At 38.4% G+C, this 72,089-nt stretch overlaps 1 protein-coding gene and 1 long non-coding RNA gene across 3 annotated transcripts; one reads left to right on the top strand and one right to left on the bottom strand.

Annotated features, from left to right (window-relative positions):
* Positions 1–6,569: 6,569 nt before the first annotated feature.
* Positions 6,570–21,748, bottom strand: TSPAN8 (tetraspanin 8). 2 transcript variants are annotated; one of them, XM_021528985.2, is made up of 8 exons: positions 21,406–21,748; positions 16,093–16,152; positions 15,505–15,627; positions 14,812–14,886; positions 14,619–14,726; positions 12,770–12,907; positions 9,459–9,542; positions 6,570–6,867 (listed from the first exon to the last, which is right to left on the bottom strand). In XM_021528985.2, the coding sequence occupies exons 1-8, from the start codon at positions 21,463–21,465 to the stop codon at positions 6,814–6,816; spliced, it is 702 nt and encodes a 233-aa protein (XP_021384660.1). In that variant the 5' UTR covers positions 21,466–21,748; the 3' UTR covers positions 6,570–6,813. The 2 variants fall into 2 exon arrangements, with proteins under 2 accessions (XP_021384660.1, XP_085425932.1); XM_085569806.1 differs by lacking the exons at positions 6,570–6,867; positions 9,459–9,542 and adding an exon at positions 9,565–10,496.
* LOC146763475 (uncharacterized) lies at positions 12,882–46,773 on the top strand. Its single transcript, XR_014952218.1, has 3 exons — positions 12,882–22,009; positions 44,811–44,920; positions 46,245–46,773. It is a non-coding gene; the product is annotated as an uncharacterized LOC146763475 (long non-coding RNA).
* Positions 46,774–72,089: the final 25,316 nt, after the last annotated feature.

The raw sequence follows: 72,089 nt of genomic DNA on the forward strand, positions 1-72,089 counted from the left end.
AAACTTAGTTTGAAAGGTCACTTAGTCCATTTTCAAGCACATTAGGAAATTTCTCATTCAGACCTTCAATATTGAAGGTGACTAAAATTCACAGTTAATGTTTCCTAATATCCAATCTAAATGGCCTCAGGCACAACATGAGGCCATTCCTTCTTATCCAAACTAGCTCAGCTTTTTGTCTCACCTGCGCCTTTCAGCTATTGTTGTTATCATTCACTTTTGTTTCTGATCTTTTGAGCCTTGTTTTCACATGATCCTTACTCTTCACCCATCTGTTTGACTGTCTATAAACATGTTCAAAAGTACAATAGTCAAAATACCAAGGCAGTGTGCTCCCAACTCCATTCCTATGGGAATGGAGAAGTGGCAATGGGAGAAGTGATTGTAATTCCCTTCCAACACATCAATGCAGTGCTGGTATATTGCTTTGGTATATCCATTTCTATTCCTGTTCACACCATTACTCTACACCTTCTAGTAACCAGCTTCCTCAGTCACTGGCTTTTCTTGAAAGAGTCTATTTTAATTCTGTTCTAAAGGATCTCAACAGTCTTTGCAGTAGACACTCATCCAAGAAGGAAACAGAAGTAAATAATGGAGGCCCCAATGAACATGACACATTCATTTGCATGGCTCCACTTCCTAATATTTGTTATTCTTAATACTTCTTAATACTATTCTTAATTCTATACTATTTGTTATTCTTAATACTTCTAATGATAGAGATAATAAGCTTTGACTAAGCTATGTTATCAATGGTTTTGAAGGAAAACCATTGATCAAACCAATTTTTTTTAGACAAAATTAAGTACATTCTAAAAGACAGTTTTTTAACAGAGACAATAGAAAGTAATTTAAATTCTTTCTTTTCCCTAACAAATCAAATCTGCAAAAGATCCTCCCTGGTCTGCATTAACTGTAATAGCGAAAAACTTAATGTCAGGTTGAATAATGATAGACTCCATATTTCAGAGAGTTGCTGCTACTTTAACTCATTAGTATAATGAAATAGGGTATAGAAAACATTTTTATTAAAGCAAAGGTATATATTCAGCTGAAACTTTAGGAAGAAAATGCAATACAGCAGTGAAATAGTCAATATTCATATATCAGCTGATCTGACAAATCTTTTAGATAACAAACAACATAAAAGCAGTTTCAAATAGTTTAGAAACACATTATGTTCACTTAATAGCAGATGTGAAACAGTATACTGACACTTTGGACCTTTTACTGCAACCTCTGTAAACCACTAATTCATCTTCTTATGTTAGCAAGGTCACAGACTTTCAGTATAAAGGGCTGGTGTACTGAAATACCTTGAAATTGTTTTATGAAGTTGTCTGAGAGTGCCCTTGTGTTTGTCCACAGTTTTTGTTGGGTTGTTTTAACCAGTTTCTTCCATAGCTTTGAGTGTGTAAGTCCATTAACACAGTTTACTTTAATTTTCATGAAAAAATAGGGCAAACAGTCTTTTCCAGTCTTTCACAGGTTAATGCAGATGAAGAAACTGGAGTCTCTCTAATGACTTATATTAGCTGAATTTGAGCTCGTCACACATTAGGAAAGAAGAGTCTCTTCTGTCTCTTATAGCTCTTAATGCACAAGGACCTCTTTTGCCTTTTATTCCTCCATGCCTTTTCTATGTCTCTATTTCCTGTCTTTTAAAGAGTTCTGGACTGCTCAGCAAATGTTATAAAGTCTAGGAGTGAGTGGAGACTTGTATTTCTCTACAAAGAGGAAAAAAAAATTGTAAGTGGATTTTAGACAGAAAGGAAGAGGAATGATTTTCCCATTCCTCCCCAGTGTCCAAGTTCAAATAGATAAAGGATTCAGCCTTATCAAGTGTTGAATGACATCACCCTTTTATCTCCCCAAGAAACCCAAGCAGGTTGAGCATTTTGCAAAACACATCAAGGGCTCAACTTTCAGCTCAAAAAAGAACAAAAGGGAATTTGAAAACTTGAAAAGAACAAAAGGGAATTTAAGCCAAACCACTGCACAAAAAAAAAAAAAAAAAAAAAAAAAAAAAAAAATTGTCCAGGCAGATTCTTCAGCCTCAATCTTTGCAAGGGTAGGTTTTGATTCTATCCTGGAGTGATATTAGGTGTTTGCTCTCTAACTGACCTCCCCAAACAACCCAAAGTCAAACATCCCCTCAGCTGAGGAGGGCTGAATCCAATCTAAATCAGCTGAATTTCTCCCGCGCCCAAAAACTTTGGGCTAAGCAGTTAGGACAGATTTTGTGGTTCCAATCCTATTTCAAAACTTAAACTGATAACCCTCTGTCTTAATTTTAAAATAAACCCTGCTGCCTCATTTAATCATGTCTCCAAAAATGCTTCGGCCAGATCCATGGTGTCCTTTCCAGAAGGAAAGTTAGCTGTTTCACCTCCTCAGTTTCATTCTCCAGGCATGCCCAGAGGACATACAACTACCACAGCTGTCTCTTGGTGTACCTTTTGGCTACCAGCTATGCTCTGATGAGGCCCAGCTTCTCAGAGGCCTGGATAGTCAGATAGATTTGGGGCAGATTTGGCACTGATTTAAAAACAGGTTGAATTGGCTTTCAACATGGCATCCAGGACACAAAGGTGGACTGGGGCCAAATTCTCCTCATGCTAAGTTGAGTGCAGCAAATTCTTGGATCTTGATTATATTTAATTTTTTTGTTCTTTCAAATTGACCTGTCCTGTTTTGCTTCATTCTTCTTCTATTTTTTAAACATCATATTTCTTTTTCTCAATCTGCCTCTGTCTTTCTCTTCCTTATTTTTGGTTTCCAATAACAAAAAAGGCTTAATAATGTTCCCGTCATTGTCTCTGACATTGCTTTACTGACTCATATTTTGTCATAAATTATAACTTTTTTCTTTTTGGGCTGCATTTCCCCACAAATACAATCCTTTCTGAGAAAAATACGTTCACCCCCTCCCCCAAATCCCTTAAATGATGTAAAAAATTCTTCTTTGAAGAACTCTTGGCCCATGTGTGATGTCTTATCCATTGCCATTAAATAGATGTTTGGTTTTGACATGATAAACCACCAGTGTGTTTTAAATAGACTTGGTTTTAAGGTGGAATTTAGCTCCATTGTCAAAGGCAGGGATACACTGTCTTTGTTCTTACCACTCCTTATTTATACCATTTAAAACTATAATGATAAATGCTTTTTCTCCCTTTGATATTTTAAAGAACTAAGGTCTTGGACATGTGTCTTTCCTCTATATGTTTGATTTTATTGGGTAACACTGAGATGAACATAACCTTCCATTAGATGGTTGTGAAAAACCAAAAATAACCTACCCCAACACCCCACAAAAGAAAACCCTTACAAATTTATTTTTCTGTCAAGGATTTATTGTCAAATTCCATTTCAGCAATTCCAGACATCAGGATTAAAAAGCGTTTGTGGGCTCAGAAAATGTCCCATTGTTATTTTGAGTCAACAGCTAACTATAAATGTTCTTAGATAAGAATACAGAGGGGACTTCATGAAGGAATGGTGCTGGGATCTCTGTTACAACATTGCACACACCAGATGAATCTTATCCTACCAGCCTAGAGAGTAGGCAGGGCTCATTTCCTAGCAGGCTGGATTATGACTGAGCAAAAGTGTCAATGCATCAATGAATAATCAGTGCACATTCATATTAATTCTCTTTCCTGTCTGATCAGTGCTTCTAATGTTTTCAGCAAGTTCCATATTGTGGAGTGGGATTCATTGACTTCAATTTCACCTATTTGCAATGAAAATCACTCTTCTCACCTCTTTGGACATCTATTTTAGAATGAGATGGCTCAAATCCTAGATGTGTTTTTTTTCCTCATTGATTATAGGGAGAGTTCAAACTAATAGCTCAGATATGGCAATGGGGGTGGACTTTAAAGATGGTCTTTAAAGGTACCTTCCAATCCAAACCATTTCATAATTCTATTATATGAGTTTATAATCTGTTGTTTTGTGAATGGCCAGATGAATCTTACCCAGACAGACTTCTTTTTGTTTTATGCTGAGCATTTTGCTGCTTCCATTGAAAAAAGGAAGAAGAAAACTTCAGGAGGCGATAGAACATTAGAAGAAAGTAAGTTTTGCAACATCAAAGGCAATGGGCATGTTTTAGTGGCAAACCCACTCCACCAGCAAGCCGATAGTATTCTGACTTGCTTCATTGGCTCAATCCCATTTAAACAGTCATGGTAGCATATAATCATATGCTTTACTTTTATTCCTTAGAGCTTTACATAATAGAGACAAATTGCATAAATAAACAGAGTAACTGCTCACCTTAGCTCCAGATAAAATTCCGGTGTCAAAGTTCCTCCCTGAAGGCAACATTTTGATGCTGGTTTTAATATCAACAGTTTTAACTGTTTTAACAAAAAGTCTAATGTATCATACATCATTATTATTATGCAAGCAAAGATTATTTTGAGGATTATATCCAAAACCGGGCAATATACAATCAAAATTTACATGTATTACAGCTTGGTTTTACACATCTGAATCCCCAGAGCAGCAAACAGGACCAGACTGGTGTCTGAGCCAGTATACATTGTCAGTCTCATCTCAATGCTCATTGCAAATTCATGCCAGTAATACTCAAGTTTACAGATTCCTGAAGTTGACTCCTCCTGGCAGCAAGGATGAGCTATAATTTTTCCATCATGTCCATCCATTAGGCATCCACAGCTCTAAGACCCCTCTCTATGAGAGTACCTCTGGTCCTTCATTCAAGCAGGAGAGCAGTCCTTCTAATGGGAAAGAGGAGGAAGAAGAAGAAGGTGCAATTATCTTTGCATGTTGCCCTTATATTTTCAATATTTTTCTGTAGTGATAATCCAGGACTCCAGCTGCCATATCATGATCTGGATGATTCAGGCTCAGCTCCCAGGACTTCAGAACATGGATAAGATTTGCACAGAAAAAAAAAAACACTCTTGGGAGAAGGAGGAACTAGAAGCCAGCATTTCTTTTTCCAGTTCATACAGCTGGGTTATGGAGTCATGGTTCTTCTCTGGTCCAACAAAGTTTGAATTCTTCTGGCACAGCTTCTGAGATTCAGCAGAGGGAAGGACAAATGCCAGAACTGTCTGGTAGCTAGATGACTTTCCTGGGAGACACATGTATTACTGAAAGCAGGATCACTGCTTGGCCCAATGGTCTGAGTGCTAGGGAAGGATGGGGGATGGGACAGAAACTTCCTCTGGTTGAGTTTTAAAAAAAAAACCTCGTTGCTGCAGATTAATTTTACCTTAATCCAGTTCTGCTGGAATAAGACATGGACAAGGGTCTCTGCTCAGAGGAAGTTTTTAATGCATTTGTAAGCAAGTTTGCATTGCTTTGTCAAGATGGGAGCAGTCAGGGTGTGCTTCGAGACAGTCAAGGGCACCCAAGGGGTGCCCTCAAAAAAGGAGCATGATATGTGGTTTTCTCTTAAGAGCAGCTGTGAGAGGTGTTTAAAGTTGCTCCTGTAATGGAGATGAGGGTCCAGCAGGGCTGGATAAATCAGCTAATTCCAACATACAGCAGGGAGGCCATCAGCCTGCTGTGAAAAACCTCAGCCAGTCCTTGTGGGCATCATTAGACAACCTCATACCTTAAAAAACTTGTCCCCAATGCCATTTCTGTTAGAAGGCAACCTAGGCCAGCAGATCCACAGGGTTTGGGACCACCTGTGGTTCTGCTGGGGTGGCAAGGCAAAGCCTGACCCAGTCAGGAGTGGGGCAGGGCAGGGCACCAGGGCAGCCCCAGCCCCTAGCATCACACTCTTCCTGGGCATGGACTGAGGCCACAGGAGGACACATGGGGAGGTCCAGCTTGGTGGGACTCCATGACCAGGCAGGGGAGCTGGAGACCAGCCCTACTGTGACATTGGTGGGGCAGGGACCAACTGGCCCAGGAGGCTGATGTGGTGTCCTCGTCATGGGAGTGTGAAGGGAAACCGGGATGGCTGGGCAGGGACCATCAATGCTGTCAGTACCTCAGGGCCCAAACACCTGCATGCACTGGTCAGTCCAAAGGCAGGCAGGCTTTATATGGCTGCTGCTGTGCAGCCAGCCATGCCCTGTGTTTGTCCTTCCACTTGCCTTAGTTACTCTGGGCTAAGCTTACCTGCATGACTTCTGTGTACACCTTGCCTCCACATGGACTTGGATTTCACCATTGATGCTTATTTGCAACATCAAAGCATCATTAAATCCATCTCATTTACACAGCCTAAGCATCATTTGGGCCCAAGAGCAACCATCTCAGCTGCCAAGATAAAATATCCCTGATTTAAACATCCCTGAAAGGAAACATGGCTTTCCTACTTGCTTGCAAGTTAGCTGCCCTTTCCACAGGTAACAAAACCCTGACTCACAATTCTCATAATGAAAACATCCTCCTCCACAAGCAGAGCTAACCAGGGACCCGAGTTCCCTGGAGCAGTCATCCTCTGCATGATGGTTTGCAGCTGTTTATGGTGACTCTGCTGTGGGTGGTTTAACACTCATGAGGGCACACCACATGGTGAACTCACCCTCAACATGACATAATTGCTATCTTCGGACAAAATAAACACCTCAGAAACATAAACAAAGATGTTTATTGCAAATAAAAAATCATATTCACATCATTAAATCTTATGAAATATAAAGAGGTCGTTTTGCAAGTTGTCAAGCATCCATGAACACAAGAGCTGCCATTTTCATCAGAACAGCTGCCTGGGACATGCATATATTTATCTGAATGTGGCCAGCCAAATCTCTATCTCTCTTTCTAGAAAGATCTTTATTTGACTGGTGACATCTTTCTGACATTTTCACAGTTTCATTTTCTCCCAATCTGGCAGTAGAGGGTCATAGAAAACACCAAACCAAGAATCTGGAAAACAAAGATATTTCTGGTATTACTTGGCAATTCTGGAAATCCCAGGATAAAACTGATACGCAATGGGAATATTTTGTTCGCAAATATCTTGGATTTACATGCAGGATAAATCTGCTATGATGAAGACTTTTTCCAATGTGCCTCTTACAGAATACAGACATTTTAATGAAGTCAGTATATACCACAGGTAAGACTGCAGATACCATGGAGAAGTTACATTTGTTTAAAAGATGGATTGCCTTTGTGCATGAGAACCCCTGTAGCTCTATGTGTTTAAAATGCAGTTGTTAGCTGTAGTGAAACAGCAATTACAGAGAAGTTAAAGAAATTTGTACAAAAATTGAGCATTTTATTTTCTGATAAACTTAGAGGAATGTTCACTGTGTATTCTAAGGATTGTCTCCCTTTCGAATCTCTCTTATTTTCCACTATCACTCTCTTCTGTGTAAACATATGTGTGAAGTGTATGTATACAGGTATACATATACATCTGTATACTGTATACAGGTATACATCTATAAACCTACCTCACTGTTTTGAGTTGCAAATGATCATGCAACAAATATTTTATATTTATCAGTAATGCACTTAGGATAGAAACAATAGTGAGTTCACTGAAGAAGCTGTTACAAGAAATAGAAAATTCAGTAGAGTCACCTTCTGTATTGGGAATTACTGTGTACAATTCCATGACTCTTGGCAGACAGCTGGTGAGATAGATCAGAAAGCTTCCTTCAGAATTTAAAGTTAACCAGTCTGTGAAGGTGCTCCACAAAAATGGAAAGCGCCCAACACCTTTGAAACCAGGAACACTGACATACTTTATTTACTTAAGGAAGAGATAGAGAGGAGCATATATAGCACAGAGATACAGCTAAGACAAAGGGATGGACCCACACCTGGAGTAAACTGACAAGGCTTCCCTGACATACCATGTCCACATTTTCACTTGCATCCAAATGAAATTGGGCCCTTCTTATCTGTATAATTTTCACTAGAAGGATGAGCTGTGGACCCTTCTTATCTGTATAATTTTCACTAGAAGGATGAGCTGAAAGCAGTAACAGTTCACAATTGGCATAATGAAGCAGAGGGGGGAAAAGCACCTTTTTTTAACTGGGATTTCCTAGAGCAGAGAGGTGGTTAAGCAAGTGGCCTTTGATTTGCAATTGCTTGAGCTAATGTGGAAACGCTAAATGTTTATCAAGTGTAAATTGCCATCTGACAATTTGTGCTGAGTCTCATATTGTTTATTCATGTTGTTTTCTAATCCTTTTATGACTGAGAGAGGCAGCCAGCACAGAAAATGCCAGCTGGAGAACAGGAAAGAATGATGGCCAATGAACTAAAAGGCTACAACTCACATAGCTGCAGTAACTAGAGCAAAGTGACTTATAATTTGCTTTAGGGATACAGATGCAATTTTACACTTAAATTATATTTTAAGGCCATCTAATATCAGTGTATTTCACGTATTTTTCCTTCAAAGTAAACATATGGGTGAGAGACCTGACCACCCACATATAGCCCTTTAAATACCAGAAAGCCTGTGCTGAGTAAGAAGTTGGTGGCCTGTCCTCTTCCAGTGTTGCAGATACATAATTCTTCCCCACTTACTACTGTTTTCCTAGAAACACAGTTTTGAGTTGGGGCTCTTTCCCACTCTTCTACCATGAGGAGAAATCCTCTGCCAATGATGTTAAGAAGCTTTTGCTTTGAGTAATAGACTGAACTTTTCACAGCAATCTTTTTCAGTTCTGTTTTTCCCTCAAACATCCACTGGTGGAGAGTGACGGTCGAGGAAAACCAAGGAGAAAGAGTGAAAAGAAAAAAAAAAAGACTGAAGAAAGCATCATGATGAAATCCCCTGTTTCTTTATAATTTTCTCTTATTCAAATCAAAATCAAGTGACTGACTGGATAGCCTCAGTTATTTTCCTCCTCTCTTCAGAGAAAATCTTGCATGTTATTCTTCAGTGTATGGTGAGGAAATTGAAAGAAACAGTCCACATACTCTGTGTTTTTCTATACACAGGAATATATGGAGCATCACACGTGCACTCAGACACATTAATGCGTCATCTTGAGGCGTAAAATTTTAATGCATCAGAATTATAATTTTGTACCAAAATTTATTAATGATAAAATTATGTACGCTAGAGGCTAGATTTTCTTAGGAGATTAATTTTTCCTCAAGAAAAGATGAGAAAGAAGAGGAAAATCTGGCTGTTCTGCCTCATGTCTCCCAACACTGTGTATTCGCACACATCTCTGTACACAGGGCTCAGTGTCAAGGCACAGCCTGGCTTCAGAACTGGCAATTTTTTTGAAGGAAATATCCTATGTGATATACTTATATGAGCAGCAGGGTGGTCTGATCTCACCTGAAGTTTGCAGCTCAACAACCATATACTTTAATGAAATATGTTTATATGAATAACAGTAATGTTATAGCTAAGGTGAGAGGTGGTTTTCCCTTGTCTATTAATTGAGCAAGCCATGTGTTTTAATCCCATTCCCAATGTATTTCCAAGTAGAACATACTGCTTGTCAGCTACTAAGTATTTTAACAGTGTACAGTGGTACCTCAACAACAGCCAGTCCAAAGGCGATCCCCATAATTATGACCAGATGGTTTTTAATTTGTTGCATAATCAGTTCTCCACAAGACTGAAAAAGAAAACAAAATTATTAATTATAGGTAAGCAATATTATCTTATGGTTATATAAGAATGCATCTTCTAAAATAACTCTCAAACTCTCTCCTCTTTAGCTCTGTGCTAAAAAAAGGCTATTTAAATTTACTCTGGCTTGTTGCTAATGAACACAAAACACACAACTATGTGTACCTTATTCTCTGCAGAAACCTTTGCCTTTCCAAGTATGAAGATTTAGTAGCTGACCATGAAAGGTTACTATTTTAAAGGAAGACATACAGCTGTAATGCCTAATGTTTGCATTAACACGGAAAGAAGTGTTTGTTCTTACTTTCATTTGGTAATTATTTGCTACTAGGAAAGAGTCAATGCAGCCAGCCATGACCAGGTCTGAAAGGGAGCTTGTTTCCCACCAATCTAATCTTTGGATTTGAGACTTCAAGGTTTATTATTACACTTGGCATTAACTAAAAATATTTGGTTATAAAACCTAGCTTCAAAATTAATTTTGTCATGTGTTTGATGGTGCTTGGATGGGGCTGGAAGGAAGAGAATAATCAGTATGGCTTCATGAGGGGAAAGTCCTGCTTGTTGAAATTGATTCCTTCTATGACAGAGTAGCCCACCTAACTGATCTTGGAAAGCCAGTAGATGTAAACCTTTTGGACTTCAGCAAAGATTTTGGCGATGTCTCTCACAGTATCCTTCTGGACAAAATGTCCAGCATACAGCCATGTTATGCCATAGGTGAGCAACTCGCTCATGGGTCAGCACACTTATAATAAGTGAGGTAACATCAGTCTGGAGTCTGGTTAGTAGTGGGATTCTGCAGGGCTCCATCTGCAGTCCAATTCTCTTCAACATGTTCCTCAACAATTTGAATGCAGGACTCGAAGGAATAGTAAGGACGTTTGCCAACAACACTAAACTAGGAGGAGCTGTTGACTTCCTTGAGGGAAGAGAGGCCCTAGAGAGAGAGATCAACACAACAGTGAGATGGGCAATCACCAATTATATGAACAAGGTCAACCGCCAGATTTTGCAACCATGGTTATGTTGGGGTTTGACTGGGGAACAAGGGGCTGGAGAGTAGCCCAACAGAAAGGGGCTTGGGGTCCTGCTCCATGGCAAGTTGAACATGAGCCAGCAGCGCCCTGGCATCCAGGAGGGCCAACCCTGTCCTAGGGGACATCACCAGCTGGGCAAGGGACTGGATTGTCCCACTGTGCTCTGCACTGGTGTGGCCTCACCTTGAGTGCTGGGGGCAGTTTTGGGCACCTTAATATATGAAAGATATAAAGCTACTAGAGATTGTCCAAAGTAGGGCTGTGTGAAGGGCCTTTAGAGGAAGCCATATGAAGAGTGGCTGAGGACACTTGCTCTATTCAACCTAGAGAAGAAGAAACTGAGGTGAGACCTCATTTGGGTCTTCAACATCCTAATGACAGGGAGCAGAGGGGTAGATACTGATTTCTTCACTCTCATGAACAGTGAAAGCACTGAAGGAAATCTCATTAAGCTGAGTCAGGGGTGATTTAGCTTGGATATCAGGAAAAGGTTCTTCACCCAGAGGGTGTCTGGGCACTAGAATAGGCTCCCCAGGCAGTGGTGACAGCACCAAACCTGACAGAGTTCAAAAAGCATTTGGACAATGCTCTTATGCACATGATGTGATTCTTGGGGCTGTTATGTGCAGGGCAAGGAATTGGATTTGATGATCCTGATGGGTCCTTTCCAGCCCAGCACATTCTATGATTCTACAGCTGAAGTTCTGTGCAGAGCTACTCTCCTTTTAGATATTTGCATACATCTGTTCTTACAGTGATTACATCTTCTCTAGGCACTGACAATCCTCCTTCTGCAAACAGGGGGGAAAGCCAAGTACAGCTTAAATACATCCAAATTATATTACTGTTACAACTCTACAACTGTCTTCCCCCCAAATATAGTTGTATTCTTTCACCATATATCCTCTCTCACAATAAACACATGGGTCTTCTAGTTCTTCTAAAAATCTCTCAGTTAAGCTGACTCATAACTGCACTGAATTTCAAATATTTTTTCCCATATCAGAAGAGTTGGATGTCTCTACTACATCTCACATCACCATGAAATCTGTGTGTTCATATGAGCAAAATCTTGCACCTGCAGTAATTTCACAGATGACTTCTCATGTGTCCCTTGAGGGCTTGCCTGAGGCCAAAAAGACATTAAAATGTGGCCAAAACAGCCTCTTTGCATGCATCTTATTTCCAGATTGGGTTCTGGTATCTTCTACTTAACCAGATTGTTTCCTTGCTTTAAAATAGTATTTGCTTCTGTGGGACTGCACAGGGAGGAAATTACTGCTCAGGCAGGACCTGATTAAGGAGCGGTGTAATTAGAAAATTATACAACCAGAATGGACATTTGCTAAAATCCGCTTGTTGCTAGGTGCATACTGGCAAAATTTGCACCACCAGCCTTCTAAAAGTTCAATTACTTTGTGTTATTCAATTATTTTGTGCATTTCTTTTAACTTTTTTCATATCTATAGATCCAGATTTCCTCATAAGGAGACAAGCAAACCATGAAATTGATTCTTTGAGATCTCTACTGTCTATGAGATGGTACTCTTGTGAGTGTGCTTTGTTTTCACCTATCACCAGAGACTTTGCCTTATTACATTAATTAAGATTTTCAAAAGGCTGTAGTTGTAGGAAATCACTCTTTGAATATTCTGCCATGAATCCCACAATATGTAAGTAAGGTTTCTTTCCAGCAGATCCTGCAAAGTGAGTATGGGTTTTTTATTAAAGGATTATAAAACCCCAAAGGTCTTGCATTTAATTGTTTGATTTTCAATATACTTTAGCATTTTGAATGTCTCTAAGTGAACATATCTACTTCCACAATGAGCCTGGATGGGAGCATAGCCTTCTGAGAGAAGAACAAGAGCCAAAGGGTAGCTGGTGTGCAGCTCTGACCCACGGTTATATCCTGACGCCAAAGTCAATAATTTTCATCAACAGTAACCATGCAGATTGCTAAGGGCCTAAACTGAAGACATCTCAGGAAGAGGAAGGAGCAGAGTTATGAAAAGTCATTTCTTAACAGGTGGTGTGGGGGTAATTCTGGCTAAGAAAGAGAAAGCAAAACTTTGCCTTTTCAGAAAGATACAGAACTCCTGACTAGACCAGTCACCAGAGATAACCTTGGGTTAAAACTTGGCTCTTTGGAAAGAATGAACATTTTTCTCACTTTTCTATAAATGTATCTGTTTTTATAGTTCATGCAGACTTCTGATGGCTTCTCTAGTTCACACTGACAGATGTCTTTTTGTTTGTCAAAATTTTCTCCCCAGTCTTCAGGTCCATTCTGCAATCCACAACATTGGTACTGCAAGAAAGGAGTAAATGCAGAGAAGAGTTTAAAAACATGTGATTTTCAATTAAAAGAGAGTAGGTGAGGGAGCTGACAGGAACAACAAAAACCAAATTTTATTTCACTTTTTTCAATGTGAAAATTGGTATACCAAATTTTCAATACCAAATCAGTATGTCTCAAATACCCTTTGCTTATATAACATTTATAAGAAGGTAAGTGCATGCATTAAAAAAAAAAAAAAAAAAAGAGAGATAGGAGAAAAAAGACCAGAATTTCAGTATAAAATGCTCAAAAAACATTAACATACTATTAAGCTAGTAATTATCAGTGCCAGAATGAAACTAGAACACTAGTATAGTATTTTTTAAAAATCAAGCCTTCTTTTTCTAGCTTGTACTTGCAGAAGGTAAGTTGCCAGCTCCAGTGACATCCACATTTCACATCTTGAAAAGCTGAGCTGGAAATGTAAAATGCAGGCACATACAACTTTGAAATCTAGAAAAATAACCTCTTTGAATGATGGTTATCTCTTTAAATTAGACATGGACTGAGGAGACCAGGGCTCCATTTGGAGTTTGTGAAACCTAGACCAGGTGCAGTTCCACTTCATGTTCCATTATATTCAAGCCACTAAAGCTCAGAGCTGCAAACTTGCGTTTGAGGTCCTCCCTCTATTAAAAAGCAGCTGGAAATGTTCACATAATTTTGTATAAAAGCAAAGGCTGTGGGTCATAATACAGCAATCCTGCTACATTTAAAAATTAATGCAGTAATTATGGGATTTTTCATTTTGCTCATCTCTCCAGAGGGCTTATTATATCAGAAGAAATAAATTGTCTCAGAAGCAGAGGACAAGGCTGGAGATGGAATGGGGAAGGAAAAATGGAAGTAACATAAGACACCTAAATATTGTTCCTTGTTTGGTTTTCTTTCATACGGCAGTCTTTAAAAACATAAAAAATTAAGTCAATCTATAAAAGTAATCACCCATTAGGGACTAAAAAACCAGAACAGCAGGCATTATGTCAATGTACAGACCCAGGTACCTGTGGGAGGGGAAGGGATGAATGCTGTCGATGTCATCAATGAGATTCCAGGGTATTCTCTGTGAGATACCCAGGAGCAAGCTCACACTGACCATCCACCATCTGGGGTCTTGCAGGATGGAGGCACCAGTAAAAGTGCAAACACAATAAAAACAAACTTCTCATCATATTTTCTTCCCTCTTCTAACACATTAAAGCATGGTATTTAATGACTTCATAGCAGTAGGATATTCCAAATTAAATACACTCCTCTCCTGATGTTTTCCTAATCCCTGGGGTAAACTTTCCTTAAAAGTACTGGAGAGTTATTATTTGGGATATGGTGAAGGATCAATGTTCCTTCAGAAAGGAAAGCTGTAAGAAAGGGCAGTGCAGACCTCTCCTGAAAGAGTTTAGCTAACTGTCAGTCTTACTTGCATATGGTGTGTCCTTGCTCTTATATATATTGCTCTTATAGACAGCCCTATTGCACAAAGAAATCATCACAGGAAGACCCTGTCCTATCAAAGGAACAAAAATCCCTTCTGTGGTGTTTCAACTTGCCTTTAAGTCAGACCCTTTCCCACCCCTAGGGAACAAAACTCAAATCTACAGCAGAGTAGTCATAAAATGAAGCGAAGAGAGATGCCAAAGATGAGACAGATAACAAACCCTTCATTTTTTTACTGTTTAATTACCTTTTTCTCCAGCTTCTGGAACTCTTCCTGATATTCTTTATATTCTCCTGTAGTACTTTGCAGTGCATGCACACTTTCATTTAGGGTATAGTTAAAAATTTTTTCAACCTGCAAGGTAAAATATATTACTAATTTTTTGAGAAGAAACAAAACTATTTGAAGACATCAATGAAAACATAGAATAATACTGTACCTGAGGTTTGTACACTGCTCCTAAAACACCTCCTGTGACCTGAAGAATCAGTATCAGAAGCAGTGCAATGAAAAACTGGGAAAAAAATCAAAAGGGGTAGAAAATTATATTACTTTTGATCAAGGTGATAGAATTTAAGTTAACATTTCTCTTTCATGTGCTTGAATAAGCATGTAGGTAGAATGATTTTCCAGTCAGAGCTGCTCCAACTATTTCTTCTTTGATTATAAGAGAAGTGGTGCTCAAGACAGACCATGCTCAGCTGGTGATCAAAACAAGGCACACACCAGAACAGTGTCATGATAAAAGAGAGAGCTGGGCAGAAGGACAGGGAAGACATTCTAGGTGGACCAGCAAAGAGAGCAACTGGGAATTTAGAAAATTAAATAGGATAGGTAATGGGTGAAAGCCAATAGAGGGAACTTTGATGACGCCTGGATGGAAAAAAAGCTGGTGTCATGCCCAAGTTTCTCTGGACCCTGTCTTCTTGCTGATGAGACCAACCACCATTTTTACCACAACAGAATTCAGAAGGGGCCGAAACTCAAGGTGAGCAAAGAAAACACAGGATTATTATCATGTTTTTAGTTCAATTAAAAGGTTCCCATCCTCATTTGATACTACTTGCAAGGGCTCTATCCATCATATGTAGCTGTGGCCTGTTAAAGGCAGACAAACTCTTTTCTTTCCTACCAACATCAGCATGCACCGGCTCTCCTTTACAGCGCCGCAACACCCGAGGAACCCAAGGATCATGATGATGGCACCCACGGCAATTAGTAGATTAACTCCTGCAAGAATGCTGCTGTCTACCCCCTGAAAAGAAAGAGGAAAAACAATCTTTCAGCTACAAGAAGGTCCTCCTAAAAGCATCTGGATTCGCCCAAACTATTCTAATAGGGAAAAACATGGAAAAGTCTATGAGTTGCATGCTTCCACATTTTTCTCTCTAACACTAAAATCATTAACAAAAGCATAATTGTTTTTCATTAGAGGTGAGAGACACATTTTCGAACAGAAATCTGAGTGCATCTGCATGAAACTACAATAATAACACTAGCAGATACTTCTCATAATCACATATCTCTGCTTGTAGCAATCATTTTATCTGACTATCTGCACCATGATGTTTAATCTTAACGTCATAAAATGCATTCCTCTTCACCCACACAAACCACCTCACCAAAACATAGAAAATTTGTGGAAATTAAGATGGGAAATTAATGTGTATGCAGTAGTTTCCACATTTTACATGGTGCTGGAGTGACTGCATGCACTTACCTGCTGAGCACCGCTAACACGTATCCATATAGAGATTCCTAAAATAATGCAACCACACACCTGTGGGAGAAAATAAAGACAAGTTAGAAAGGTCAGCAACTTTTTTACTAACATTCAGTATCCAAATTGCACCATATGCTGTCCAAACTTCTGAAATCATTTGTTTGGCAAAGCAAAAGAAACATGAATTGCTGGAGCAGAGATTATTGATTCATTTCCAGGAAAATTCGTAAGTGTAGTTAAATCTTCAGGTATGCACCAAATCCCTGATGTTTCCACCCCAGAGGACTATGCATTTACATGATGATTTATACATGTGTTTGGGAAGCACACAGAAATTCCGTCAGATGAGAGAGAAATATAAATTGCTATTGCATGTATAAAATGTGCCTGTAAAGAATGTTGTTTCTTGAATAATGGAAACATGAGATTTGATAAGGGATATTTGTGTATCTGCTGTTTCTAGCCTTATTCAGGACACATATCTGGAGACATTCTGTATGGTAAATCTAACAGGAAAAGTTCTAAATAAATTCTTTTTGCTGTTTCAAAAGCAGCAATATCTGGCCATCTCCAATCCTTAGAACAGGTCTCATAGAATGCCTAGAGTAATTGCAGCCATTATAATTTTACAGAAAACAGACAAGTACAACTTGGTCTTGTACATAGGAATGCTTGACCTGCATGACTTTCCTTAAGATGTTGAAGTCAGGGAAGATGAATCACAGGTCCAGATACATTCCTTCATTTCTAGTTGTGCTCCTATTTCATAGATCATTGAGATACCATTCCTACTCTATTCCTAACCTTGTTGTTGATGAATCTTACACAGAATTTTATCTTTATTAACTGTTCACATAGGTAACCAAGAGACTACTCTGGTGTAAGGATTGTGCCTACTGAGATGACTGGAAGGAAAGAGACATCACTGAGGACCAGGGACTAGTCAGATTTATAATTATCTGCCATTAATACTCCAGTCATAAATGGCCCCGAAATGTTGTTATGAATTTCCCTTGAAGACTGGAACTATTGAAATTAAAATGGGGAGTTTTTTACATGGTTTAGATATTTTTTCTTTAAAAAATTTTCACAACAGAAGTTTTCATATAATATCTGGCATCAAAGGCATTAATGACCTTAGCAGATCATTGAATATGGAATAGGGTCATCACTCAGACATGGGTACCACACATTTTCCTGCTCTAAGTAAAGCTCCTATATGTATATTTTAAACATGAAAAAGGAAGTTGTACAATCAATGACAACTATAACATGTTTTCAAATTTAACTACAACTCCCCACTGAAACCTTTTGAATCCTGCTGAATTTGCCTACAAACTGATGGTATCATATGACTGTACATTTCAGTCTTGTTCAGCAGCATTGTGATGTGGCTATTCATTAAGTAACCTGGGCTTGCTAATGTGAAAGTTTCCACTGAAGCATCTATTGTTACAAATCCGAAGAGAGTTTGTCACACAGTCTTTTTAGCTACACAGGACCTCCCATTAAAATACAGCAGAGTAGTAGAAGCAAATTTAGCTAAATGTACAGGAGCTCATCAATCAAATGGGAATGCTACAATATTTCCTTGACATAAAGATAGAAACATCATTTATAAATTGAAATTCTACTAAGATGTGCACATATTTTAATTTTTAAAATAGAGTTGTTTTAGGTTGATAAAAAATGCTCAATTTCAGTAAAATCTTAATGGTTTCTTTCTAGTTATTTCCATAATATACAAAGTGTACAAAAAACACATAAAGAAAAGTTTTGTAATAGCCAATAAAAATGGTCTGTTCCCAAAGAGTCCAAGATGAACATGTCAAGTTTGCTGCAATACTCCATCTTAAATTTTCTTAAAATAAATTTTCAAGTAAATAAACTCATTCCAGTAAATTTCATTTTTAATGAACTGCTAGTGTTTTCTGATGGAATAAAATGAGCTTCTTTGAAAATGTCTTCACCCATTTTCCCAAAATTAGATGGCTATCATATTTTTGCTGTAATCCTTGACGAAGAATCTGTAATCTTATCTCAGTCCCATAACAACAGTACTGCTGTCCCTCAAATTTAGTTAGTCCTTCTCAAGCTTTCAATTATGGTATGAGGAAGAAATACAGCCTCGTTGGTTAAATCAGTATCACCTCAGATGAGCCTGACATAGTGCTGAACCAATAGTATATTAAGATTCTGAAATTCTCATACACACAAATACCAAATTTGTGGGGAATTTCCTCCACTGGCACACCCTTTTCAAACATTCAGTTCAAGGATATCAGGAGGAACCTTTACAAAGTTGCTTCTGTTAAAGAAAATATTTGACTGGAATACTTCCTTGAGACCCCTGAAATTACAGCTCTAGACAGGTCCTGCTGGCTCAGCAAAACTGCTAAGCTTGTGATGATGCTTCAGGGACTCAGATGCTCACATCAAGGTTCAGGGAAGGGGCCACTTTGTAGATGGGCCTGCAAGTCTATTATTAAACACCAGATCAAAGATGCTTTGTCACTAACCATGTTGCTTTAAACAGGCATCAGACATCAGTATTCAGTGAAAAAATTAGATAATTCTACAATTTTGCATGATGTGGAGTAGTAGAAGTTGACACAATGAGGCCAGCAGGTGAGACGGGATATCCTGCAAACTCCAAAGAAGGGAAAGAAGAAAATCTGACGCGTATTAGGCTTAATGCACAAAACTGACAAGGATTTATATAAGGACTCCATATTTTAGAAACTCATAATTTTAGAAACTCCATATAGGCACCCAGTTCCAATGCACAGATCTCCAAAACCATGCATCAGTCTGCTGTTTTTCACCAATAGGGAAGATGAAAAACTCTATTTGTGTGCTGGAGCCCAGCATGGGGCTCATGGGCATATAGATGCCAAGGAGACACATGTCATGAAGTGAAGCCATAGTCAATTTGCAGAGCTATCTTAGACTGTTCCAGGGCTTACACAGTGTGATGCTACATGAGCTGCTTAGAAAAAATCATCAGAAGGCTAGAGAGACCATTCCTGAGTCTTCTAAGAGAGGACACTCCCTCAGAGATTGCAAAGGGTGTAAAATGAAAGAACACCAGGTAAATACACAACCCTCATTCTTATCTATTTAGGTTAAAGTCACCTTAATTTCCCAGTATCAGTAATTTTCCACTTGTCAACTGCCTTGAGTACTAGAGAGAGCAGCTGTGGGATGAGTGGCTGTAAAGTCATCTCTGCTCCCTTGACCTTACTGTTGAAGTTTAGTGATTTCCATGACTTAGAGACAGGAATGAGAATAAAAAAAATCAGTTTCATTCTATTTCTGTCAGCCCATATATCTGATCTTCCTAATCTTGATCATGCTAAAATAAACATCTGCCTAAAAACAATTAACTCTACTGCATTCCTGTCCACATGCACAGTGAATGCTCTCAGCATTTTCTTCCTCAGAACACAGTGTGGGTTTTTCAACTTTGGTATAAAGATAGGAAGTTTTTTTCACACATGCTTGTTCCAAGACTCCCCCAGGATCTCACCCCTTTTTTCTCCCTAGGAAATCCATACTGTCCCTGGAGGCATAGGACACTAGTCCAATGTTTATTCTAGAAGTAGTTTGGAGCTTCTCTAATGCTAGTCCATGTTTTAGCTCACAGTAAACACAGATGAATGTGAACAGGTGTGCTGGTTTTGACTGGGATAATTTTCTTCACAGTGGCTGGTATAGGGCTGCGTTTTGGATTTGTGCGGAATACAGGGTTGATTATATAGAGAAGTTTTTGTTATTGCTGAGCAGGGCCTACATCAAATTTTCTTTCTCCTTTCACATTGCTACTCTGGTGAGGAGACTGAGGCTGCATGGGAGGTTCGGAGGAGACACAGCCAGGACAGGTGACCCCAGCTGACCAAAGGGATGTTCCAGACCATTTGAAATCATGCTCAGTAGATAAAGCTGGCAAACAGAAGGAGGATAGACATTTGGAGTGATGGTATTTGTGTTCACAAATAAATACTTCATGTATTGAGGCCCTGTCCCCATGGAGATGGCTGAACACCTGCCTGTCCATGTGGAGCAGGAAATTAACTATTTGTTTTGCTTTGCTTACATATATGGCTTTTGCTTTCCCTGTTAAACTGTCTATATATCAAGTCAAGAATTTTCCAGCTTTTATGCCTTCAATTCTCTCTCCAATCCTGCTGGTGGGGGAGTGAGTGAGTGTCTGCATGGTACTTGATTGCTGGTTGGGGTCAAACCAGAAAATCAGGAAAAAGCTTCCTGAGGAATAGGAAGTCAAATTCAGAAACTTACGGATTCTTGTAAGTACTGTTGCATAAAAACTTCAACACAAATGTCAAAAATCTTCAATCTGCCTTCATTAAACTGAATGAAGAAACTGGGGGAGGCAGTCCAAACCATCACTGGTCTGTCAGGAATTTCTTTGGGAGGTCCATAAGCAGTCAAAGCATTTGGGCTAGCCACAGGGTTTCCAAGGCTACTGTTTGTGGTCCCTTTTGAATGGTATCACCTTTTCACTTGAAAAAAATCCCTTGAGGCAAAGCCCATAATATGGCTAGTAGTTCCACTTCTGGTTTCAGTGAACCCCTGGTGAACCTGACAAAGCTCGGTCAGGAAATCTGACAGTGAGGTTGAACCATGAGAGAGCTGTTCTTTAACTCAAACCTTTCCAGAGCTTTCAGGACCTGAAATTCTTGCAACCCAGCTGAGATGTGATAAATAGATAAATACAGTTCAAATAACACCCAGAAACCTGCCTGCTGATCTGTGCTGTATTGGCCTTGGTAGTACTGCCAGCACATACATTCTTAGAAACATTTACTGCCCACCATCAGAAACTAATTATGCACTAAATGTAAAGCAAAGAACAACAATGAAGGATATGAAAACCATTTATCAATTAGGAGGCTAAAACTTCAAGTAAATTTTCCATATTTTCTGTTGCAACTCCATTTTCAGGATCTTGCATACAAATAGAAGCAATAAAAGAAGATAATTGTGCACTATTATTGGAGAGTCTGTTATCTTCTGACTGAGATGAGTGATGCCCCCTGACATGAGGGGCACAAGAACAGGGAGACAGATTTGTAGCTTGTCTACTTTTAAATGCAGAGGGAAAGGTGTTTAGATGGGAAAAAGACAAAGGGAAGGGCAAAAGTTAAATATATTCTCCCCTCCCTGATTTAGAATCATCCTCTGGTTCCACTTATGCTCCATTTTCTTTACAATTCCTCTAACTGCAGCTTTCAGATAATGGAGAACACATTTCCTACATCATTAATAACAGTTTAAACACTAACTTACCCAAAATAAAAAGTTGAAGATGAACATGGAGTACTTCATGCATCTGCTTACACCCGCCATTTTCAACAAGCTGAGACAAAAACGAGTGCTGCAAAAGAAGCTTTCCTAAGAGTTTGACCTCGATATAAAAGTTGTTCTTGTGTCTTCAGAAAACCTCTCAAAGCGCATCAAATACACCGTGCTCTGCTCCTGAGAGCAAATGTTACAACCAAGTCATCCGCAGTTGCTTAAATAGTTTCTTTATCACAGGTAAATATTAACCAAGCATTAGGGAAGCACTACCAGTAGTTATCACCAAGTCTCCAGGTTCTTACTGTGTCTTGTGATTTGTACGTCTCTTTAATAATTCTATGACTTCTCCTACGCCTCAAAAGTAAATAAGGAAGTAGAAGTTAGTTTTGAGAGGTGAGCATAAAAATATTTTACAGACCTGCTTTTAAGAGGAAGTTGAAATTATTGCATTTCTTAATGCTTTACGTTGCAGGGTTTACTCTTTCACTGCCTAGAGTTTACTGCCAGCATTCATTCAGTTTTGTTCACACTTCCACTTCAGAAGTTGAACCAGCATGAAGGGATGAGTCTGCCTTATCCCAGGAGAGGAGGGGTAAGGAATCTGCTGACGTTTTCTCCCTCCGAGTGTCTGCTTCAGATCCTTTTCCTCTTCCTAAGCAAGTCAGGACCTCAGAAACTTGAGCATTGTGCTGCACAAAAGTCCTACTGTGCAGGTTTCCAGAAGCAGTTTATACCCCAGCACAGCAACCCTAGTTCTGGCACTAGGTGCAGGATACCTCTCAGCAATAGGAGCTAGACTCATTCCAGAAAGCAAGGCAATAAGCCTATTTCATTTGGTTTGGGCTTTGTCTTGTTTGTTTTCTTCTGTGTCCCTCTAACTAGGAATCCTGAGGCAAAAATAGATATATTTTTGCTGTTTTTTTCTATCAGCCTGTTTTCCGAAGAAGCCCCATACAGCAGTGCTTGTAGGAATAAGGGTCAGACATAGGTTTCTTTGAGTTTGTCATTAAAATAAAGAAGTTTTAATTTTGAGAGTGAACACAGAGTGAGAAATTAAGGAAACACTAATCTGAACTAGTGTATGTAGTCCACTTGGCCCAAATCCAGTTTTTAGTCTTCAATGTCAATTCCTGTTCCTCAGTTCTGATCTCTGTATTTGAAAAAAAAAGGGAAGTGTCAGTATATAGTGCATCTATAGATGGTGACTAGAATATGTAACTTAGAATCTGGCTTTTGTAGGATCCACAAAAAACCCATCAGTACTCTACATTTAAAATAATTCCCTTCAGCTGCTCTCTTAACTAGCTTTCCCATTTTCAGGAGTGGAGCTATACCTGCCTTTGACTTCCTGTGCTCCTTTCTAGGATAATACTCTTTGTTATAATTCTAGGATCAACTGTCTGACTACCTTATTTTAAATATTCACCCTAAATCTGAGAATGTTCCTAAAAGTAATTGCACTCATGAAGTACAGATTTTATAAGGATTGGGAGAAACAACTGTGTAGTATGGTTTCAATCTAACACACTCCACAAAGAAGTAAATTGAGAAATGTGGGTGTCTTTATGGAGGGATGCCATAGCCACAGATGAATCATGAGAAAAGTTTAAATGGTCATATAAAAATGTATGAAAAGGACAATGAAGGGCAGTAAGGGAATTACAGATGATACAGGATTTGAAAAGATAAATCTGCAATCAGACCATACAATTGCAGTAAAGTAAGTTTATTATAAGTGGAGTTTGGAAATTGCATTATGTACCAAAAACTACACTGTTGTAAAGCTTCACACAGAGCAGATACTGATTAAGGAAGTCTTGAGCTGTAGCACTGTTGTCTATGAGATGCTTAGCCCACACATTCAGTCAGACATGTCTGAGGGAAAAAGTGCTAAGGAAATAATAATATAGGAAGTAAGCATGAGCATTCACACTGGCTCTTCAAAACAGGACAGTGTGCAAGGACCTTTGATGTGCAAATGCCTAGAACTTCTGCTGTTTTCTTGGTTTCAGTTTTGGTGGCTTTTGGGGAGGTTTCTTGGCACAGATTAGGGTTTTGGGGATTTTTAGAGGGTTTTGGTTTGGTTTGTTTTTTTTTTAATAAGCCTATTGAACATAACCACAAGCAAGTTCTGGTAAGATCCCAGTTTACAACATGCTAAATTAGAGTTGCTGAACAGAAACTCAGTATCTGACTTTGCTACCATTCCTACACATTTCATATCTATATGTAATAGTATCTAAAGTAAAAATATACAATCTAAGTTTAGAAGAAAACAAGCAATTTCCAATAAGTGACAGATTTTCAGCTTAAATTTTCCATACGTTTGCCTATTTCTTATTTCCTGGCTACACCGTGCTTTTTTATGCCTTGGAGAAGGGAAAGGCTACAATTATGGTACAGATTACATTCTTAGCTGTACCTACAAGTACGAAGGTCATGCAGATAATTGCAGAGGCTTATAAGTCACAGGAAAGGCATGAGAAATTTTGCTGCTATTTGTCTGGATATGAAATTGCTTCCACTAACTGTTTAGAAAATCAGCTATACCCTACCAATAACAAAGCCTAATCCACAAACTACTCGAAAGCTTTTCTCAGCAAAGAATTTGTGAAAATCCATTTAGTTACTGCTCCTCTACATTAGATTAGAAGAGGAGGGTTATCAGAGCCTGGGTGCAGCACAGGGCAGGAGCCTCTGACGCAACACACACAGCTTCCTCCACGACATGGGGAGCTCTGACAACATGCTCACACAAAATACTGGAAAGACAGAGACATATTTTGGCAAAATGAAAAAAAAAAAAAAAAGAAAAGAAAAAAAAAGAAAAAAAAAAAAAAAAAGCCAGTATGTCTGTAGTGAACCTGGAGTAAAGCATCTCCCCTTTGAAATATCCCAAACAGCTATAGTTGATTTTACAATGTTTTTATCTTTCTTCACCTCTGAGCCTTCCTCACTCTGAATCTTGTTTGTCTTGTTTTACAACTTCCCTTTTCACTTGTGAGGTGCCTCTACAAGCTCAGGCTGTGACCAAAGGCCCATATCAGATGATTCACTGCACAACTAGTCATACATTCAGGTTCAGACTTGGAAAATTGATTTGTCCTGATAGCAGTGAAGTCTTTGAACAGTGGAGTCTGAATAGTGGAGAATAAAAGAGATTTTGCCCATTTCAGTGATAAATGCACAACAGAGAAGATGGGTAAGAACCATAATCAGAGTGGAGATTGAAGCTACAAAGGGATCGTAGATCTCAGGATCTGCTGAATCAGTAGATTCAGCTTATATAAGGTGTGCAGAGATGGATCTCAGGCTGTCACTGCATTTGTCTTTCAGCCAAAGGGATATTCTACCTCTTGCAAACTCTCTTGTTGCTCTGAGGTCTCTACTCAATATATGTTTCTGCATTTCCTAATTAAGCTCTTGTCTAAACAGACGTGTAAATTATAAGCACGTTTTTATGCCTTCACAGTAAGTTGTTTACCCATAATGCCAGGTGAAGCAAATTTTGAGTGCCATTAGCCCTGTCAGCATTTCAGTAGTCATCTAAATGGAGTGTGTTGCCTAACAAAGGCGTGTTTGCAGTGCAAACAGTAGAACAAACACCCTCAAAACAGTGCAAAATTCTAGTATCTGTTCTTGCCCTTGACGTACTTGCAACACAAGGTCTGACTCAGCTTGTATTTAGTTTACTAAAGCTTAGCAATTACATCTTATTGCAATATTGTAAAAGCCAGTAATAATTCAATTGTAAAACTGAAGAATACTCTTATGTCTGATTCTTAGCAAAATACTACAGTTTCCTAACTGATCTTATTTTTGATATGTGGTACTACCATGACAATTGAGTTTACACTCTAATCCCACAGTCAAACAATTACAAGACTCCCTGCCCTCATTTTAAACTATCCTTTGATTTAAGCCTTGAGTTGAGTGGAAAACATGACAACAATATACCTCAAAACTCCAAAGGCTGAATAAAAAGTAGAAGAAAGAAGACAGCACTATTGCATTTTAATCATGCATCTTAATCCATTTTCATGATTTTGTGTAGCTGATTTGTGATTTATAATACTATAAGCACATAAACTTTTTTGAAACTCCCATGCCTCACAGGGTTTAGACAGTTATGGCTGAGTCCAAGGCTGATACTGCAACTGCACATGAAAAACAGTAGAAGTATTTTCAATCAGTGTTAGGAATGCATATGGGTGGCTGTATCAGCTGTCTAGCATACCTTCACAGCTTCTTTCAAGAAGTGGACACTATTAAGGAGTGATTTAGCTTATCCTGAAGTAGGCATAAAAACAGGAGAGGTGAACAGTGCCCTTGAACTGCCTGTTTCTTGCCACTGACCAAAAAGTGAATCCATGAACCTGAAGATATACGAGATGGATTCTACACTGGAGATTCCTCAATGGGACAGCATCTCTATTTCACAGCAGGCACTTTTTGCTCTTAAAGTGCTCTAAAGGAAGAGCATGTATCTTTTGGTTATAGAACTTCTTTGTTCTGTAAAAATTATGCAAAAAGTGGGAGGAAAAGATGACAGGAAATGAGGATCTGGTCTCACTTATGTTGCACTGTGGGCATCTGTGCAGTTTTGCCATGAGATGGATATGCCCTGACCCAAAGCTGTGTAGCTGCCATAGCAAGGTGTGTAGCCCAAAGATACAAGTCTGTTCTTTCAGAGGCACAGACTGATTAAAGTAGAGCAGTTCTCTGACCCCAGCCCCACCCCAGGTGCAGCTCAGAACAAGCTATAATCCACCCAGAAAACTATGTGGTGTGACCTCTCTCTGCCAAATACTGCTGCTGACTACCTTCCTTTCTTTTCCTCTGTTCTGCCTCACCCTGAACTGTACAATGATGAGCAGAGTTGTGCCTCAGAACAGGATCTGAAGCCTCTCCATTTCCTATGGGCTACGAGAATTAAAGGGCTCCTGTTAGTGTGCCACTGGGAACAGACTTCATGCCTGTTAGGGCTTTTACTTCCATTTTTAATTAAAAGGTGCTTGTAACCATTAGCAATATAAACAGTTATTTCACGATGACTATGAACATCTGCACTCTAGCCAAGAGATATACAAACTCTTTATATAAAAGATATAGCCCAAATTGAGTTGCTGAACAACCAGCTCACAAGAGGCATGGGGCTGATCATCAAAACAAACCTGGATTTCCAGGACATGTCCATGCACAAAGGAGCAGGCAGATCCTATTGTCTGCCTTGTCAGCCTCAGCTCTGGGCTGGGAAATGTATAGCTGGGTTACCCTGATGCTGTCCTCTCCTCAGAGGCTGAGAGAAAGGCAGTGTGGATGTATAATATCGCTCATATAATATATTATGTAATTATGTAATATAATACAATCATATATTATTTATTATCATATCATATAACATATCCCTCATACCAAAAGAGGCCCTCAGAGATCACAGCCATTTCTGTGGACCAGGTGAGTTTGTTGGCCATAAAGATGTTGGTCAGAGGTGTGTCATACCTTCCCTCTGACCAAACTTTTCACATTAACCATGTACAACCTGTCCCCAGTGAGAGAGTTTAAATGGAGATATGTCTTCACAAAAAGTTCCTATTCTGATAAAAGCTTCACCAGAAAATCCCATCCAGCTCTGTGCTAAACTACCCAGGCACTCCATGGCCTGGCGCCAACAACACTCATATGTTCCTGTTTTAGCAAGGCCCAGTGTCTCCAACACTCTCACTTCCCCTAAAGTAACAACTCTTCCAGAAAACAAACCTCAAGCAGCTTGTGATCCACTCTGCCTTCCAAAGGGCACAGCCTTCTCTTCCCATACACCACTGGTTTTCTTCTGAGTCTTTAATCTGAAAACTCTCTGAAATACATATCTTTAAGCTTTGAGTGATACTTGGCTATTATTAAAGTAAGTCCTTAAGTATGAATAAACTTGCATACCTAATCCACATATTTCTCTTCACACCCTCCCTGCCTCTACAGATATTCTGGTTTACTGCTGCTTTACATAATTTAGCTTATTTTTGTACTTGACCAACTAATCTCTTCTTTCATGACAGAGCTTTTGTCAGGGATATCCTACTTCCCAGCACCTGTTCAGGATTCATTTAAATTGTATGTCTCCAAATTTAAAATCTTTTGGTGGTTTCAAATTTAATTAATCACAGATTAAATGATAATCAGTGTCAGTAAAGGCCTCACTATCTAGCCTGTAGACATAGTACATTATTAGTAATTATATTATTACAACTAACTTTGTAAAAAAAAAAAAAAAGCTTGCTGAAGAACCCATATTGAAAAGTTTTCTTGTAGATTTGTACTATATAAGCAGGATTCCGTGTATGGGAGCTGTGACTTACATAAGGGGTGGTATTTTTGACCCTTGTCATTTTCAGCATATCTTGAAAATGTCTGTGACTTTAAGTACAGATTGCTGTGAAGAAAGATGCCTTAAAAATGCAGAGAACAGCCTGTGTCAATGAAAAATCAAAAGGTTTCACATGCATTTTTAGAATATTGTCTTCTTTTTCAAGCGGGGGGAGTTGATCTAGGAGGGTTTTTCCTGAAGGAGACATGCATATTTCATATTCAGATCTAAACACCAGGAAATCGTTCTAATTTTGTTTATGCCTATGTAAATCAAAATAAATTTGTAAGGCAAGTCACTGTGAGTGCAAATTTGAAATAATATATCTAACCATTCTCCTGCCATATTTTTTTCTGAGGAAAAAGAATAAACCTGTTAGAGAAATGTGATACTTTCTGAATTTTCCCTGCTGCCCTCCACCCATGGGTGGGAAGTATCCCAAATGATATGAGGCCCAGAGAGGTATACAGTCATTTTGTGATCCAAAACCAGATACTTACCAGTTAGAAAATGAGAACCAGGTCATTCTGTTGTTGTTTTATAGACATGAGTTATGTAACTATAGTTATATTGTTCCCTATAAGGATGCATTCTTAATGCTTTATATGAAAATTCTACATAATACAAGCAGGCAGGTCAATGTGGTCACTAGTTATGTTTAGAATTAGTATACAGCAAGTCCATAATGCCTGCCATGAAATTTTGCTTGAAAAATGCAGATTTGATATTTATTTTGACAAGTGTATTTCTCCTATTTCAGGATAATATGACACTCAATCCCTTCTTTCAATGAGGCATACCTCTGTTTGGCAAAATAAGTAAAAACTAAACACATTAAAAAATGAAAAACTAATATAAGTAAATAAGCTTTAGCTTTCAACATTATTAATTCCTTAAGTTTCATTTGAGATAAAACATCCATGCTCTGAAAGTTGAATGGAAGCTTCTTTATTTTTCTATAGTTGCTGTAGACAAAGTGATGCTATTAAAATAACACAGCACAGCAAGTGAGCTAAAGGCTTCACAACCCCCTGGAACTCAGAGATCCTCTGGGAGTATTCTACCAGATGTGTATGGTCTATTCACAGTCCAGAGAGGAGTTTCCATCAACCCTCATCTGCTCACTGACCTTCACAATCCCACTGACATTAAACTCAGCTTCTCTGCAGCACTTTGTGGGCACAGGGGTCTTTTCTGCTTCAAATAGTTGTATTGCTTTTTCGGTTTAATCCCCTCACACACAAAACTCTCATTTCTACCCCTGAGTGCTGTTTTTTACAAAACTTGAATATGAAAATTCTGTCATTTGCAGACTATAAGCATTTGCTGAAAAAACTCTTATTTCAATTTCCATTCATCTTTGTCCCGCAAGTGCTATTCATTTATCCCCTCTATACATAAAAAGACTCTTTTCTTTCCAAATGTTTTTTCTGTAGCTGAAAGGACAGGAAGAGAGCTGAAGAGTATTACTGAAAACTTTATAGTAACTACCAAACAGCAGAGTTAGAAACTTTACCTACTGGCAATGATCCAGAATTATAACTTGCACATGTGCAATTTACATTTGCACTAAAAACTAATTTCCTTCTGAAGCCATTGAAGAAAGATGCTGTAAAGAGCCTGTTCCTCCTCAGAAAAGCTAAGGAGCCCATGCTGAGGGACCGTTGGCCTCCCAAGCCTGTAATCAGAGCTGAAAGTGGTGAACTTTCCTTTCAGAGGAATCTCAGAACCATCCAGCGCTAAGCTTCAAATGTTAACCACTACTGTAAAAATAGTTCCTCTTTTTTTCATCTTTCACATATTATCTGGGATTACCTCCCTCTGATCAGACAAACATGTGGAACTGGGATAGTCTTGGCTGTTGCATAAAGATGAGTCTCCTCAGTGCTACCAGAGATGTCCAAGACCTTACTTTTCTGAGATAGAAAGAAAAAAATATACATGCTGGAATAATCCTGGGGCTTTTGTAGCTGTAGAAATTCTTAGAGACCAGCTCAGGGTTTTGTAGGTGATGATGTGCTTCCTCACTTGCTCTCTGGCCCCCTTGACTCATTCTCTGACAACCACTACGATACCACAAGGGAGGAACATCTGAAGACATGCCTTTTATTGATGCCATCCATGAAGGATTCCAAAGCTCTGAATAGAGTCAGTCTTAGAGCTGACTCTGAAAATTTAAGATCTCCTCTGCAAGGACAGGCAAGAAAATCTTTAGGGAACTACTCGGCTTCAGAGTATAATTCCTGGGTGAATAGCTGGAATGGCAGAGACCTCTATCAGTTATAAATCTGATGGAAAAACTCAAGACAAAATTCAGGTAATATGCTCCTTATTTTATGTTATCTGAGTTACTATGAGAACTACTTGTCCCTTCAAAGGTATTTGGCCAAAGCCAAATCTTGAGCAACCATGTTTATATTCATGGCATGAGCCAGAGGAACACACAGGAAGTGTGAACTAAAATAAAAGCAAATGATGAAATTCTTGTTTTAATTTAAAATAGAATCTTTTTTATAGGTAACATTTAAAACAGAGGTGACAATACCAAAAGGAAAGGGACAAAACTTCACAACGAAAAGTAAAACAGGATAATTTTCATGTCATGCCTCCTTGGAACACAGTTGCTGCAGTTAAGATAATAAAAGACACTTTTCCATCAAGCTTAAGTCTAGGCTTTGTATCTTCTCTTTGCTAAACCATTTACTCTCTCAAAGTGAAGAATTTCTTCCTTTGTCATGTCCTAGATGAGGTTAACAAGCACACACACTTTATACACTTCGTTAATCCTTCTGATGATTCATGCACATGGGGGTCAGACTCTAATCCAAGTCAGACCGCTAAAAATACTTGACCTCCAGATGTCTGTGCTGACTGCTGTAGCTAGAACAGAGGTTGGGCACATTTTCTTTCTTTTCATAGCACTGCAGTAGAAATCAATCAGATTCAAACTATTCTTACAAAAGACATACTTAACAGTGTCTGATGATACCTAAAAAAATTACTTTTACGCAAGGATTTTGATTATGCAGGGATTTTGATTTTAGTTTTAGTTCAAAATCTGGTATCAAAGATATTTTACTTTTGAAAGAGTCATTGGTTACTAAAAATAGGGCATAACCACAGTGTTACACACAATAAGCTTGTTGATAAAGATGTCAGCCATAGTGCAAGCATCCTTCAGGGCACACACTGCTGGGTGCACAGGACTGTGCTCCATGGTGCCCAAGATCTCTAGAATGGGAGTCAGGGAAATACTACCACCAGACAAAAATGTTACAAGAGATAACCATGATTTGAATCACTATTTAACTATGCTTGGATTTAGATCCATTCTTATGTTTTGAGTTGCACAATTCTTCATGACTCAAATTTAATAACAGATCTGAAAAGCTTTTTCTCCTGTCCTTTCACCCAGTCACACAGAAATCATGTCTGTTTGCATCCGAGTTGCTGTGTTAGTTGATTTAGTCTTACCCATGGACTACTCCAAATTTTTTCTGTGACAGCCACCCAGAACACCCTGTCATGAGGATATTTCTTTTCCATACTTTTTAAATATGATCCCTTTCATTTACTCTTAAAAGTTAGTTTTCTAACCTGAAGATGATCCATTCTTAGTATATAAAACAGGTGAGATAGTTTTTTGTTGGCAAGAATATATTTATTTTTAGATAAATTCTTTAGACTGAATTTAAAGGGCTATCTCAGATTATATGTCAAATTTAAGAAGCTAGTATTAAAGAAAATAGGTATGACCCTAAAAGATTTCTATCTGTGCAAGAATTTAAATGTTGTGCATTACACAAATCATACCATAAACCAAAATCGACTGGCTTTACTCAGAGATAAGACGTATAGCTATTCAGCTATAGGTATATATAAGATATAGCTATAAAATACATAGTTTAAAGATAAGATATATTCCACTCTGTTGGGTTACTTAGAAAATACTTACTCATCCCAGGAAGTCTGTTAATCATATATAAAAAGATCATATTTTTATCTGGTATAAACGGGAATAACTTCACTGATTTTAAAATTCATCTTAGTAGCAGAAGAAACATACCACAGGCCATTAACTTCTAAAAATATTGAAAAGGAGTTCATCATATATGAATAGATGTAGGAAGTTTAATATATTTCACAACAATCTGTCTGATGTATTTCCTCATAAAGCCTGTCAACAATGGCAAAAAAAGAAAAAAATCATGATGGTCAGAAGTTCTTCTCTCAAGCCATCTGCATTGCAGTTTCAATAGAAGTTGTTGTTAAATGTGGTGGATTATACTTCACTTGAAGCACTTAAATTAAATCAGAATACCTTTCTGAAAATATGTGCTTTAGATCAAAGAGAGGCATTGAGCCTGGAGCAAAAATGAATAAGTAGGTTTCTATGGGCTGTATTACATTAAATTTCAGGATAGATGATCTTAATGCTCTTTCCTCACTTGAACATAAGAATCCAGTCTCATTTAGCTAGAGTGTACTTCACTGCCATAACAACAATGATTTCATGAACTATAAAAATATAATTTTTAATTTAAGAAATTGGCGTTTGAGCTCAGGGAGTACTCTCTAGTACAAAGTGTTCTCTTGTTAGTGCAGATATTTTATATTCTTTTTTATTATCTTCCATTTTAGCAGTTTGTTTTCTTCACTTCCTCTGCTCCCACTCTTATTCTCATTAGGAACATTCTTCTAACTTCCATTCTAAAACTTGCATGTGGCCAGTTTACCTTTATATACCTGATTTCTGTCTTTTCTTACAACTACGTCTTTTAGCCTAAATAGTTATTTTCTTTCTGTAACACCTTTATGAACTGAAAAACTGTTTTGTCCAAAAGATGCAACATTCTCCTAGTTTCTCCTCACAAGATGCCAAGCCTTACGCCGTCTCTGCATCACTTTCATTTGAATTCATCTTTTCTGAATAAGGGAAGCCCCATGAAGGATATGGAATTCCAGATGCGGTCTGAAAAACTGCAATAGCCATCCCTCTTTCTACATGTCATTGCTCTCCTGACCACAGCAATAGTGCTGGTAAATAATATGCCCAAGGTCCCACCCTCAGATTTTACCAGATTAGTTTCTGATTAATGTCACAAGGTTTTTTATTGTGTCCAAGATAAATACTTGACTTTATATTTTGCAGAAATTCATCCCATTCTAATTGTCAAGGCCTCAGGCCATTCAGCTTTTTCTCTCTATCTTGATTGTTCATGTCTTGATCATCTCTCAACCCTTCATGTCATTATAATTTCCCATTGGGTTCTCCCATTCTCCACACTACAGGAAAAATATTAAAAAATAAAGATTCCAAGTTTGCTTCTTTGCTGCTTCTGCTCTGTTCCTCTATAAACTAATTTCCTTCAATGACAGCATCTTCCCTTTCAGCACTATATGATTGCATCTCTATTTTAGGCATCACCTTACCCACCACAAAATTCTTCTGTTGATCTTGATTTTCACTGGTTTAATAGACATTCCCCTGGCATCCCATCACATGCTTTATAGAGACGGGATAGAAAAGATCTCTTGCATTTTTCATTTATTCTGCAACTTATCTGGAAGAATGGCTTTGAGATTGCCTTGTTCAGTAGGTACCTTCAAATTCTGAAACATTTCATCTACCATATATTCAAATATACATCTTCACTCCTGCACCAGTTGATTGTACAGTCTACTGGTCATTTCTTGGAGCTCTGTTATGCTTAATGCATGTAATCAGATATACATTCTGTAATCAGATACATCCTAAATTAATAATATGAAGTGTCTCCCCTAACTAGCTCGACTTATTCTATAGGTCTTTGGATTTCTTCTCCTAGTAGTCTCCTAGTCACTATTGTCTCCTCTGAGTAGTCCCTCCATTTAAAGACAAAAATAAATCTCTTTTTTTTTAAGAAAAAGAAAAAAAAAAGAGCTATATAAAATTAGCATTTCACTACTTTTTACTTGTTCCTGCAATAACTCATTTTTGATTACTGGAATGTAACATCTGGCTGTGATCTCTCAGCATCAAACTAGACTTTCATAACCAACTATTGTGTTTCCAGGCAATGTGACTCCCAGATTATGACAACATACCAATACAGACAAAATGTGTTTATGAGCCTTCAACTGCAGTGGAGGATGTGAAATCATTGGACTGAGTTCTTAACCACATTAGGCTTGTTTGGGCGTCACTGCAGATTTCATGAGAAAACTTAAAGGCAGTTAAAGAGCAATCCCAGTGTACTTGGTGCACAGGACATTTGCCAAATTGGTATAACTACTTTGGCTCCAGCTCTGGTTACAGAAAGTCTTTTGGGGCATGGCCGAGCAATACCGACCCTGACTGCTGCACTCAAAGCAAGCTTTTGCAATCCTGACACTTCTCCAGACCAAGCACTCGGCTCCAGCATCAGGAGTAGGGGAGAGAGCAGGGCAGAGTCGATGACAGGGGAATACTGGGGAAATCAGGGGAAGGAAGAATATTGTGGGCTACTTAGGGCAAGGGAAATCAAGAGAGATGGGGGCTGTACAAGGGCTGTGTTACACAGTAAACTATGAGCAGAGAATGGGGACAGACAAATTAAACACAGCTTTAGATACACATTCACACCCCTCTCCTTGTGAATCATGCAACAAGAAGTGAAAGAAACCCTAATTTGAAACTACACCCAGCCTTTCACCTCCTTTATTCTGTTAAGAGATAATTTTTGTAGATAACAATATCTAGTATGTGAAACTCATGTAGTGTTGGCACCTTCACTCACATATACCTTGCACATTATGTACTAACACACCTTAAGGGATGATAAGAACCTGTGTGTAATGATGTTGGTGCCTGGCATATTACTAATTACTAATATTACTAATATTGATAACTACTAAATTACTAATATTGCTAATTAAAATACTGTGTGTACTGTAATGCATACAGTTGCTGAAGAAACAGGAAGGAAAAGGTACAAGGCAGTAAAAAAAAACGCTCTTTTACTAAACTCTCTTTTTCCAGGGTATGCTCAGTTTCTTTACTAGGGGGAAATTGATACTGCATTTTTTAGCAAATTTTAGTAAGATAGAATTGTTCCATAAATTGTAAACTAAACATAACTTTTTCATAATGCATTGCACATTTTCATTGGTTTCTTGGAGGGTTTTGTCTGTTGAATATATCTTATTCTTCATTGTGTAAATAGCATCATTTTACTTGTGTTTTTTCGTTACTTCAGACTTTGGCCCTGAAAATGTCCTGGACTCGTGCTGTGTCAGAGCCCTGCTTAACTGCTTAACTCCCATTGACCAGCTCTGTATGCAGAGCTTCGCTTGGAAAGGTTCATTGACACCTGGGCAGTTTGGGCAGCCAGGTACAATAAGCCCTGCATATTTCTCAGAACTGCACAAAGACTGACCCTAACCACAAAAAGAAAATAAAAGAAAAGGGGAAAAAAAAGCAGCAAATAATTTATATAGTAAGTATTTGCATTCATAAGCAAGGAAACAAACGTTATAGGTTAAGAATGCCCCAAAAGATTTGGTCAAGTAAATAGTTTTCTGTTAAAATAAACTACAGTAAGACAACAACAACAACAAACCAACAACAACAAAAAAAAAAAACCAAGACCTCTCTGTATTTTGAGATCTTAATCAATGTTTACTTAGCTTTTATTGTCTCCACTCTTATGACAAAATTAATGTGCCAATGTTAATTAGATGTGCTTAACAACACATGAAAGTAACCCCAGGCAGAATTGGGAAAAAAGGTCCACTTTTTACTTAGCGAAACATCTGTGGTGAGAAGAATTTTATTGAAAACCTTAGCACTGCAAAATCACACACACAAATAAGCTGTAGTCTGTAAAAATCACAACCATTCATAAAATGTAGTACACAAGGTTGTTAGAAAGAGCTAAGAGAAAGACCTTTCTATTCCAAAACAAATTTGCAAAGTCAAAAATTAAACAAAGAGTGGTGGAAGGTAAGAGAAATCAGAACAGAAAGCATTAATTATTTTGTGAAGGACAAAAAATGTCATAAAAGAAGGGAAATGAGAAGCAGCATTTTGCCAGGAAAGCCGTCATTTGAGTTTTTAGAAGCAGTTGTTCATAGAAATTGGCAGGGAAGGGATTTCCACGTCCATAACTTCAAGTCAGAGGTGAATGGAGTTTTAGCCTTATACTTCTGAGAAAATATTTGTAAAGAAACTAGAAAGATACACATCCAGGGCCAAAATGTGATGAGGAAAAACATATGAGAAAATATAAATCAACTTCTTAGGAAAAAACAGAAAATAACTGAACTCCTCCTTCTCAGGTAGTGCTGTATCTTAGACCCAAATAGCAGGAACATAAATTGGTAGTTGTCACTGTTATATTTGTTTAAATGCCAGCCACAAATGCCTCACAGAATATATGTGCAAATATAGCTTGTAGCTGAGGTTTTCTCAAAAGGTGAAAACATTATTTACTAATTGATAAGAAAAGAAATGCAGCAGAATACCAATGCAAAACCTGGATGCTGTGAGATAGCTGGCAGTATGATGGATGGATACAGCAGAAACTAAATAATGCCCTGTTTATTTATGCAAAATATTCTCAAATATTCATAACCCATCCATCTACAACAGGGACTAATGTGCACTAAGGTGGGAGCAGTCTTGGAAGGTATCTGTTTAATAGCCTTACCCCTCACTGAATTCTATCCTTCAGTCTGAAAGTTTAAAAGAAAGTGAAGCAAAGGAAGCTCATTTTTTTAATGAAGAAGCAACACATCTAAGCATCTACAGAAGTGGGCAGCCATCTACTAACACTGTGGAAGTAGGTGGTTTCTTGTTTTCTTCTTTGAATGCCCTTTTGGTTGTCTTGCAAAAATGCTGGGCATCTAACCTCATTGGGATGGATGAAGTTCCTTCCTCTACAGGAGTGGGGGCAGCTACCACCACGAGGTCAAGGTGAAAAAACCTCAGGGAAAAAACATTTTCTTATCTATGTGAGAGCTATTCTCTTAATGCATATGTTCAGATTGGGTTGCCTAAAAGCACCTCAGAGCATCCTTACTACTGTAGCAGGTTATTTCCAGCTGTTTCCTGATGTGTGACTGATCAGGTCATCGAACCAGAGCTGTGCGTGAGGCTGAGCCCTGCTCCCGGCTCGCAGTACTGCGGAGGGGCAGAAGATGGCAGGAGGAAGCCCTGAACTGGCCTCCCACCGGTCCAGGTGGGAAAGCCCTGCCCCGAGCTACTCAGCAGAGAACAGAACAGCCACGTCTGACCTCCATGTGAGGATGGCTTTGCATCTTGGCATTTTAAGAGTGTTTTCTTTGCCTTTGTATATTATCCTTCAGCAGCAGATGAAAGGAACAGGAAAACCTGCATTATCAATTAATGGCTTAAGGGCTGGTGCAATCAGCAGGATTTTTGGGTTTTTGATCATGGGGCAAGCAGAAAACCAAGTGAGAACATAAAACACTTAATCCAGTAATAGACTGTGTGTGAATTTCTCTTTTCATCCAGTTATTTCACTCTGCTTTTGTAGCAATTGCTGAGATCAGAATCTGGTCTTTTATGGCAACCTTTGGAGAATTATGTTCCAAAGAAAAACAGTCCTCTGAAATCTCAAAAACTGATGAAACACCAGACTGGGATCTCTTGCACAGCTTATTTTGTATGTTTTAGCCAAGTACTTTTTTCAATGAGACCTTAATGGACTCTTTTCTTGCAAGGGCTCATTTGTGAACTGGTTCAAACACCCCATCAGAGAGAATACTAGCACAGGGCCAGTGCCAGTCCTGCTTGCCTTCATTCAGTGTTAAGCAACCTGTCAAAGGCACTATTCCTGCCTTTAGAGTGAAAATTCAGTGAAAACATAAAACCCTTTCATACACAAGGAACTTTAAAGGGGAGTTACTGGATTTTGATGAAGCTGCAAAGATGAAGACAGAAACATTATTTGATCCTTGAACATCAGTTGCTTTCTTTCCAGTCTCCTCACTTGATCAAATACCTTAAAATGAGAGTCATCAGCTAAACTAATCTGTTCTGGAACAGATCCTACAGCAATGTCCAAGTGAGCAATGACCACAGATAAATCTCCAAAGGCAGCTGTAGGTCACAGACTTATTTCAGAGACGATTGACTAGGAAACTCACATTCACCTGCTTCTCTGATCTTTTCTTCTTCCCCACTTCAATCTACCTGGAAAGCCCAGTACTCTGAATGATTCATTGCCATCACTGTTTTTCTGGCAAGCTCTTCTTTTCACCCTTTTTGCCCCACATATGGAGAGAGCAAGGAGCAAGGGACGTTTACTGGCTGCTTCTTACGGTGTGCTGCTGCCTGCAGCACCCCAGGGTGATGGCAAGTACAGGCAGCTTCTGCCCCCAGGGCTCTTCATGGAGCTCTGCATCACTGCAAACGGACCCATGCTCATAACAGCAGCAAGAATTGAAAACAGAAGTGTTCAAACTTAGCAGCACTTACACCACATGCTTTACACAATGGGATTGGTGTTAACCCACCCAACTGCACAGTCTGTGACAAAGCCCACTGCTTTTTTTTAATTCATTTTGTTCAAGAAGGAGCAGCAAGTGGCTACTTACACTTTTAGAGGAACTGAATTTTTTAATATGTCTGTCCTCCCTCACAGGTCCAGTTGACTATAACAGGAGCTGCATTGCCTTGGTGCCCTCTCCAAGGCCAGCCTAAGCACAGCACCATGCTTTTTAATGTGTTTGTCCTCCCTCACAGGTCCAGTTGACTATAACAGGAGCTGCATTGCCTAGGTGCCCTCTCCAAGGCCAGCCTAAGCACAGCACCATGAAGCAGCATTCCCCTGGTCTGCCCACACAGCATTCTGCCTACTGATTCTCTTGTCCTTGCTCTCACTGCTCTGATAGAGTGTGGTACAAATTCAAGTTGTTTGGGTTGTTAAATAAGACCAGCTGTGCTAATTTTATCTCCACTCAAAACAAAGCAAAACAAACACACACAGAAAGGGTTTGACAAGGTGAAAGAGAAGAAGGAAATCAATAGGGAAATAAATAATAGGTTTTGAGCTTCTAAGAGGGTATTAATGCAGATTAAAGAGCAAACAAAAACTCTGAAGCAAGCTGACGGTGTCCTTTTAAGTGAACATATGTGGGTTTATGCATTCACATATGCCCTACAGGTGTACTTGCCAGCTATCCAACCAGACTGTATAAAAAGTATGCATGATTTCCCTTATCTACCTCAACCCACCAGACATGTTTGCTATAAAAGAAGCTGAACAAGTTTTGTCTCTTCCTAATAAAAACTCTTAGTAATTATTTCAGGTACACAAAGACTTGCCTCTTTTCTTTTTCTCTTAAGCCGAAAACGTTGGTAAGATGTTCTGTTTGTCAGTCTCAGCACTCCAGCCATCACTCTGATTTTTAGACATTGTCAAGAATTTTTTTTGTAGGAAAAAATAGTTACTACTATCTCTTCAAATAGTTTCTGTGAAGTTTCTCAGAAAAAAACTGTGCAAATGTTGTTGGTACTCTTTGGTGGAGTTAAAACCTGGGGTAAAGTGGCCATGTAACCAATGCACAGCCTGTTGTAGAAGTGAAAAAAACATAACAAAATTTAGCAAATTATGCATTTAGTAAGCAAATACTTGGTGATGCCCATGACTTTTCCAGCTGCCTAAACAACAGGAGGAGTTAAGGAGGCAGAAAGATTTCTTTAAAGATCTTAGCTCTATCCCATTTATAGGTGCCTGTCTCCTAAAATTTACCTCTGCAAATCTCGCTCTCTTCCTCTATGTAATTCTCATGCTAACAGTTCACTTCACATCTCTGACAATCATTAATGTCTAAAACTAAATCTGTGATCAATTTTTTCACTGTCCTTAACCTCATACTTCCTTCAGCCCATGATCAGGGAAAATTTTAGGTTCTCCTCCCTCTTTCAGTCACTGTATGAGCCAAGTCAATTTGTCTCCTTGTCCCAGATTGAGAAGCAAGAGATATTCCATTTCCCATCTGTATGGCAGTTGTCTTCTGTTAAGTGAGCAGTTTTCCTTATCTCTTTCATAACCAATTCTCCCTCCAGGGAGACATCTGCTGATAATGGGCAGAAGGAGGAGCCAAGCATTCCTAACTGGATATAATCTGGGTTTTGGGGATATCAGAGGCAGCCTTTCCACTGGTTCCCAAGAGGAACAGCTGGGGTTTTCCACTGGACCTTCAGAGGAAGACTACACCCTTCTACAGGATCACTGCTCTGACAGAGCCACATCTGACACTCCAGGAGGGCTGCAGCCACTCCAATTAGGACTGTTATCAACACGCTGGCCAAAGGGATGTCAGGTTGTATTCTGACTCTGACAGTGATTTTTATTTTGTATCATTGCTTGCATTTTATTTCTTTTCCTTTTTCCTAATAAATTGTATTTCTGACTTGGAGTCTCTCACTGGTTTTGCTTTCAAACCAGAATACTCCTCTTACATAATAGTTCACAGATTCATCCTTTCTTGAAGCAGTCAGCTAAGGCTCGTAGCAGCATCGCATCTTTTTGCCTTTTGTCTGTAATAATCTGGTCTCCAGCCATGTTTCAGCACTACTGCTGCTTTCACTTCCTTCTAAAATAGCAGTCTTAGAACCCTGTTCCCAGCTCATTGCTTTGGCTGCATCACCATTCTCCTTGTGTCCTTGCAGTGGTTTTGCATTTTTGAACACAAGAAACTTACCTTTGCTTTTAAGATCCTTCACACTTAGTCTCACCCTATCTGTCAAATATATTAGCCTACCAAACTGTCAGCTTCTGCCTGTGATCTGACAAAGATGACAGCCTTGACCACCACTTCTGATTCTTCCTTAGTCCCCCCTATGCTTTCATCTGCCCATCACCTGCAAAAGGAATAGTACTATGGAAAATACTTAATTTCACCTCCCCTGCAAGCTTCTCCATCTGGGGACAACAAATAAACTCCATAACTCCCTTCCTGCACTGGTACAGCAAATGCAAGGCCGGGATTTCAACATACCTGCTAAATCCTATTCAACTTGTACTTCTCGTATACTTTCACCTAACTCGCAGTGAGCTCATCCACCATGACGAATGTTCAGAAGAGTTGTAGCTTTTGCTACCTGCCTCTGACCTGCACATCACATGGGAGCCCTTGCTACTTTTAAAAGTGTTAGCAGTGACTAATCCCTCTTTGGCATTGTTAATAAGGAATCCAAGTCATCCTATTTTTGTAAGGATAAGGGGCCATGTCCATGAAAGGTATTTGGTGCCTACCCTAATGTTTACATGCCTAACCTGTGGAAATCAGTAATAAATTTTATAGGGACTTTATAGAAACTAGGCAGTCTCCGCCCTCCAACTCTGCAGATACGTTTTTGAGGCCTCAAGCCCCAAATGGCTGCAGCAAAGAGTGTGGGTGGTTAGCTCTTCCTAGACTGAACTACAGTGCAAGGGGCTCCCTATCACTGCAACTCTTCTCAGCAAGGGAAGCTCACTTTCCAGGTCAGTGCTGCTTCATCCATTTTGTCTGTCTTACATATATTGTCTTTGCCTGCTCATCTCTTCCCCGGCCAGTTAGTGAACACAAGCCCTAGATAATGGCAGTATCTTATAGCCATAGCAGTATTCCTGCCTACACCACTGACATGCTGGCCAGCTGCAGCTCAGATTTTCACTCATAAGGTCTTCCTCCTTTGGCCTAAATATGAGCTAGGAAAGTACAGCTTCATGCCCTCTGCATATGAGCTTTTTCATCATGGTTGCTCAGCTGCCACATCAAGACCTGCCTTCAAGGTAATGACCTGGTCACAGACTCTAGCATTGCAACAATTAATTTTACTGAACAAAGGTGTTTATTCTCAGCTATCATTATTATTCTGCTTACTTAGGTCTTGGGAACCTCTTTGGGCTATTGACTTGATGCACTTTGGGAGAGGTTATGGCATTGGACTGCTCAGGACTTTGAGACAGCTAAAATGGATATTAATGACTGCACTCATTGTTACATAATTGCATAATATCAGGAGGTTGTTCCATTCAAGTAATTTTGGCCACCTCCCCTTCTTTCAAAGAAGCCAAAATCTTGTACCTGGACTGTGCTGCCTAACAAAACTGTGCTCTTTCTGAACATTTTTCATTTGCTGCTTCTACTACTATGAATTCTTGGTAATGAACCTTAGTATAACATGAGTTATGATATATGGAGTCACATGACAGAGTTTGGAAGAGGTTTTAACTTTATTAACTCTTAGCCACCAAAGTGGAATGGTGTTATATTTGGATGTTTTATTCTTTTGATGTTTCTAGCAATCCCACTGAAACACTGTTCAGTCAGTCATAAAACGTTATAGATGGTTAAAATTTTTGTTTATTCCAGCTCTGAGGGAGATGTAGGTTATACTATTTTAGACGTTACTAACTTTTACTCCTTAATAACCAACAAAACTCAGGTCCAAATTAAGTTCCAGAGATTTAGTTTTGAGGTCAATTTTGCCAGTCAACAGCCTGGAAAATAAAATTTTATTCCAAAGAAATAATATTAATTTCTATTTAATCTCATCTCCCTGGGTGTGGAAAATGGACCAAAAGTGAAATAGAAAGGAATCCTTGTGTTGTTCTCAATTCCCTATAGCAGGAGGTGCTTTTGAGTCTAAAACACTAAGCTGAATTCACTTACTTCACTTTCCATTTCATAGGGCCTTGTACCCCGATTGCTCACTTTGAACACACACAAGTTTACTCTGGACCCATTTTGGAAGAACTAAGTCCCTGAAAATCAAAACCTTTGAAATTTCTGGATTACAAGTATTGTTCAAATAAATGTATAAACTGTCATGGCAAAAAGGTCTATCCCATGCCTTGTGGGTTCTTTGGACAACCCCAACAAGGTTCTTCATTCCAACAAAGGTTTTGCAGCAGAATGTCCTGACGAGGAAAATTTGACCTCAACAAAGGGATCCATCATAAAACAGTGAATTTAATCATTGTGACTTCTCTCGCATTATGCTGTATATATTTGCCCTTTTTGCACCCTATCCATAATTATATGTCAGTTTATTTGCTTCTGTTCTGGTATACTGGCTTCCATATCTGTCACAGGACAGCACTTTCACATAACCTTCAGCCTGTGAACTGCCTCAGCAGACTTTAGCTTGTGTATAATTGTAAAGAATCAGGATATTCAAATACTGAAATGCTGGGAAATATTCAGACAGAAGTAACTGGTAATTTTCTTCAGGCTCCTGCTCCCTTGGTACAAGTGTTTCAGGGTAGTTATTTTTAGGTGCTGTCTGCATGTAAAACTGAGAAGTGCCAGTGATTTCCCGTGCTAAATTATCCTCCTGGTCAGTGTGCACCTTTCCTGTTTCAGGTTTCAGTGACGACTAAGATCATAGAGAAATCTTCAGCTACTTGGAGGTCAAAAAGATCTCAGTTGGAATGTCTAATATTTAGCATGTTCTGTTGATGCTACATTTCTCTGTAGAAAGCTTTTTAAAGCTTTGCACAGTAAATGAGAGATTTACACACTGTCTGTAACTCACCCGTTTCAAAGGATCTGCTTCTCAGTTCAAGAGCTGCATGTTTTTCCTTTTTTGTAGGATTACTTTAGAACAAACACATTGTGTTATGATTGGTAATTAAATCAATAAATCTCTGAAACAATTCACAGCTTTTTGATTTATTTCAATGGTCAGTACAACATCTTGTGCTCACATTGAGCTCTTTGAAAATTATATATGGCTATGTTGACAAGTTAATTTTTTCCATTCCATCTCTTTCTCACTTCCTAATGAGACTGAAGACTGCATATAGCTCAACTATTTTTTCATAATGTACTTTCTGGAGTACTTAGCGCTTATGTTTCATATCAACTTTTATTTTGAGTAATGAATTAGCACTTCAACCCCGAAATCCCTCTCACAAGAACTTGAATGTACATGTATTTTCCCAAGTATCACAAATAACACATCTAAATGTGCACACAATATAAATGTGCACTCATCAAGGAGGGGAAGGAAGGTCTATAAAAACATTTGGATCTTCATTTCAGGCAGGCATGCTGAAGTTTGGATGTTTGTTCAAAGTCTATCCAAATGTATCTGAATCTTTTGGCTTTGGAAATCAATCGGAAATCTTTCAAGGTCAAACTTTCTCATGAGATTACCTCTAATACCTCTTCAGCTTCAGTCAGGCCAGTAAAAATACCACAAAATTCTCTCTTGTCCCCTTTTTCTCCCAGCTGAAAATGGAAAAGATGAGGAATGTGAAAATTAAACAATTAATCAAATTTTTTCCAACCCTCGGGAAAAGGCTTGGTTCAGTTCAAGTTTGGTGGTTTTTTTTTTTAAGGTTTCAGGTTTGCTCTTGTTTTATGCAAACTTTTTCAGAGAACCCAAGTCTGTATGTGAATTGCATTAATTCTCATGGTCAGAACTGCTCCTGTTAGCTTTAATGACTTAATAACTGCTCCACAGTCTTTCATGTAAGGATAAACCCCTACCTTTACTAGGGGTTTCTATCCTTACATGCAACCACATTGCCAGTTTTTTCCCCACTTCCTGATATTATGGGCTACTATAGAGCTTTTTCTCAACAGCTCTCCTGAAACATAAGGAAAACACTGATGTATAAATCTATTTTAACTGTGCAGAGGTGTAGTGAAACCTATACATCATAAACATTATACTGGGCTAATGTGGAATTTAATGTGAAACAGACACACTGTTCAGGGATGTTGTACATCAATGTACCATACATGTTTTTGACCCAGTGATGATTTTCTGAAACACTATCTTCTGCTGAGAAGGAATTCCAGGAACACTTTTGCTTTGATCCTGATACTGCAAAGATCTTCTTCAGAACTGGTGAGTTCCTGAAGTTCTTTTCAGTTTCTAAAGCCTATATCTCATGCAGATTAGGAGTAGTTTTTGATAATTCATCAAACAAAATGTCTTAGGATGACTGTGAGCTGTTACCTCAAAGTTGCATGTAAACAAACCATACTATAAAAAATAATATAACACATATTATTAACATGTAAATATAATTTTCTCTAGGAACTGTGGAAATTTTTGAATAGCTGCTGGTTGTCACAGAATAATGGCAGCATCAAAGAAAATGGTTCCAGGTGGGAATTCTTTGCTCCTCTTCATTCTTCTTTACACTGGTAAGTGAAATGTCAAGGAAGCTATTCCAAAATTAAGTTTGTGCCAAAATGCTCTGCAGTGAAAATAGAATAAACATGCTTTTTTTGACCACTTCACAAGAAAGGAAGTTAAAACCATGAAATTACACAAATTTTATTATTGGATTGTTTGTTTTTCTCTGTAAAAAAGTTCATGATACAATAGATGAAAGGTCTGTAATAATTAAGAAAAAATAATACAGTTGCAAGTATAAATTTGGATTTTCTCTTTGTTTCAACAAGTGTGAGAATGCCAAACTTGCACTTCTGAAGGTGTCTATGCTGAAATATGCAAAATATAGTTACTCTTCTTTTAGGTTTTAATGACATTTGTTCATTTTCCCACTAGGACTGAAAATTATAAAGAGTTGCATATTTTCCAGTTCTCTTGCTTTATTCTGAATACTACTGTTAGTTTGGTCTGGAGCTTGATGATTAAGTTCTTTTTAAGTCCTCACACACTGTAAAAAAGAAAGAAATAAAAAGGATTTATCCCAACCAGAAGCCTTCACTTTTCCAAGGGGTCTGTTGAATAGAAGGTGTTTCAGACACTCATGATGCAATTAAAATTACTCATTGTACTGAAGTCAATAGCTGGCATGAGGTGAATAACTTTACTGGGATTAATCCCCATTGCATTTCAATTCAGCTCCCAAATTTCAGCTGTACTGAATTATTCCTAGTTAGACAAAGGAATAAAGTTATGGGGGAAAAAAATGGAGGGATAATATTATTTCAGCAGTCCTGAGAAATGTCCATCAGTTGTTTTAAAAGGTACATACATTGTTTTAAAAGGTATATTCAACATTTTCAAAGGCTTGAGTTTATTTCTTAATGCTGTTCTTACTTGTCTTCACCATTTTCCCTCTGTTCCCAAATTACCACTAACAGGCAATATTGAGTTAGACTGCAGTTCACGTCAGAAAGACCAATGTGACCTCATTCCACACTAACATTTGTGCTTGCCGTGAAAACCAGTTCAAGTGTACTCCTTAGTGTTCCAAGTTTAACCGGGTGGATTTGAGATATTTTGGACTACATTTATACTAGTAGAATAATTACAGTTGGGATATCAGTTTGAACATTTTCCCAAGATGGTCTGTTAAATGTAATTGTTATACTTCCTAGTTTTGACATGAGACAATTAATACTCTCACAAATAATGCAAGGGGGTTAGCACAGGGCAGAGACTTTTCCCAGGAGGAGTATAGACAAGGTTGTCCTGTTCTGAGAAGAAAACATTTTTAGAAGTCACAAAGTTTGCTTATCCCTGAGAGTGACATCTGTCTCATTTTCTCTACTATAGGGGTCTGCTGTCCATATGCAGGGGAGGGAGCCCATGTGCCTGCTCAGGATGCAGTGGTCAGTGTAGCTAAAGAGGAAACTTAAGTGAGTTGCCATGAAGAGAGCAAAATCTTGAACTGCGTTCTCTACCAGAAAAGACCAAGATGCATCTGAATTGGACATGTTTGGAAGAGTAGTGGCAGGTCCTCTACATGTCAGTTATTTGAAAAATGATCTAAGTATCTTTCCTTGTGCCCAAGAACACAAATTCAATCATAGCAGATTAAGCTTGAACTGATGGAAATGGGATTTCTTGCATATGAAAAAGAAATCTGATACTACTTTTATACATAAAACTAAAGAGTATCTATATAGAGGAGAATGAAATTACATAAGAGAAGCAAGAAGCTGAATTCCTCATGGGACTATTTTTTTTATCCTGAAGACTGGCATAACATCTCTGTTATATTGTGTTAAACAGCTATAAAATTCTTCTTCCACTAGTTTGTGCATTCCTTGGCCACAATAAATAGTTCTTTTTCTCTTTTTATTATTTTTCTTTAAGAGAATTTAATGATTATGAGTGGTTCCAGATTTGTAGCATTGGAAAAGGAAGATTTCAGCTTTATGGAAGGTAAGCCAGTGGGTAGCAAAAATGCAAATATATTCATGATGCACTTCCACTTTTTGCTTCACAAGGAAAACTAGTCTCTGGGGCATTCTGTTTTTCACACTTCATGAAGAGCTTCTACTGTGCCCTAAATACACCTTTCTATGTGTATAAGCATGTGACAGAGGGGAAGGATGGAAATATTTATGTACCCTTTTCTTAGTGTTTCCTTTTCTTTCTTCAGTCAGAATGAGTGGTTGGACAGCAGAGGAGTTGTCTCTCCAAACTCTCTCTTGCTATCTGGTCTTTGGGAGGTTGCATCAAAATCAAAATATTACAGGTAGAGAAACCATGGATTCCCAGGTCAGATTGCAGGCAGGGTTTTTGCCACCAGGAGAGTCTGTCTGTTCTTCCCTGGAACTTCCCTTCCTGATTCTTCCTGGAAGCCTGCAACACAAAAGTGAAAAGCAACTTTATGAGCCATGGCAATCTCAGCATCCACCAGCTCCAAGGGTTTAAACAATGGCTCAAATGGATCAACTAACAGTCCTTATTTCATAGTCATCTGTTCTCAAACCAGCTGCACAGAAGGACAGGAGGGAGAGCTGAGGCTGAAGACAAAGGGGAGGACAGCACAGCTGACAATCTTGTCTTTGCACATAAAGTACAACATGTATGACAGCCTGTATCTTACACCGGGAACTGTACCGAACTGCACCAGGAAAACTGAAATTTATCTGATGGGAACAAAATACAACAAACTTAAGATCTGGGCTAGAACCAGTTACATATTTCACTGGGTAATGTTAATGATAAATTACCAGATTTGGTAACTAGATTTTGCAGAAGTATGAATCTTGTGCGTGTCCAGAAGAGAAGATTTAAAGTGAAATGGAATACAGTGTGGTAGGAAAGAATTCCAAATGGCTGCTACTAGTAAAAACACAGTTTGAATCTGTTGTCTGAGCAGAAACATGCAATTTTCCAGGGTATAAATAGAGTTGGTGAATTTCTGTGTCAACAAAAGGGCAAAAATGGTTTAAGGTAAGTTAATAGAAAGGCCGTAGTTCAATGCCAATCATTTTAAGTCAGAGTCCTCTGACTACATATCAAATGTATACAGACTGCTCTAGTTTCAAGCTAATTGGTTTGGGATTTTCCAGTGCTCTGTACTGCTTGATCGGGAACACATGAGACCATAGAAGTGTCAGAGGATATCGCTGGCAATACCCCAGTAGCAAATCTTTCCTCTTTTCTTGCATGGTCCATTTAATTGAACATTCATATCAGTGGCAGATTCATTGCAAAACACATTTTTCATTTTTATGCCCTTTTTATGAAAGCTGTAAAGTTATATGCTTAAAAGACTTTGTCTAAAAACCTATGTGAAAATGGATAACATTTACTTTTCCTCAGCTTGGGGTGGAGTAAGCGGTTCACATTTATGAATATCCCTGAATGTGATGAATTTTTATTAACATTTCTACTTACAAGATATTACCAAATGTCTGATTTAAAATGCATTTTGAAAGATTAAATTCAAATCACTTGCTATCTTTATGCATATGAGAAGGTCCAACAATTCATGCAAGATGCATTAGGGAAGACTGAAAAAAAGGCTGCTGATGACTAGTATTTCCTTATTTTACCTCTTTATGCAACCTGAGGATATCTTAAATACATTACAGAGGCATTCTGCCCATCAATGGGTGTTTAGAATAATGGCATTATCCAAAGTGGTCCAAGCTGACAAAACAACCAGGGCCAAACCTGAGCCCCCATTTTTTATGGAAGGAAAATTCCCATTGACGTCAATGGGAGTTTTGCCTGACTACAGAATAAGGAAATTGACCCCAAATGATATATCCAAAGGGGGCTTTACAGCACAGCAGCTGTATATCATGAGCCAAATCTCCAGGTTTCCATTATTCTTCGCCTGGCCATTAGTGAAATTACTAAGTGAGCCAAAGTAAGAATAATACCTCTACTCTGGGAAGTGAGGCTAAATCATGCACCACATATTCTGTATGTACATGCACAGCTTACAGTCATGTCACTGTTCTCAGAAAGAAAGTTACACTAACAGGCCACCATGCTTGCTACAGCAAAATGAAGGGAACCCACTACAGGGGCACCAAAGAGATAGAGCTCCATAAAAGTTAGCAATGAAAGGACCTATGGTTAGATTAAAAAATACTTAGGCCCCTGAAAAGGGTTTGTGTCACTGTCGAGGCAGGATGGGAATGAGAAGACTGACTCAGGTTTGGTTTGGGTTTTTCCAATTCAGTTCTTTTTATGCAGTGACTTCTTCATATAATAAACAGGAATAGTTATCTGAAAGTACATATCAAAAGTCCAGGACTCCCTCCTTCATGAAATTGCCCAGATCTCCCTCTTTTTAAGCCTTAGCTCTCTTTTGTTCATTTCCTCTGACAAAATGAACCAAGGTCACTTCCCTTTGCTTCCCCATAGCCAAGGTTTAAGGCACTCAAGTGGGACATCTGAATCTTCATGTTTTTAAGATGGAGAGGGCCTGAATCCAGATTTCCTACACCTGAAAGATGAAGGCTCACACCATTACATTACTATATACAGGATGATGGGAAGAGTGTCTTCATGTTCTAGCTTTATGATGAGGGTGTCACCCACAAAAATTTTTGTGAAGAATGCCTTTGTTCATACATTCTGAGTAGATCCTGCTTTCCAGATGAAGTGTCTCAGTGCTCTTGGGTGAGGAGGTGGCTAAGTTCTGAACCCCAGGAAAGCTTATGCACAACATCTGTCCAAGGCTGCTTAGTTTACTATGGTAGTCTTCTCTCACATACTCCATTTCTGTCCTTTACCATCCCTGACCCATGCAGCAATGTGCAGTGCCAAATGACAATTAGCAGCTCAACAAGAAAATTCAAATAGGAGTCCTTTGTCACCAGTACAAAGCCATGAAGCCTTGGTGAATTAGTCTATTTACATACTCCCTGTTTAATAAATTGTGCTCCACAAACAGAACATGCTAAGCCACCATGCCTGCTACATGAGGTCTTCTTATCCAATATCCTCCTGAGAGAGATCCTATGATGCAACATGTTCTGGGCTGTGCAACCTGCTCACTGGTGCTTCAATGAGCAAAGTACTGAATGCAGTTTGTGGAGAATGCAGCCCAGCTGAGCAACAAGATTGCTGAACAATGACTTATGGGGTTTTTCCTGATCTTCACATCTTCTGCCATCATCAGCTAGAATAACATCAGAATAAAAGCATGAAAGAAATGGAAAGACAAGAGTTCTTTTCAAAGGTCATTGAAAATTCACCTTGAAAATGTCAGGGCTTAAATACCAGGATGTTCATTACGGACCAAAGCACGGCATTCTATTTATTTCAGCAGCTGAATGGGCTGTAGCCACAGTTATGCTGGCACTTTCCTGGTCAGGAGGTGGGCCATAATGGCACAATCCAAAGAGCAAACACACATGTCCCACGCAAACATGTTCAGCTCTACAGTCAGGCCGTCCTTGTACAGAAGTCAAATAATCCTGGTGTATCAGCCATTCCTCTTGGTTTTATGCCATGACTGAACTTGAGGATACATCCAGATCTCCAAAATTCTTCTCTTCATAGGGTGAAAAAACCTTGCAGTTTTTCAAAGTGTGACCTGATTTTCATATTCTATTGATGAGTTATCCACTATGGCATAAGTTTAAAGTAAGTTTCTAGTTGAAGTTAGGCATCTGCCAAAGAAAAAAGCAATCAGTACATGGAGTTATACTTTTAAAATTTATTTTAAAATTTGCAAAATTTTCCCTGACATTAAAAAGAGCATCAGATATGCTGTGATCAAACTGGTCTCTTAAAGACAAAGTAACAACACGTGTTTCACCTTCACCAGGCTTCTTTCACAACATGCTTCTTGCAGAAAAACAACTTTTGTCAGTGAGCCTATACTGCAACAGGCCTGGGTGACAGCCAGAAAGTGATTGTCTTCAGAGGATCATGGGTAATGCCTCACTAATTAACTGTAATGGTAACCTGGTAATGTTTAATAATGGGTTCGGCATTGCTTTCCCCTCTGTCAGATGTTATCCGTTCAAGGAGAAAAAATATTTGTAAGGTGATTTCACTTACGGTTTCAACATATTCTAAATGAACAATCTTTGTTCTCCCACAAATGGTATTGTGTTGGATAACACAGCTGACAAGGTTTCATAAATCCTTTTCCAAGTTCAGCTTAATTGCAATTCAATATTCTTTTGTTTCTATTAACCCAGGTAAATAAATAGAGTGAACTGGCAATTTTGGACTGTGATCTATGGCACAGTCTCTAATGTACTGGCACACGCTGAATTCTTGCAGATCACAAATCTGCAAGAAACATGTTTGTGTCTTCCAACAAAATGTCATCAAACCTCTAAAGGAATCCATATTTATACTTCACAGGGTGTGCTACAGCTTCATATTAGAAGCAGGCAGGCAGACTCTAAAGCAGCAGGCTTGAAACGGAGAGGAAAGATTCCTCCTTTGAACCTTGCTCTTCCAAGTACTAGTATTGTAACTTATTTAAACTAATTTACTATATAATGAAAGCAATTCTCTTTTTTTTCCCCCAGTCTTCTCCCTTTTCACATAATTCCTTTGTTCCATATCGTAAGATGATCTTCTGTGCTTTTCTTCCACTGCCTAAAGCCCCAGCTCTCTAATACAATGTATATTTTACAATTCACTTTATACCTCTTTGGTAAAATGCCTTTCAATCCCTAACTTGCAAATACTCACCATAAAATTTAACAGACTATGGTGAGGTCCTCTATTAAAGAATTTCTAAAAAAACTCAGCTGTTGTAGGATAAATAACTGCTTAAAATACACAAAGCAAAGATTGAGGCTAAGAGGTCACTTTTAATAGAAGTAGGTCTCTGTTGTCCTATGTCAAACTGTTTTGGAATCTGTCCTGTTTAACATATTTATACAGGAATTGGATGAACAAGAAGGCAGCAGTATTTGCAGACCATATAAAATAGACCAAAGTAGCCATAATCGAGATAAACGCAAAGAATTGCAGGAGAATCATCTAGGGCTAGGGGACAAGATAAAATTTGGAATTTATTTGACAAGTGTAAAGCAATGCACACAGGCAAAAAATACCTTATGGTTCATATATTTATTAATTGCCACTATTAAGGAACCCAGTTCTGGAGTAATGGTGAATAATTATCTCCCTTTGGATAAGGATTTGTAAAGTGAAGAAACATACACCAGAAGTTGCCATCAGAGGCTTCTATTATGTTGAGAATTGGGCATTTTTAGGGCATGATTCATGCAAACTAGTTTAGACACTGTCATGGTTTAACCCCAGGTAGCAGCCAGCCCCACACCATCACTCCAAAGATCTCCTCCTTCTGCACCCCACTTTATGTCATGTAGTCTGGGATATCCCTTTGGTTGGCTGGCATCACTTGTCCTGGCTGTGTCTCCTTCCACACCCCCAATCTCCTCACCTCTGCAGCAGTACAAAAGGAGAAAGAAAAGGCCTTGGTCCTGTGTAAGCCCTGCTCAGCAATAGCAAAACTTCTCTGTATTATCAATCTTGTGTTCAGCATAAATCCAAAACACAGCCCCACACCAGCCACTGTGAAGAAAATTAACTCTACCCCATCCAAAACCAGCATAGACACCTACCTCAGAATGAGGTGAATCATACTTTATAAATGTTTGTTTCTGTCCATTGATCAAAAAGGCAGCCAGAAGTGATTATTTTTATTGTAGATGTTTATATTTAGTCAGATGAATCTCATCCATTTTTTTTTCTCCACTGCATTAGAATAATACTGGTTAGGAGTGCAGCAGAGTAGAAACAAGGCAAATTAAGCACTGTAGATGCACATTCATGACAGTTACCCAAACCACATTCTGAACTATGATTTCCAGGAATTCAGGAGAAGTTAATGGCCTCCTATGGCAGTTCAATTCTTGTCATGGCTTAACCATGATAGGCAGCTAAATACCATGCAGTCACTCTCTCATGCCCTCACAGTAAGATGGAGGGAGAATCAGAAGGGTAAAGGTGAGAAAGTATGTGTTGGGATAAAGACAGTTTAAATATTTGAAAAACTCTAGGGAAAAATTGACAACTAAAAAAAAATATGACACAAAAGAAAAATAATTGCATGCCATCAACCTATGATGCCCAGCCAGTACCTTAGTAATCACAGCCCTCAAGAAATTTCCACCCCCCAGCTTTTATTGCTGAGGTGATGCCATATGGTCTGGAAAATCCCTTTGGTCAGCTGGGATTGACTGTCCTGGCTGTGTCCCTTCCCAACTTGTAAGTTCCCAGCCTACTCACAGGTGGGGCAGTCTGAGAAGCAGAAAAGGCCTTGACCCTGTGTAATCACTCAACAGAAACCAAAACATCCCGATATTATCAACACTATTTTAATCAGAAATCCAAAACACAAGCCCCCACCACCCTCTACGAATAAATTTAACTCTCTCCCAAACAAATCCAGCATCAATCAGAATAAGGAAAACCTCCAGTAGGCAACCAGTAAGCACCATCTATATAATGCTCTAAAGAAGTTTTGTAGCTACATTTCTGACCAGGATATCTATGGCATAAGGAAGCCCTTCCTACAATTCCTCTGACAGCTACCGGGGAAAGGATGAAAGCAGTCCATTTGGGCAAAGGCTGTCAGCTCGCACTGGTGGCAAGCTCTTCTGTGACTGTCTGTATGTCTATCTATCTATCTATCTATCTATCTATCTATCTATCTATCTATCAGTTCATACTATACATTAAATGCACAGAAGTAAGAAGGTTTTCTTGCTGTGGACAGGTTCAGGCAGATACCTCCCTGGATTTGCTTTTCACAAGTAACACTACCTGCGCATAAGCTGTCAACAAACCTCTTACAGGCAAAAAGCTATAAAAATATTTTATAATGAACATTTAAATGTAAACAACCAAAACTTAGCAAGTGCTAGACAGTCTTATGTTTTAAGCAAAACATTTCGCTAAAACCATTTTGTTTCTGCTTAAAAACATGACAATGAGGTCAGGTATGTAGAATTTCCACCTTCCATGGTGGTCCAAATTTCTCTTGTGCTTGAGTTTAAGGCAAAAAAGATGTGGTGCTGTTTATTCTGCTTTTGATTAAAAAATGAAAAATAAATATTTTCATGGAGTCTTACAGTGCTTTTGGCCTTCCTGGATGGCATTGTATCTGGATTTCTCCACCCTTTTTATTTGGGTGGGAGACCCAAATGGAACACACTAGCACAACCTTTGGCATCTCCAACATTTTGGCAATCTGTTTAGGTTAAATAGGTCAACAGGGTGGAGATAGCTCTTAAAGCTTCAAACTGTTCCTGAAAGTTAAAACGTCGCCAGCTATTTCTATCAACATGTAGGTTAAGATCAGAGTCATATGAAGCATAAGAATAACTTGATTTGCCAATGTACAAAGAGATCAGCAAGTCCAAATTGGAGAGAGGTGGGGGAAAGATGGCTTGTTGAAGCCCCAAAATGTTAAAAGGTTTAAAAGGAGGAACTAAGAATGATAAAGAGAATATTCTGGACTGTAGTGTTGGCTGCACCATTAGAGGCAGGCAGGCATGGCAGAAGAGGTGTGGTTGAGCCCTGTAGACATGTATGATGTGACTCCAATGTTTATGGAAAGAGAACTGCAGCCAAATATTTGGAACCTGATGAGCATTCTCAACTGCAAATAGCAGTTATTTCGACAGGCAATGGGTTTTACACTAGGCTTTCTGGACTTTAGGGTTCTCTGTGCCCTGTCTTACTTCCTCATTCAGAAAATCTTCTTCTACCACTTACACTTTTTTTAAAAAATGCCACAAACCCTATCAATATGTGAAATTCAAAAATTTCCAGATGCAAAGGGGTAGGAGTGCAACAGAGAGCCTACTCTTTCCTCCATCTTTACTATTATTCTTGCATTAATCCTGCAAGAAAGCCTATTTTCTGTGCAAATAACAATTTCAGTATTTACATGCTACAAGGTAGTGATAATCCAAATCATCATGTATGCCAGCAAAATACCACCTGAGGGTAAATGACATCTGAGTAACTTGCTCCTGTAGTATTATCATTCATCCCAAATGACTCTTAGCTTTATCAAGCAAAATGAGGATTACAAGGCCATCATAAAATCCCTTTGTACATACACCCCACAGTCTTTGTTCATCAGACAAGAAGTATGGTCACAATGTATAAGTTTCATAAAACTTCTTAAAAGCTACAGCATTCAGATTTGAGTAGCTAACTATTTTAACAAAGGAGACAAACACATTAATTTGAATTCTTATATTTTAAATCATCAGTATGTTGTGGTTTGACACTGAAAAAGAATTTTTCTGGAAGGAAGAGGTCAATTTGGATATTGACCAATTGAAGGTGGACACACCTCTGAGGGGTTAAAAGCAGAATTCCCAGGGGAACTCGTTCTCTTTGGATCCGGTCAGCGTGCAGTGCAGCCTCTCCCCTGCCCGGCCGTGGCTGGGTGGGGAGGGGAAGGCCCATGGCCTAACTGAGGTGGGCCCAAGGGTGGAGGGACTGGAACCGGGCTGGCCCCTGCAGATGGAAGGGTGGAGAAATCTGGGATGTCTCTGTTCCCCCCCCCAGAGTCTCCCTCTCTCAAGAGAGAGAGAGAGAAAGAGACAGCAGCAGAAGTTTTTATCAGCGGTTCACCGCGGGGAAGGAGAAGAGCGAGGGGGAACCACAAGGTGCTCAGCTGCCTGTGAGAGCTGGAGTCTGGGCATCGAGCCATCCTGGGATCCAGACTTTTAACCCTTCCTTGAGAAATGAAAGCTTTGTGAATTTTTTTCCCCTCCTCGGTTTGCAAGAGAGGAAGAGGGACACCTTGGACCCTGGGATGTTAGAAGGAGGAATTCTAGATGGGAGGGGGACACGGAGTGGCTTTTGGCTGGACTTTTCCATGTTGGCCACAAACTGAACCAATCTTCTCCTCCAAGAGAGACTGTATTTTGGGAGGATGCCAGTGAGCCAAGAGACCTGCTTCAGCTGGGAAAAGACAGAAGTGGAGTGAACAGAGAAAAAGTTAGGGGGTTTGTGGTGGTGCCTTCTGTCCTCAAAAGAAGGAGAAGAGAAGAAGATCTCTGTTCTTGGACCCTCGGCCCCAGGGGGAAATGGGAAAATGGGGGAGACTCTGGTCCCAAAAAATGAAAAACTGAACTGTTGTTTTCTCCCCTCTTGGCAGGGCATCCTTGAAAGGAAAAATCCTAAAAACAGTCTGTCCATCCATGCATTTGTGGTGAGAGCATTGTGCATGGAAAGAAGAAGGGTCACCATGGCAAACTTTTTCTCCAGGTGGTGCCATGTGTGACATGGAAACACAGGATGTGAAGCTGTGTTTCCTGGGGGTTCTGTGGCACAGGAGAGACTCTGTTCCCTCGAAGCCCTGAGTATCGATTGCTTGGAGGGTGGAAACCTGACTGGGGTCCAGATTGTATCTCGCTGTGGTTTGTTGGAGTTTGGGTGGTGGGAGGAGGAATGCTTTGCAAGGTTTTCATTTTGATCTTTGTGTGCTCTTTTTCCTTTTTCCTTTCTTTTGTAGTAGTAGCTTAATAAGGTTTTTTTCTGTTATTAAGCTTGGGCCTTCTTTGCTCTGTTCTCGATTCCATTTCACAGCATTCAATTGAGAGATTACATTTTCATGGGGGCACTGGCATTGTGCCAGTGTCAAACCATGACACAGTGAAATGAAAAACAGAGGTCAGTGATATCTCTCTACATATAAATGCAAGTGTATGCTTAAGAAAACATTAATAGTAAAAAAGTGAGTAATTATCAGAGGGTAATTTTGTTTTAAAATGGCACATGGGTAGATATCATAGAGAATTTGGGATGTTCGTGGGCACTATAGAATGAAGGAACTGACATTGCTGGTATTGCTTATACTTTCAATATCCACCAACATAAACATTTCTATTTTTATTTTAATGTCTCTGGTGGTTTTTGTCCAGAATCCTGCTGAGTTTATACACTCTCAGACTAAACTTTGTTCATCTCATTTGGTTAACTCATTATTTCAGTGCTGTCACATGTACAGAATTTTGTATTGGCTGCACATGTTTATATAAATGGATTTATATTTTAAACTAGCAGTATGAACTTGCATACCCCCAAATTATGTGAAAAATCCCAGCACATAAATAGCTGTCTGAGTACATGTGTCTAGAAGTCCCAGTAGGGCATGATAAGTGGTTAACCTACCAATATATAGGCACATACCAATTTTGTGTACTCAATACATTTGCACTAAGAGTTAGATTATCCACGCTAACTGGTCTGTATTTGGAGATGGTAGAGAAAAGGGTGGAAAAAATAAAAAAGATTATTTTAATTCCTCAATCCGGGGAGATCTGGATTTAGAAGTAGGTCGTTTTAGAAGAGCCTCAGCAAATATACCTCAGTGTTAGCCTGCTCTACTGTTCACATATGGAAAATGGCTTTTATTTATTTCAAGGGTGGAAACATGACCAATGCACAAAATGCTTCCATAATGCCATGATCTTTCTGCAGGTAGAGAACTCTATTGCAACTGGAAATGTTCTTCTGGTTACTCCAGCAATTTTAAAATCACTTTGTACTATATAAGCAGGCAGAAGGATTTAGCCAAGCCTGTTCTAGATAAAGTATTGAATACCAGAGTGAGCTGAGGTTAGGTGTTGATAGGAGAGATGGAAGCATATCCTCAGCTGGCACAGGCCATTCCAAAATCTACACTCATTTAAGTTATCGAAGGATCTGCTATACAGATCATTTTAGAAATGGAAAACTGAATCAATTGAGTCCTTGTACAGCAAGCTGTGATCAGATGTTTTAAAAAATGTAATTCAGAGGATGTGTTACCCAACATTAAGTCATACTGCCAGGGAAGCACCAAGAAGAAAATTAATGGATATAGCTCTTACTTTTAACTGCATGCAAGACACAGATGATATGCTGTGTCGTGCAACAGGATAGATGCCTGTTTCCCATCACATGTTCTGATGGAGGGTTTTACAGTCCTCCATTACAGCACTAGAAGAGAGTTTATTTCCTGAAAGGGACAGGAAAATGTGTTGTCTACAGGAAAATGCAAAAGAAATAAGCATTCTAAGGAGTTTCAGCAGAATACAGGGAATAGAATCTTTTCCTGAGGTCACCCAGACCAATTTGGCAATTACCTCAATGACTGATTTTTCTAAACTTTCTGAAAGGTATTTTCAGTACTATGACCAACACAAGTATTATTGTTCTTCCAATCTAGGCATTGCCATCAAAAACTTAAATCTGATGTCACTGACAGTATTATTTATATGGTTATTTAGCATGCTGGGTCCTGGACAAAGAATTAACACAGTTTTCAGGCCTGGTTTTCACCCTCTGTGAAACTGGCTACCCTAAGAAATGGAGTATGTCTCTCAAGGTCTCTCTAAGCAGATGCTGTACAGACCCCCAGATCAGCTCCTCAGAAAGAGCTCAGTTCTACTTCAGCCTCTGTCCCCACCTTGCTGGGTGGCCTTTGAGTTCCTGGATGCCGTTTCTCCAACCAGAAAATAAATGCATTGCTATTGATCTCTGTAGAATGGCCATGAAGCCAGCGAAGAAATTACAACCAGGGCATTATAGAAAACATTAGCACAACCCAGGATGAATAATTACTTTGTAATTGTCACTTTTATTAGGATTTTAAGACCTGGATCAATATTTTCACAGGCTCTGTAACACTCCTAGGGTTACATGACAGATTTGCCTTGTTGTAGGAGTGTCCCAGAGGATGGAATTGCCAGGGAGTAGTGGAGTGCCCACTCAGGAGCTGCATCCACCATACACACACAGTCCAGGCAGGTGTCTTCTGTTGGGTGCAGGTCTGAAGCCCCCAAGCAGGTTGTTGGTGGTGGCAGGAACAGCATTGCCACGCCCCTGACCATCACTGGAGACAGTGAGGGAAGGCAGCAGTGTTGGACTCCACCCTGACAGTCCCACCAGGCTCTGCAGGGCCTAGGCTGGCCACAGGGCTGCTGGCAACATGGTCACAGTCAGACTTGGGTCCCAGATGTAGAGCTGGGGTGCTGGCTGACCACTGAGTGAAAGGAATGTGGATCACTGAGTCCCCTACATGGCAGACATGCTCCATTCATTAAGCTCCTCTTAAAACTGTTAGTATCTTACCTGTTACACTAGCAGGGCTACTCCACAATCTTGCAATTTTGTGACTAAAATGCTTCTTTTTCCTTCCCAGTTTGATTTGAACACACAGTGTATTTACCATGGCATTTTCTTTAGAGTTTATTTTACATTTTCTTCTAAGCAGAATCTCAACTTCCCATGAATAAAACACCTCTCTTCTGTTTTGGGGCATCTCACTTCCACAGGCATGGATAAAAGCAGTTGCTCAACCAAGGACTGCCTTGCTTCCCCTCTCATAAATAGCATGACCTGTAGTCACGTGTGTCTTCTCCAACTTCTGCATTTCAGGGTGGTCCTGTGATCAGCCAGTGCTCCTGATTCTTCTCAGCCCTAAGTTAGCATTTCCACATCTTTTGATGTGTCTCCTGTCTTCAGCTAATGAATCCCTGGTTCATTTAAAAAGCACTAGCACATTGTCCTTGTAACATACACCCATTTCTATAATTGTAATTCTCAAAGTATTTCAATCTTTCTCATATGATAGTCTGATCATGCTAAATATTGGCAATATCTCTTCCCTTTATAGCATCACAAAACCTCACAATCATCCTCCAGACTTTTGTACCACATTCTACAGTGATACTGCTAAATAAAATCTGTCCCCAAATGTGCTGTATTGTTCTCTTCTCAGCACTGCTGGTGGTCTTACAATTACCAATAGCATTTGCTCTCCAGTTTGTGTCAGGGAAATTAATATGCTCCAACACAATGCCCAGCAAAATTATTTCTACATTAGTGTTAAAGGGAGCGCTTACAACATATAAAACTGATCTTCAAGATCTGTTAATAAAATAATTTTCCTACTTTCTTTCCCAGATTGAATAGCTAATGTCTTCTATGTATGTTCCTTTATCACATTATTTTTCAGTATTCTATATCTAAATATGTGTCATGCTTGACCAGTGCATTTGCTTTCCTCTCTGAGTACTGCAAATCCTTCAACAGGTATTTCTCAGTCCTTCTGGCTCTTCTATTACACTTCTTTTTTCTCTAAACCACTTAAATTCATGTAATGTATCCACTGTTCACATTCCATGATTTTGAGTTTTAGGTTCTTTACCTTATTTCTTTCAGTCTTTACCTGTTTCAATTATTTCTTTCAGATTTCATTCAATTCTCTGGATAAATTACATTATTTTAGTAGTAGCATCCATTTAACTGTGACTCTACTCATTAACAATTTCTCTTTTTTCCTAAACTTTCTACCCTTTAGTTGTATTTTTTCTACCCTATACCTAATTTCACTGTTGCTGTGAAATAAAACATGAGTTTTATTTGGAGATTATGTAGGCGTTTCTCAACATTGTCTCTGCATCTATTTGTTTAAAACTTTCTTTATGAATTATCAACTACGTTCCATAAACTGGAACCCACAAACCCTCTCAGTAGCCCAGTTCTTTATATTATTATTGCTTTTTTCTCTCTCACCAGAAAATATAGCAATGCTATTGAGGTTTCTGATTTGCTTCTTTTTAAAATGCTACCTGTCTTTTTCTCACAATAAAGATTTTTTGTCAGTTTGTCTCAAATTCTATGCATCCCAGAGCCTGAAAACCAAAATGCCTTTTTGTCCTCTGGGCCTGCTCAGGAGAAAAGCCCATTGATTCTTCTCAGTGGGGAATAGCAACCACACAATCCATTTTTCATGGGAGTCTAAAGAGGGTTCTTCAACTTGTTTGAAACTTATTTCATCCCATCTATAACTCTTGTTCAAATCAGATGTGTATTGTCTATTTTCTCCATTGAGTTCTAATCCACAGCCATCCTTCATGCTCATATCTTATTTTCTTATATCAGCACTCTCTTCCTCTCTTCTGTCTTTCTGTCCTGCCTTTCATTTTTTCTGTAGCAGTTGTATTGTGTTACCCTATATCTCTTCTGATATCCTCTTTCTCTTCTGCTACTTGTTGTTGGATGTTTCTTTGGATCTTCCTTTCCACCAAACTCTGTTTTCTACATCTTCATCATAAGAAGTTATCTGCACCTCTGCAATTACTTGTGCCATATTCTCCTGCTCCATCATGTCCTATCCCTGATGTTTGACTTATGGTTGTTCTTCTATTAGTCCCAAGCTTTCTTCTAGGAGTGTGAGTAACCTTTTGGCCAAAAGTACCTTCTGCCATAAATGCTCTGGAAAATAATAGTCATCCCACAATTTCTGCAGCTGGTAATCTTTGTCTTCTCTCTTACTTGAGGCACTAAGATCTTTCATTCCCAATCCCTAGCTTAGCAAAATACTAGGGCAAAATGCAGACCTCAACATGTAATCTCTTCCTGTATCTTCTTTAATGGTTTTGCACATTTTCCATTATCTAGAAGAGTTAGGACATAGAGTAGTCCCTCTGCATAAATCAAAATCTGCAATTAATTTGGTCAAAATTTTCAAAAATAGGAATTTAAACTCCCATTGTCTGTACTTGGACAATGGCTTGAATTTCCCAAATGCATGGCTGTCCACATTTTCTAGTGACTGAACTGGAGCAAAATGGAGACTTCAGGGCTTTACTTTAGGCACCTCAAAACAAATCTTGACCAAAGACTATGTACCAAAATCCTTATAACTTAAAAGAGTAAACGTTGTCCATATAAAATGTGGAAGTGTGAAGAAGTGCCCGCAACAATGGACAGGTATAGACTTAGAAAGATCTGTAGAAAAACACAGATCAAAAAAATTCTCTTCTATGATATTACATGAAGCTCTGCATTTACAAGGACTGCAAATTAATTATACAGTCTAGCAGTAGTTGAAACTGAAGTTTATAGGGAAATGAAATGTGATACGAACTTGATTATCACTGTACCCCCATGGTCCTTGACCAGACAACGGTAGCAATGATAAATTGACACAAATAGCAGTACCTCATTATGATGTGGAGAAGCATTGATAGGAGAAAATTTACCAAATATTGGAACAGATACCTTCAGGAATTCCCAAAGTGTAACTGGGAAGGAAACAGTGCCAAAAAAGACCATAAACACCATTATGCAGCTGTGAGATGTCTATGCTACATAGAGAAAGCACCCTACTAGGAAAAGAGAATAATCCCTGCCACAGAGCTTTATAGACACTGTATTTTTAGCATGTCTGGAGTTCCCAAGAAAGTTAGTGGAAATTTCCACCCAATAAGAAGGGCCACTAGCTCCCTTCCCCAAAGAAAACTTCAGAATGATTTGGTAATGAGTAAATGTGTTTAAAAAATTCATTCTTAGTATTACTTTCTTTCTCCTAGTAAAGCAAAAGTTATAATTACTTGGTGAGAAATCAGAGCTGTGAATAGCTAGTTATTGTTGGCATCACACCCAAGCACCACCACATTTTTTCCCACCTACTGTGTAGCATAGCTGGCAAGTCCCTGAAAATTAATGACCTACTCAGAAACAGATATTTGGACATTATTTTGTGAAGGCTGGAATGGTCTTTACTGCTAATATTGAGGGATAAGCAGCTATTCAGAACCAAGAAAACTCCAGGAAAGACTACGTAAGTGTAACCATCAATCCTCTCTATCTTTCCTTCTCCCCAGCATAGAGTAAGTCATTGACTCCTGACTTCCAATGTGAATTACTAAACTCCAGTATAAAGCTAATATACTAGTAAAACTTAAATCAAATTTCTGGTGAAAAAGAATCCTAAAGGGCCTTCTTTTAGTTATGTTTGCTCACTTTTGTGTGTTTTTCTCTTACTATATCCAGAACCATTTTTTTTTACACACACACAAATCCTGAGTAGAAAATTCTCTTTAGCAAAGCATCAAAAGTCTCTTTTTCTGGCAGAGCTATGTTCAGGAACTTGTGCTGGTTATAGTACAATGCATTAATATTGCACAATATTGCACAATGGTATTAACCTGTCCAACATTCTTTGTGTGAATAGAATAGCTGCCTTTGGTTACAAAACTCTTCACAGGAACTGTAGTGGCATAGAAACTGAGCAGACAGATCTCTAAAAAGAGAATGAAATAAAGAAATTACCTTCTCTCAAGGGAAATTTTTGCTATTAACATCACTACATTGAACATTTGCAGAAAAGCTGTGTTAAATGGTAATGATTGTGGAAAAGAACTTAACTGTAAATTTAATTATTCAGGTCTCATATCCAGGTAAAAATATTTCAAGTTCATTGTAACAGAGGGTCTATGCCAATCAGAATCAGTTCATTTACCTAATACACCTCCTTACACTTGCAAAGCTGTAAATTACTATATTGGTTACCAGGAAGGGGGGACCAGGTCCAAAATTTAACTATAGGAACATGTGAGAGTCTATGCACAATCTGAAACATTTTCAAATTTTCTGAAATCAAATGAGTTCAAATAATTATGGACTTGAGAAACAAATTATCAATCTGTTTTCTATCAGGAAGACAATTGCATCAAGAAGACTCACTTGGAGCCCAATGCTGAGTAATAAACCACCCATGCAGTTTCCATTTTTGACTTCTTGCTTTTGGGGGGGTGTGTGAAATAAGCTGCAGATGACAGTCAAAAGCACAGACTTTGGTAGCTTCTTTCCAATGAATGTATTTTCCTGGACACTTGCTGTTCTGGATTTTTACAGTATGAAAGTAAAAAGAAACAGTTGTGCAGTTTAACTGAGATTTCATTTGAAGGAATTGCATGATGGTTTCATTACTGAGATGGCAAGTACAGCTCAATCTAGTCAATATGGAATTTCCTTTTTCCATTCTCTGGATATAACAGGATACAACAGGCAGTGAAATAGGCACTTAGTCACTGGGTTTTTTTATAAATATTTTAAATTCCCTTATTGCCCAATCTTGCAGTTTTGAACTTGCCAATATTTCTCTTGATATAATTCTTGCAAAAGCAGGCCCTTAAATGTGAATTATAATTAAAATAACCTTCAACTTCTATCTGTGGACTGCCAACCATAAATATTAGAAATAATGTGTGTGTGTGTATATATATATATATAATGTGACATTTCTTTAAAGACATCATCTAATATGCTAACTAAATGTGATAGCTATCAGCCTGGTCCACTACATTACATTACATCATTTTACTCCTCCCAAGTCCTACCACCACAAGTAAGTGCCATTGACAGAATGTGCTTTCCTATACCCACCATATGCTTTAAGTACTGCAGGAACTAACTTTTGAATACTTTCTGAAGAGTATTCAGAAGATTGGTCATAATTTCCAAGAAAATGCAGAAGCGATGAGATTTGCAGCCATAGGCTTAAGACTGGCTGCATAGATATAATTATATGGAATTTGATTCAGATTCTTGGAGTTACCTTCTTAGTGACTGAACATCTACTGTGCATAGTCAGGTCCATACACAGGTTACACCTGTGTCTTAGGAATGGATATCTGTCTCACTTTTTCCCTTCTCTGAAGAAATCTCACATTTTTTGCTTGGCCTTTTACAGGTTCTTTCACACCCTCTCTTTGGAGTTAAGTCAACTGAGGTTTTTGTCTTTGTACTTAGGTCTTTCCTGACCTTATGCAAATGTACATTCAGATGAACTCCAAACTACTAGTTTTATGAATAATAAATACTGATGATGAATAACAGAATGAAAGAGAAATATAAACACTTAAGAAAAGATTGCAGAATTACTATATACAAATTTTCTATTGGTTATTTTGCAATCTTTTCTAATGCTGTGGAAACAGAACAGACAAAAGCCAACTAGAGGGAAAAAAAGCAGTTATTTTTTCCAAGTAACACTAGCAGAATGTGACTGGTAACATTAAAACATGAGCTATTTCAATGATATTTTATGAAATTAATTACTTTTATCAAAAACAGTGTGGCTAGTATAACTAGGCAAGTGATCATCTCCCTGTACTCACCACTGGTGAGGTTGCATCTTGAGTCCTGTGCTCAGTTTTGGGCTTCACACTGCAGGAAAGAAATTGAGGTACTGGAGCCAGTCCAGAGAAGGGCAACAGAGCTGGTAAAGGATCTGGAGCACAAGTCTGATGATGAGTAGGTGAGGAAGCTGGGGTTGTTCAGTGTGAAAAAAAGGAGGCTGAAGAAAGACCTTATTGCCCTCTACACCCACCTAAAAGAAGCTTGTGTGAGGTGGGAGTCAGACTATACTCCCAGGTAAGAAGTAATAGGATGAGAGGAAATGGCCTCAGGTTGCACAAGGGGAGGTTTACATTAGATATTAGGAAAAATTTCTTCATGGAAAAGGTTTTCAAGCATTGGAACAGGCTTTCTGAGTTGAGTCACCATTTCTGGAAGTGTCCAAAAAACATGTGGATATGGCATTTGAGGACATGGTTTAGTGGTGAACATGGTGGTGGTGTTAGATGACCTTATAGGTCTTTTCTAACCTTAAGAATTCTAAAATTCTGGGTTTTTTTTTTCTGAAAACACCTGTCATCACTTGAAGTTATTGGGAAGTTGCATTATGTGACCTGGTACTGGATCCACAATAAGATATAATTACCTAATATAATTTTTTTTTTAAATAGGTAATATAGATTTTCATTAATGATGTCACCAGTGTCTAGATCTTGGTTTCTTATTAGAGCTTCCATCCAGTTTCTTCGGTACTGTTCCATGCCTCTCCTCCTTGATGATCTGACTATCTTTTAAAACACGCTACTTCCTCTGAGGATGAAAAAAAATAGGGAAAAGAATCCTCATGAAAGAAGAAACAACACCTCATCTCAGATTGTTCTAGATTGTTCCCCCTTTTATATGTACTTACTTATACTTACTTTACTTGTAAAGACAGATAATGTATGTGGGGATTCAGGTGCGTTTTGCACACTCCAAATACCTTCTAAAAAATAGAGTATGGAATTTTTTACTCTTTCACTTGCTTGCAGCCCCTCTTCTCAATCTCTCGCCTTCATACATTTTTTATTAGTGCTGTAATTTAAATATAAAATGAGTTTACCATTCAGCTAGGCTAATCAGATCTGACTACATTTGAATTATATTTGGGACTATGCCCTGCATGAGGACATTCACTTACTCCCTGAGGTCATAATTTTACTGTTGAGGCTCATGATCAGGAAGACTAATCAGTCTTGTGATGCAGACTTCAGGATTTCATTATTATGAGAGTAAGTTTTTTTTCTCCAACTGTTAAAAGAAACTAGAAGTACAACTCACTGTTTTATATCCATTTGATGGATTATTTCTTTTTTTTTTTTTCCTTACTCTACTTTAGGAACTAGAACTGTGTTCTAAGAAAAGAAAGAAGAAAAAATTTAAAAGATTTTATGAAGTGTAGAAAGTGCTCCGGCCTTTTTAACTGTGTGACATGCACATAAGACAAGACCATAAGCCCGCAAAATTTCACAATGGTAACACACAAGGATCTTCAACAGTAGGTGAACTGGGACAATTGCTTGCCTGGCTACATTCTCAGGTGACCTGCATTGAGAAATACTTGAAGAATCAAATTTTTTTCAGGATCCCTGAAGTCCAGAGATTTCATCCATGCATTCAGATGCACAGTTTTGGAAAGAGGAAGGAAACAGTTTGCATTTTCTTTCCATACTCAGTGGTTGGTCTCAATTTTCCTAAATAATACATTTTCCTTTGTTATCATGAGTCCAGTGTCCCCTTTCTCCATCTTTTCCAGTGAAAAATACACTTATTGCATAACATCTTGTGGGTAATACACTTTAACATCCTAGGATTTTAATGGCTTTTAGGCATAGAAAGACCCTGTGGCAGTGAAGTTCTGAAATCATGCTGACTTTTAAGCAGATGTCTGGTATCACAGCTTAGCACAGCATATAACTATGCACTGAAACATATATTGGACTGGTTCCTAACAGTGACATGCTATACATGCTTGAAGCGCAGTCTGCTCACATGCCTTGCTAAATCTTATTTACTTATCTTTAGGAAAAAAAAATACTATTTCAGAGTGCCACCTGAAGCCTCACTGGCAAAGGAAAGTAAGGTATTTAGCATATGTGGCATATCTTCTCAGGGAGTAGAATGCATAAAAAGGTTCCACTTACATTAACTTAACAAATAGGAACCCTAGCCATGGATCATGTCTGTAGAACACAACAGAAACACAGTCTTTCCTCCAAAAACCTTACTCTAAAAGAATGAGAAAAGTGATAGATATTTTTAAAAGGCTTGAAAATATTTCCAATGGTGATAAGAAGCGAAATTAATCTTTGCCTGCTGCGCAGTTTTGGTTGCACTCTAGCAGCCTAGAACTAATCTAGCACTGATGTTTTTGCAGGCATCATTTTGAAGAGATCAGTGAAAGAGAAAACACAAAGTGTCTTCACTTTGCAAGTTTTACAGGGAGCTCTCCCAATTGTATCCTGCAGCATCACTTGATAAATTTGATTAGAAACATTAACCACTGCAAAAGCCCTTTGCAGTGAAATTACGCAGGATGACCATTAGGGACATCTGATGTCAGAATTCTGATCCTGACAGACGTCTGCTTCCTTTCCTGAGTAGCTGTTAGTGGTGATAGCCAGCTCTATACAAGACTTGCATTTATTACAATCATAAGGGAAATCATCAGAGAGGAAGAAATAATTTATAAAATTCACATTACCACTGGGTATTTTTTGTGTTTTTTCTGAATCTTTCAGTAACTTCCCTAACATTTTCCTCATTTGATAATTTGTATTTACCTTTCCTTTCCTCTGTAGACTCAAGTAAAAATATTTTAAGCTCTACTTGCCAACCAAGCGAGCAATCTAGTATTTATTTTGTTTTCTGTATTTTTAAGTGTAAATCAGCATGAGGTTTCTTGTACAAAGATTTACAGAAGTAATCTATAGAATTTTTATTCTTCAATATTCTAATAATTTAGCAGAAAAAATATTGTTTCCTTCTGGGCCTGTTAATACAAGTTGAATTCAGTGGCAGAAAGCAAGCAGCTAAAATTGACTTCAATATATGAAACATTTACAGTAAAAATACAGCACTCTTTGTTAGTGCCCAAAATAATAATAAAAGTTTTCTTCATACACATTTTTTAACTACAAACTGGTATCTTATTCTAAAAAATATCTTAAAACTGCAGGCATCTCTATTTGAAATATCTCTACGTTTATATTATGAAACACAGCTTGGCAGGTTTTTAATTTGATATATATGATTTGCAAATATGCCACATCAGCTCCAATGTTACAACATTAAGCTCCTCGTTTTAAAATTATTTATAGTTTTATAGCTCATACTTACAATGTTATGCCAGTATAAATGGCTTTCACTAAAGGGCTTAATCCTCTCCAAACTTAGCATAAAAGTCAGTAGAAGATAGAAGAGATCAATGGTTCCTCATTTTTATGTTTCTAAAGGCACTGAACATGTAAGTGTTCCTCACTCAAAAAGTGTTGCATAAAATTATTTTATAGAAAGGATATATAACAAGTCCCTGTTTTGTTACTCTGTTGGTCAGATCTGTAGTCTGTGGCGTCATGTCCAGCAGCTTTATTTGATTTCAGTGTGATTCATGCTCATGTAAATACGAAGTTTGATACTACCAGGGCTTATTCTGAAATGTGTGTGTTCAATTGGATTTTGCTTCAATAAGAAAGATGAGGGAAAAAAATTAAGAATATTAAGAGTTGGCGTAAGAACTGTATATGCAAAACTACAAGTATGATTGAAAGGTTGGATTCAAGCTCTTTTGAGCAGCAAAGCAGTTTAATCTGGAGGAATCTTGATCACATAATGGCAACTAATTTGAAAACTCATTCACTCCTAAGGATTATGGTAGAGGAAATTATTTGGGGCCAAGGGATCTGAGAGTGTGTGAGATTTTATCACCACCAGTACATATTATCCTCAGTAAGAGCAGCAGGATTTAGCAAAATACAAAGAATCTCTTACAATATTTTCTTAGGAAAATGTGGTACTTTTTAAAAGGAAATAAAGAAAAAAGCTCTGGGTACTCAGGCAGTTTTGGAGATAGTAATCCCCATTCCAAACTCAACTCCTAAAGTACATGGGAAGATGGAATGCAGAGGCTGACAGAAAAGATTTAGAAGTTCAAACAGGAAGGTAAAGGAAGCAGTGCAAGAGAAGCAAAACAATTTCCACCGACTGATCACCACAGTCTAATTAGAGTACCAGCATTGTATCCAGTTCCCTCACCTAACAGCCACTGAGGCATAACGACATAAAAGAAATCACCGAGAGAGTAGGAAAGCAACACACACTGGAAAGTTCCATGAAGTATTCCTGCTGCAGATGGCTTACAAGGATGCTGAGAAATGGACACTTCACATGTATTTTCTCATGAATACATCACTCAGGAGATCTGAATTAGAGTAAATGACATCTGTATTGAATGATTTTGACAGTAATGAACTGCTTAGTATTTTTACCTTTAACATAGAAAATTATTTCCAAAGTAGTTTTTGGACACCAGCTCAAAACTTTTTTAATTGTCTGACTAAGGTATACAACTCACAGTGCAAAATGCCAGTAAAACTGTTTTTCTGAAGTTAACTCTTTGTTGTGACTGTTCCCCATTTTAATGACATGAAAAAGATGGATTGTTTTTCCAAGAATCTGTTGCTCGGCATAAGCGATAGTAAGTTACTCAATCATGCATTACATTTCTAAAAATGAAGGGCCCAACCCACATTGTGACTTATAACTCAAATTTGGTGTCCTAAAGAATACTATATTTTATTAGCCATGGTCATTCATGGTGATAGAATGTGACATATTCTATCTTTTCAATGTATTGATGCTGAACCACAGAACAGTGGCATTTAGCTCACAGGGAATTGGTTAGCTGTGCCTCCTTGTCCATTGTGAAACATGAGCTCTTCATTCTCACTTCCATGTGACAATCTTTTGTTCTCCATCTTCCCTTTTAATGGTTATTTTCCCCATTTTTTGGTATAACTTTTGAATCTTTTGTTTGAGTTGATGGTGCTTGCCTAGGAAAGATGTTGGGCTTAGGCACAGATCATATAGGTTGCTGGACATGGCATAGTTGCAGGGAGTGGAAGGACAGTGTCAGGCTTATTCTTCACCTTCTCTGTATTTTCAGGAGGAATTGGGGTACTAAGAAATATCTGGGCAGAGAAAACCATCTTATTTCCTGTGCCAGCAAGGAGACCTGTAAAAGGTCAATGGCTCAATGGCTCTACCACTACTTACCTGGCCCAGGTCACTTCCACTTCCCTTTGGAGCAGCAAACAGCAAAGGTGTCTTTCATGTACTCTGGACAGAGTGGCAAAAGGTATTTCAAGTCAATTCTTGCTTTGTTATGATGTTAATTCTATTTCAGTGTCCTCTCATTTTCAATTTCATCTGTCTCCACAGCCTTTCATTTGTGATTAGTTTTTGGGCACTGGTTTAAATGTGTCTGCCCATAGAGAGCCAGACTAGAGATACGGTTTATAAAGAAGTGCAGTTCAGGTAGCAGCAGCTTTCATGCAACTTCTTGTTGCACTGACATACAGTAAAACAGATTTTAAAATGGTAGAAGTATATAGGACTTAAGTTTGAAGGCAAGATTTCTGTTTCTGCATGAAATATAGTTCTTGCTATTCTAGCTTTAACATTAGTTCATAATAACTTACTCTATTTTTAAAAGTCATGTAGGATTAACTTTCTGGACTTATTTTTTAAGGACCTATTAATTAATCTCATTATTTAGGTTTATAATTTTTAATACTAGGGATTTGCTAATAAACAAGATCAAAATCTCTTATTCTTGGTGCTTATAATGGGGGTATCTATGAAGACTTACACACATCAAAACTGCTTTTTAATTATGTATGCATAAAATATATAAAGACATAGCCACATATGTCCTTCACATATATATGTGTACATACACATAAAAAAGGCACTGAAATATATAATTTGTACATAAAGATATCAAATATTTTGGATCCTTACTTTATCACCAGTAAAGTTAATTTTGAATAAAGCCAAGGAAAATCCCTTTGTATCTAAGCTGGCATTTTATTTTCACATCTTATTGCAAATAACCTTCCACTTAGTACAGGAATAACATGTAACAGTAGAGTCAAACCATCTATACAGGCTGATCTTTATTGCTTCATAAATAAACAAGTTGTTTAGCGTAACTAAATACAAGGAGAGAGATATGAGGAATGAAGACAGCAAGACAAATTGAAAAGAACAAGGTTATTATCCTAAACTACAGCATCACTGAAAAATTTGTCAAAATCATTATTATTGACTAATGTTTTTTCCAGTGCAGTGTATACAGAGAACCCAGTCCTTGTACAAGAGTGATGTACAACAGTGTCAGGAATGACAATTCCTGAGTAATACAGTATTAATTAGATCATTGCTGAAACACACCACTGTCTGCACTTCTAAAGGAATCTTGGTGGCAGGATGTCAGAAAATAACTACAAGAACAGAAAATGGTCTGGGAATAGTTTATTTGCAGTGAGAGAGTGGCAGAAGCTCTATTCATTTAGTTAATTAAGAAAGTGACTGGATCATATTCTACAAATATCCATGTAGGGAAGAGTTTTTTGGTAACAAATCAGTTTTTAGCACAGCAAAGGAAGGCATAATAAGACCCAAAGGTTATTTTGAAAATGGCGAATGGAATTTTCCAGCCATCTAGTATTTTGATAAACAGAAATCAGGCTTCTCATAATCTCCATTTACAGCTGATGACTTCTCAGCTTACAACAACATATTGTATTTTCTCTATTGTACCTTTCTGAAATGCTTTGCAGCTCTTACTGCTGAATCTCCTCTGTAGTTCCCTGGGTTCTCAAGGCAATGCAGTTATTTTCATTGGCTATTTTGACCATCTAAGCTTCCCAATACTATACTATCAGGATACTCCATTCCCACTTTTCTTTTATGATTATCGGGGAAAAGACTTCTCTTAATACAGATAGTTCTTTTTCAATATTTTCCTAAATCACCTACTATGATCACCTCACAGTTGTGCTCTTAAATTCCACTTTCTCCAAGCAAGTAAGCAATTTTCAGGAGCATAATGAGTGCATTGTAAAAGGACAGAGAGAATATGCCCTCTTTATTTCCTTTCTCTAGAAAATGAAATTATTTTATTTAAAGGAAAAAAAAGGGAAAAAAAAAAGAAAAAAGAAAACAGAA

Source organism: Lonchura striata, chromosome 1A, assembly GCF_050655825.1.
Source record: "Lonchura striata isolate lonStrDom1 chromosome 1A, ASM5065582v1, whole genome shotgun sequence".
In the NCBI taxonomy this organism is placed as follows: domain Eukaryota; kingdom Metazoa; phylum Chordata; class Aves; order Passeriformes; family Estrildidae; genus Lonchura; species Lonchura striata.

Coding starts and splice junctions, on each gene's coding strand:
- TSPAN8 (XM_021528985.2), bottom strand. CDS start 21,465: ATGGCGGGTGTAAGCAGATGCATGAAGTACTCCATGTTCATCTTCAAC. Junction 15,628..16,092: donor GTGTTAGCGGTGCTCAGCAG/GTAAGTGCATGC, acceptor CTTTCTTTTCAG/GGGGTAGACAGCAGCATTCT. Junction 9,543..12,769: donor ACAGATACATTTATAGAAAA/GTGAGAAAAATG, acceptor TTTCTTTTTCAG/TCTTGTGGAGAACTGATTAT.